A 72,089-nucleotide genomic window follows, 5' to 3' on the forward strand; every position below is an offset into this window, starting at 1 on the left:
TCTTTCATCTTATTTTCATGTCCAATTCTGAACTATTATCTTTCCATGAATCTATCACTCTTTTAATATTAACTTCAATTTTTAAGTCATTCTCCATCTTGTTAATGATGTTTCTGCTCAGGAGTAATGTAGGATAGGAATAAGGTCCTTAGAAGGGAAATATATGAATTTTCAAAAATACTGCCCATTCACATGCAAGAATACTTGAGTTATATTACATTCTCATTAGCTACATAAACAGAAATAGCATTTTCTTTCATCACAACCTCAAAAATAATTTTCTACCAATACAATATTGTAAAGTAAAAAAAAAAAAAATTGAACACACACACACACAAAATCATTTTCTATTGCTTAATGAAAAAAAAAAAAACACTTTGTAAACCTATTTGTAAGAAATGGTTTCTCATAATTATATGAATTTTCATTACTGATTTGAGTAGCTGTTTTATATGTTTATTAGTGATTCAGATTTCTTCTTCAGTAAGTTGTTTTAAAATCAGTACTTTATCCCTTTTGAAAGCAAAACGATAGAAACATAATTTCGTATTTTTCATATATATTTCCAATTCTCATGTAGTCATGGCAAGCTACAGTCCATAGGGTCGCAAAGAGTTGGACATGACACAGCACAACACAAAGCACAGCTTACGTAGTATATAGGTGAATATCTGTTTGTGTGTATGAATGTACACACTTAAAAATCATAAACATCAGTACATTTTAGGCCTCATAATGATTTTAAAACTCTGATTCTTGCAAAGTACTAATGTGCATGGGACTGTTCTGAGTGTCTCAAAAATATACACTCATATAATCCACGCCATTTTCCCATTATTACAATTTTCACCCCATTTGACAGACATAAAAACTGAAGCACAGAGAATATGCTAATTTGCCCATGGTTACATATCTAGTGAGAAGGCTGAGTTGTGAAGACAAGTCTCTGACTGCAGAGTTTTTGCCTGACTATATAATATCCAGGGAGAGAAAGAAATACCCAAGTCTAATATTTGTTTTCATGTGTGTATCCTAAGTCACTTCAGTCAGCATTGGTAAGCAGGTTCCCTATCACTAGCACCATCTGGGAAGCCATAGGCAGTGCAATTAAATTAGGCAAAGTTTGAGACAGGAATGAATTAATAGAACTGGATTTCTTGGAGGATTATGCTTCAAAGTATATCTTTCAGAAGAACCATAAATATGTCTGCAAAAAAAGAGCATGATAATTCAGGCTATCCCAAGTACAGAGTCCCTAGAAGAGCTTGTCTGGTGATTCCATAGACACAAACAGTAAAAACATACGTCTGGAAGTAAATAATGAAAAGTCAACATCAAGTTGTATAAACAAAATGAGATCATCTCTGTAAAGATGAACACTAAAATATAGAAAGGCCATTAAAAGAAAATAAGCAATAATCACATAGAGGAAAAATATTTTAAAAGATGCACAGTTGCCTCAATGTCAAAAAAGTAATAGAGTGACACTAGCAATGAACAATAAGAAAATAAAATTAAGTAAACAGTTCATATGTCATACCATCAAAAGAATAATATATTTACTAATAAATTAAACAAAATAACAGATTTTTATGCTTGCAAAATTTTGAGAAAAAGAAACACTAAGAGAAAGAAATTCAAAGATATTCTGTGTCAATCAATTAGAGGAATATTATTGTTAAGTTGGAAACATCCCCCAAATTGATTTATAGATACAATACCATCTCTATAAAAAAGTTCCAGCTGCTGTATTTCAGAATTGTCAAGCTAATCCTAAATTTTATGGTATTTCAAGATACCTAGAATATCTTAAGCAAGTGTTACCAAGAACAAAGAAAATTCACACTATCAGGGGAATATGTAATTTCCTCGGTTTTGTCTTGTCACAACAAAAAATTGAAATAATGGACGTTAAAGCCTTTGGCGTGTCACAGCTCTCGGACAGTATTACAGCTCTGTGTTACAGTTCAGTTTTATTTAGAAAATAAAGGAAAATATATCCTCAAGGCATGAGGGCATGCCAACCCAAAAGTCACGAAGAATAGAGAGAAAGAGACCCTGGCCCCTTGGCTCCTCTTTTTATATGTTTTTCCTCCCTCTGGGCCTGGCACATGTAAATTGGACTGGCCAGGAGTGCTGTTTGTTCTACCCGAGGTCCTTATTCTGGTCCTCGGACCTTCCTTTTTTCTATTTTCATGGGCTTTTCCCTTCCTTGTGAAAAGAAGGAAGGGAATGCCACCATCATTCTGGACTCCTTTTTCCTATTCTAACTACCTAACAACAGTTTCTGAGTTTTCATTTACATTGAAACTACAGTAATCAAGGCAGTACAGCAATAATGAAAAAATAAATATGTAGATGCGTGAAATAGAATTAACAGTTCAAGAGTAATTATATCTATCTATGGTCAACTGATTTTCTACAGACATACCAAAAATAAAAATAATGGAGAAAGCAGTGTCTCTTCAATAAATGGTGCTGTGACAACTGGATATAGCAAAGCAAAATAATAAAGTTGACTCGGTCTCACACCATACACAAAAAATTCCTTCAAAGGTACCAATGACATAGATACAAGAACTAAAACTATAAAACTCAAGAGGGAAACGTTGATCTTTTGACTTTGTATTAAATGATGATTTTCCAGAAATTATGCAAAAATCTTAAGCATTAAAATGTTGAATAATTTGGACTATATCAAAATAAAACAAATTTGTAAATTCTAATTCTAAGGATGCTATTAACACAGTGAAAACACAACACACTGAAAGGGAAAATATTTGCAAAATATATCTGATAAGAGTCTATTATCCAGAATATAAAAGAAGCCTAAAAACTCAACAACAAAAATACATTTATAATCAGTTTTGTAAGGAATGGTTTGAGATGAGGCAAAGAGGAAAGGAAGATGACCTCAAGGGAGATAGGTAACCTTTTATTCAGGCAAAGAGGGGTGACAGTTGGCCTAATGATCAGGCTGAGCATGCGAGGGATCAGGGAGGCTTCATATTTAAGGGAAGGTTTGCAGAAGTGATAACGGAGGTTTTTAGCCAGGCAGGCATTTTGGGTATTCTTTAGCTGAGATGACAATTGCAGGCAGTGGAAAAGTCCAGGTAGGGGATGGAAAGTGATGCAATCTGTCCGGAGTATTGGGGTGAGGCTTAAACTTCACGATTGTTATCCCTGAAGTCAAGTGGTTCAGCAAGGGCCCTTGAGTTCATTATCTTCTTTTTCCAGGCCTGAGGGCGAGGTCTTTATCTTCTTTTCTAAGCCTTAAGTGAAATCGCTCAGTCGTGTCCAACTCTTTGTGACCCCATGAATCGCAGCATGCCAGGCCTCCCTGTCCATCACCAACTCCTGGAGTTCACTCAAACTCATGTCCATTGATTCGGTGATGCCATCCAGCCATCTCATTCTCTGTTGTCCCCTTCTCCTCCTGCCCCAATCCCTCCCAGCATCAGAGTCTTTTCCAATGAGTCAACTCTTCACATGAGGTGGCCAAAGTACTGGAGTTTCAGCTTTAGCATCATTCCTTCCAAAGAAATCCCAGGGATGATCTCCTTTAGAATGGACTGATTGGATCTCCTTGCAGTCCAAGGGACTCTCAAGAGTCTTCTCCAACACCACAGTTCAAAAGCATCAATTCTTCGGCGCTCAGCCTTCTTCACAGTCCAACTCTCACATCCATACATGACCACTGGAAAACCATAGCCTTGACTAGATGGAACTTTATTGGCAAAGTAATGTCTCTGCTTTTCAATATGCTATCTAGGCTGGTCATAACTTTTCTTCCAAGGAGTAAGCGTCTTTTAATTTCATCACTGCAGTCACCATCTGCAGTGATTTTGGAGCCCCCCAAAATAAAGTCTGACACTGTTTCCACTGTTTCACCATCTATTTCCCATGAAGTGATGGGACCAGATGTCATGATCTTCGTCTTCTGAATGCTAAGTTTAAGCCAACTTTTTCACTCTCCTCTTTCACTTTCATCAAGAGGCTTTTTAGTTCCTCTTCACTTTCTGCCATAAGGGTGGTGTCATCTGCATATCTGAGGTTATTGATATTTCTCCCAAATCTTGATTCCAGCCTTTGATTCTTCCAGCCCAGCGTTTCTCATGATGTACTCTGCATAGAAGTTAAATAAGCAGGGTCACAATATACAGCCTTGACGTACTCCTTCTCCTATTTGGAACCGGTCTGTTGTTCCATGTCCAGTTCTAACTGTTGCTTCCTGACCTGCATATAGGTTTCTCAAGAGGCAGGTAGGGGGTCTGATATTCCCGTCTCTTTCAGAATTTTCCACAATTTATTGTGATCTACACAGTCAAAGGCTTTGGCATAGTCAATAAAGCAGAAATAGATGTTTATCTGGAACTCTCTTGCTTTTTCCATGATCCAGCGGGTGTTGGCAATTCGATCTCTAGTTCCGCTGCCTTTTCTAAAACCAGCTTGAACATCTGGAAGTTCATGGTTCACGTACTGCTGAAGCCTGACTGGAAGAATTTTGAGCATTACTTTACTAGCATGTTAGATGAGTACAATTGTGTGGTAGTTTGAGCATTCTTTGGCATTGCCTTTCTTTGGGATTGGAATGAAAACTGATCTTTTAAAGTCCTGTGGCTATTGCTGAGTTTTCCAAATTTGCTGGCATATTGAGTGCAGCACTTTCACAGCATCATCTTCCAGGATTTAAAATAGCTCAACTGGAATTCCATCACCTCCACTAACTTTGTTCATAGTGATGCTTTCTAAGCCCCACTTGACTTCACATTCCCGCATGCCTGGCTCTAGGTGAGTGATCACACCATCGTGATTATCTTGGTTGTGAAGATCTTTTTTGTACAGTTCTTCTGTGTATTCTTGCCACCTCTTCTTAATATCTTCTGCTTCTGTTAGGTCCATACCGTTTCTGTGCTTTATCGAGCCCATATATGCATGAAATGTTCCCTTGGTATCTCTGATTTTCTTGAAGAGATCTCTAGTCTTCCCCATTCTGTTGTTTTCCTCTATTTCTTTGCATTGATTGCTGAGGAAGGTTTTCTTATCTCTCCTTGCTATTCTTTGCAACTCTGCATTCAGATGCTTGCTGCTGCTGCTGCTAAGTCGCTTCAGTCATGTCCGACTCTGTGAGACCCCATAGATGGCAGCCCACCAGTCTCCCCCGTCCCTGGGATTCTCCAGGCAAGAACACTAGAGTGGGGTGTCATTTCCGTCTCCAATGCAGGAAAGTGAAAAGTGAAACTGAAGTCGCTCAGTCGTGTCCAACTCTTCACGACCCCATGGACTGCAGCCTACCAGCCTCCTCTGTCCATGGGATTTTCCAGGCAAGAGTACTGGAGTGGGGTGCCATTGCCTTCTCCCATTCTGATGCTTATATCTTTCCTTTTCTCCTTTGCTTTTTGCTTCTCTTCTTTTCACAGCTATTTGTAAGGCCTCCCCAGATAGCCATTTTGCTTTTTTGCATTTCTTTTCCATGGGGGTGGTCTTGATCCCTGTCTCCTGTACAATGTCACGAACCTCAGTCATCAGGCATTCTATCTATCAGATCTAGGCCCTTAAATCTATTTCTCACTTCCACTGTATAATCATAAGGGATTTTATTTAGGTCATACCTAAATGGTCTCTTGGTTTTCCCTACTTTCTTCAATTTAAGTCTGAATTTGGCAATAAGGAGCTCATGATCTGAGCCACAGTCAGCTCCCGGTCTTGTTTTTATGACTATATAGAGCTTCTCCATCTTTGGCTGCATAGAATATAATCAATCTGATTTCAATGTTGACCATCTGGTGATATCCGTGTGTAGAGTCTTCTCTTGTGTTGTTGGAAGAGGGTGTTTGCTATGACCAATGCGTTCTCTTGGCAAAACTTTATTAGCCTTTGCCCTGCTTCATTCCGTATTCCAAGGCCAAATTTGCCTGTTACTCCAGGTGTTTCTTGACTTCTTACTTTTACATTCCAGTCTCCTTTAATGAAAAGGACACATTTTTTTTGGTGTTAATCCTAAAAGGTCTTGTAGTTCTTCATAGAAGCATTCAACTTCAGCTTCTTCAATGTTACTGGTTTGAACATATACTTGGATTACTGTGATATTGAATAGTTTGCCTTGGAAACGAACAGAGATCATTCTGTCATTTTTGAAATTGCATCCAAGTACTGAATTTCGGATCTTTTGTTGACCATGATGGCTACTCCACTTCTTCTAAGGAATTCCTGTCCGTAGTAGTAGATATAATGATCATCTGAGTTAAATTCACCCATTCCAGTCCATTTTAGTTCACTGATCCCTAGAATATCGATGTTCACTCTTGCCATCTCCTGTTTGACCACTTCCAATTTGCCTTGATTCATGGACCTAGCATTCCAGGTTCCTATGCAATATTGCTCTTTACAGCATCGGACCTTGCTTCTATCACCAGACACATCCACAACTGGGTATTGTTTTTGCTTTGGCTCCATCCCTTCATTCTTTCTGGAGTTATTTCTCCACTGATCTCCAGTAGCATATTGGGCACCTACTGACCTGGGGAGTTCCTCTTTCAGTATCCTATTATTTTGCCTTTTCATACTGTTCATGGGGTTCTCAAGGCAAGAATACTGAAGTGGTTTGCCATTCCCTTCTCCAGTGGACCACATATGCTACATCCTAAATAGGCAAAACCACATAGACAAAAAATAGTGCTTGCCTTCAGTTGTGGGAGAAGGGAATGATGAATGAATGCTAATGGGTATAATAAGTATGAGCATACTTTGGGGGGTTCTTTTGAAATTAGATAATGATAATGATTGCATTTATCTGTGAGTCTACTGAAAAATAACTGAACTCTGCACTTTAAAGTGTTGAGTTTCATTGTATGTGAATTTTATTTTAAAAAATCCTGAAAATATATATATATATTTAGAATATTCTGCATATCTCAAAAATTGTCATTTTTCTAAAAAGAGATACAACATATTACAACCCATGGACATCTCATTTAAGTATAAAGTCTAATAGTTTAAAAAAACATTTATAGAGCAATAACAAATTGCATAATAAAGATTGGATTACAGTTATATATACATAAATCAAGTTAATCTCATGAGCATATAAGGATTGTTTTTAAAGATGTAGATTATTTACCTTTGTAAATTGCAATAAATTAATGACTCTTTGGTTGCATCAATGTGTGGGTACTCAGCAGAACATTAGAACAGCTGTTATGGGCATTCAGAGACCATAAGTTTCCTCTAAGGAAAAAAAAATTCAGTTTTGTGGCATAATTTATAGGAAATATTTTTTTACAGCTGTGTACAAAATCATGATTAGCAATTCTAGAAACTGTTTGTTAGTTTTCTAGTACCTTCAAATAGATTTTAGTTATCAATATAAGGTTGAGTGACAAAGTCAATTACAATAAAGATGAAGGTTGTGCAGCTTAAACAAATAAATATTTTATGTGGACTCATTAAAATATTCACTTTCTTTTTAAAGGCAAAAAAAAAAAAATGTATAAGTCCCTGTTAGCTTATCTAGACATATGACTTATTTGACAGAATTGTCAATGTTAACTATCAATTTCTAAATTCTTTGGAATTAAGTAGGGAAGAGTTGGGAATAAAAGTCAAAACATTGGTTCAAATAGGGCTAAAATGAAGGCAAGTTCATTTAAGGTAAGTAATTATTAAATAGAGATTTAAGTGGTTCAACTCCAACCTTTTGTCTTGGATAAAGCAAAATCATCAGACTTATACCTGAGTTAAAAGACAGGCATCCTAAAATCAGGTACTTATGTCTAACAACTAGTGGTATAAAAGAAATTCACAGTGGTGAAGCTGCCTATGCTGTTATCTAAACTGTCTTCTTGACCTGTGATGTTTATATAAACTATAAATGAAGGTATTTTAAATTGGAAATAAAAGTGGGAGAATAATATACCAGGAAGAATAAGACGATGCAAGGGACTCAAGTTTCCGGGAAGGAGTACTGATCACAGTGGGCACTCAAAGATGCTGTATACAATTAATTTTCCTTTTTCTCAACAGTTTCTGAAATCCTTTAGATACCTCTTTGTTTCGAAGACTGTAGATGAGAGGGTTCAGCATCGGGGTGAGGATGGTATAAAAGGCTGATACCACCTTGTCCTGGTCCGGTGTGTGATTAGAAGCTGGTCTCATATACATAAACATGGCAGCTCCATAGTAGAGTCCAACCACAGACAGATGTGAGGAGCAGATGGTGAAGGCCTTGCGGCGACTTTCCTTGGAATCCATGCTGATGACAGCTTGAAGAACTCGTGAATAGGAACCAATAATCACAGAGACTGGAAAAACCAGCATCACCACACAACAGATAAAAAGCAAATTTTCAAATGCAGAGGTATCTGCACAAGATAGAGGTAAAAGGGCAGCAACATCACAGAAAAAGTGATGAATTTCCAGGGAGCTGCAATAAGGGAATGAGAAGGCTGCTACAAGCACAATGATCCCATCAAGAAACCCCAAGATCCAGGAAGCAACAGTCATGAAGACACAGCATTTCTGATTCATCAGGATGGTATATCGAAGAGGGTGGCATATAGCCACATAGCGATCATAGGCCATGACAGCCAACAGGAAGCATTCAGCTCCAAGTAGGGAAACATAGAAGAATATCTGGATGCCACAGCCTGCTAGAGAGATGGATTTCCTGCCAGACAAGTAGTTGAAGGCCATCTTGGGTACAGTAGTAGAGATGAGCATGAGGTCCATGAGGGACAATTGGCTAAGGAGCAAGTACATAGGGGTGTGGAGCTGGGTGTCCAGGTAGATAAGAAGAACCATGAGAGTGTTTCCCATGAAGGCCACTGTGAAGATGCCCAAGACCAGAGAGAAAAGGAAGATGTGTGTGGGTCTGTAATCAAAGATTCCTAACAGGATGAAGTCCAAGTTGAAGGTCTGGTTTCTCCAAACCATCCTGGAAAATTTGTGTTATCTGCAAGATCCAGAATGCGTAGAAACTTGTTTATTAGTTTTCAAATGCATACCAGGTCAGCGTATTCAAGTGCACACTGCATTGTATGCATGCATAAGAACTCACCAACCTTCAGTTACCTCCTCTTTGGTCACAATAAGTTATGTGATTTGGTCCATTGTTTTCTAGTCATTTTCCCATCCAGACTTCCCAAATAACAACTTCAATAACCATTTTCCTTATTTCCCAGAAAAGAAAAATGTATATTATTGACTAACTCAAAGGTACACAGTCAATACAGAATCTAGGAGAAAAATAATTACAAGTGTCTGTTGCTAAATTTTATGAAATATCCTTGATCACATAGTATTCTCTATTGACAGTTGTATTTGTCTTAACATGTCTCCACTGTGTTCTCACCTAACTACAGAATTCCTTTTCTCTTGATTCCTTCTACCATTTTACCTGCTTCTTGTGTGTGGTACCAGCCCAGTGAAACATTGCATTGGAACAATATTGTGGTCAGTTACTTAGTCCTGCCTGACTTTTTGCGACTTCATGAACTGTAGCCCACCAGGCTCCCCTGTCCATGGAATTTTCCAGACAAGAATACTGGAGTGGTTGCCATTTTCTGTTGTTGCCATTTCCTACTCTAGGGGAATCTTCCTGTTGCAGCGATTGAACCAGCATTTCTTATACCTCCTGCATTGGCAGGCAGATTCTTTATTACTGTGCCTTCTGGGAAGTCAAGGTCAATGTTATTATCCTCAAAGGAGAATCTATATAGCTAATTCAGAGAAGGGTTTAGTAATGTACATTTTAACTTTTCCATCTCAGACTAAGCCTCACAAACTTCTTAATTCATCAAAACTCCCATTATGCTTTTATTTCTCCTTGATATAAAGTAATCTATTTTTTCTTAATTTCTTATCATCTTATTTTTAATTCAGCTTTAAACAAAATCTAGGTTTTGTCTCACTCATATCATGCTTTTTGATATTGAATATCCACTGATCCACTGACCCTAGATTGTTTACCATGGTGAATGTTTATCTTTGTGTAAAGCATTTATCTTTCATTTCATTAAAACAATTCTAAATAAGCAGTGTTTTTTCAAATATGTTCTGTAGAATTTTATTAAATTGTAAAGAAACCCAATTATCTACTTTTTTTCTCTAACACTTTAATGAAAAATGGAGATACATCAAGCTTTTTTATGTAAAATCCACAGCCTAATTGTGACTATTGTACACAAGTGCTCAGTTTCTCATTTGTGTCTCTGACTCTTTGAGGCCCCATGGACTGTAGCCCTGTGTACATCAAACCAAATAACGTGTATTTCCAAGGATATAGCAGGTTCCTGAAAATTGTTGTATGATCTATTTTGTAATGATATAAGGCTTATGCCTCTACAACATTTTATGTAGGATGGGAACATTTCTTCAAAATATTTTTGCTGCAAAAATTTTCCCTAGCAAATATCCTGTTTATGTATTGATATTCAAAATTAATTTTCATTAATTATACTTAAGGGGCTTCCCTAGTGGCTCAGTTGGTAAAGAATCTGCCTGCAATGCAGCAGACTGGAATTTGATTCCTGGGTAGGGAAGATCCCCTGGAGAAGGAAATGGCAACCCACACCAGTATTCTTGCCTAGGAAATCCCATGGACAGAGGAGCTGGGCAGTAGAAATATCCTCAGAGATATTTTTGCTGTTAACAGCACACTAAAATGCCATGGCTTTATTTTAATGGAATTAAAATGTTATGTCAGTTTAAAAAAAAAAAATCATTCCCTGTTCTAACATTTGAGCATAGTAGAGAGCCTTACAGAATCAGATATACTGAATATTGCAATTGGGGAATAATTCCTTAGGTCAAAAATTCTTTTCTTTGTATAACAAGTGTGTGTTAGGTATTTTCACCTATTTAAATGACGACTATGTGTTGAGAGAATCCAAACTTTCTACAACAAAATATATATCAAAATTTTAATAACTCTATAAATAAATAAATATGGTCTTATTCCCAAGGTAGTCAACATAAAGAACTGCTAACTTCTTTCTTTATTCTCTTAATTTAAAATTTGGATTCAGTGTTACAATTAAATATGAAATTGGAAAATTCTGACATCCAAGATACTTCCCTACTTTTCATACTTCTATATTCTTTCATACTAATTATAATGGAAATTGAAGAATAAGACCCAGAGAGGTGAAACACACACACACACACACACACACTATAAAGAAAAAAAGTGACTTAATGATAGAAAAATTAAATGTATGGAAGACTTTTAGTGGCATATGAGGAAATGAGTGGTTAAAAAAAAAAGAGCTGATAACATAAAGGAAAAGAGAAAAACAAGACTGATGGCTCAAAGTCTTAGATGATTGGATACTCTGAAATATTAATGGATATGGAAGAAGAAAAGACAGCATAAATCATGGACCCTGATACTCATAGGGCTCTGGAAGAATGTACAACTACACTGGAGTCAAGCATTCTCTAGACTTTGTGATATTACCAAACTGAAGATTTCCATTTATGCACTTCAAAATATTCCGTATTCCCACATCTTACAAGTTTCAAGAAAAGTTCACAAGAAAAGTGAAAGTGAATATGCTCAGTCATGTCCGACCCTGGGACCCCATGGGCCGTAACCCACCAGGCTCTTCTGTCTATGGAAATCTCTAGGCAAGAATACTGGAGTGTGTAGCCATTCCTTTCCTTAGGGAATCTTTTTGACCCAGGGATAGAACCCAGGTCTCCCACATTGCAGGCAGATTCTTTACTATCTGAGACACCAAGAAAGCCTCACAGACTGTACAGTTTCACAACTCAAACTTCATCGAATTCTTCTTTTCTTTGCTTTGATGGCACCAATTCCAAGAATTTTACTAACTGGTATATTTTGTGAGATATTTGGAACATAAACAAAGAAATGGGGTTCTCTTCTGTTTCACATCACTTTCTCCAATAATTTGTAAACTGAAAAGTTGTACTATGTGGTGTCTAGGGAATTTTTCATAACTAAACATTCATGAGTCTCTTTCAAAGCAGTATATTGAAGTATCATGGTTTATGATTATTTCATGAAGCCTTTTGAGGTGGGTCTCTAACAATTGGAAGATATATATGTATATCATATTTATCCAATAAATATGTCTAATAAATGAAAGATAATTTACTAAGGAGAGCAATTCTCTGTTTTCTCTTCTCTTATTTTTAGTATGAATGAGAAAGAGAGACAGGATGTGAAAGGAAATGATAATACTTCCATGATATTGTGTAAAACTGTATACAGTATGCTAAACATAGAAATATACATCAAACTTTAATAATAAGGATGAGAAAAGTTTGTATTTGTATAATCTATTGAGTGTCAAGATTTTTTTCATACACATTTGCTACTTGATTTTTTCATGGAAAGCATTTAAGGTCAATAGGGAAGGTAACAGAGTCTCAGAAAAAAGATCATTTTATATTTATACTTACAGGTAGTGAGTCACCTAATAAATCCTAGAATCTCTGAACTGGAAAGTGATAATCATTCTCTGATTCTGATTCTATTTCAGGCTTTCCTTCTGTCTCTTCTAGAAACATTTAGCAGTAGCTACTCAGATGGTCCAAAGGAGCCACATTTTAAAAGACTGAGCCATCATATGGTATCATGGACCTTAAATCCTTTACCTCCACAGAGAATTCAGTCCCTTGACTTTAATTATACAAAGGTATGCTCTCTTTCAGATGTTACATTGCATGTCAGAGGGCCACACAGTGGGATTGTTGGTAGAGAGAGAGAGAGACCTGGGATCAGAGGCTGGAGTGTCTGGTGTTTCACTGGGTCACTCATTGTTCGATAATTTCTCAAAAAAGATTCAACAAAATAAAAATAGGTTAACTGGACTCCATCCAAAATTAAAACTCCTGTGCTCCAAAGGGCACAATCATCATTGTGAAAGCTCTACATATGAGATAAAAAAGAATATTTATAAACCATATATTTGATATGGACTTAATATCCAGAATGTATTTTAAAAACTCTACAACTCAGTAAACTGATAAAAAATGAGCAAAGGATGTGAATGGATGTTTCTCCAAAGAAGATATACAAATGACCAATAAGCCAGTGAAAAGATACCCAACATACTAGTCATTCAGTTCAGTTCAGTTCAGTTCAGTTCAGTTGCTCAGTCATGTCTGACTCTTTGTGACCCCATGAATCGCAGCACGCCAGGCCTCCCTGTTCATCATCAACTCCAGGAGTTCACTCAGACTCACGTCCATCGAGTCAGTGATGCCATCCAGCCATCTCATCCTCTGTCGTCCCCTTCTCCTCCTGCCCCCAATGCCTCCCAGCATCAGAGTCTTTTCCAATGAGTCAACTCTTCGCATGAGGTGGCCAAAGTACTGGAGTTTCAGCTTCAGCATCATTCCCTCCAAAGAAATCCCAGGGCTGATCTCCTTCAGAATGGACTGGTTGGATCTCCTTGCAGTCCAAGGGACTCTCAAGAGTCTTCTCCAACACCACATTTCAAATGCATCAATTCTTCAGCCCTCAGCTTTCTTCACAGTCCAGCTCTCGCATCCATACATGACGGTGATTTATTCTGTGCCGTGTTGTTCAGTCATGTCTGATTCTTTGAGACCCTATGGACTGTAGCCTTTCAGGCTCCTCTGTCCATGGGGATTTTCCAGGCAAGAATACTGGAATGTGTTGCCATGTCCTCCTGACCCGGGGGTCTTTCCAGTCGAAGGATGGAACCCAGGTCTCCTGCATTGCAAGTGGATTCTTTATCCTCTGAGCCACAAGGGAAGCCGGAGAATACTGGGGTGAGTAGCTATCCCTTCTGCAGGGGATCTTCCCGACCCAGAAATTGAACCAGGGTTTCCTACATTGCAGGTGGATTCTGTACCAGCTGAGCTACCTGGCTCAGACAGTAAAGAATCTGCCTGCAATACGGGAGACCTGGGTTCAATTCCTGGGTTGGGAAGATACCTTGCAGGAGGGCATGGCAACCAACTCCAGTATTCTTGCCAGAAGAATCCCCATGGACAGAGAAACCTAGCGGTCTACAGTTCACGGGGTCTCAAAGAGTCAGACATGACTGAGCGACTAAGCATTCACATCGTGATTTACAGTGACAAAGATTATACAACTTTACTGTATATTTAAAATTTGTTAAGAGGTTAGATATTAAGTGTTCTGAACACACAAAAGCACTTTAAATGTGAACTGATGGATATTTTAACTTGCTTGATTGTAGTAATCATTTCATAAGGGATATGTAAATCAAAACGTCAGGTTGTATACCTTAAATATTTGCAATTTTATTTCTCAATTATATCTTAATAAGATGTGAAAAAAAATGAAGTTGATTTCATTGGAATACTTTGTTTATATTCTCTAGCTCTATAACCTTGCACAATTTACTTAAGTAGCCCATCTTGGAAGAAAAATGGAGATCATAATATCCATGTTAAAGTACCTCCAAAACAATGTTTATAAGTGTTCTGTGAGTTTACATACATGTTTTCAACAGTGACAGTTACACTGGAAGCACTCTGTATTTTTCCTCTCATTATTATGTGAAAAGGAGGAGAAATTTTAGGGGGTTCACAGTAATACTCAAGAAAAGTGACATAATTATCTACCCTGAATAAGTATTTTCAAAATAAAGAAGCTAATTCTGCTTCTTTGTCCTAGGAGAGAAGATGAAATACAATACAAACTATTATAATTAAAGACAAGGGAATGGGTTCCTCAGAGGGCTATAACGTTTTAAGTTTCTATCTTCTTACCATGAAGTGAAGTCGCTCAGTCAGGTCTGACTCTTTGCAACCCCATGGACTGTAGCCCACCGGGCTCCTTGATCCATGGGATTTTCCAGGCATGAATACTGGAGTGGGTTGCCATTTCCTTCTCCAGGGGATCTTCCTGACCTAGGGATTGAACCCAGGTATCCTGCACTGTAGGTAGACTCTTTACCGTCTGAGCTACCAGGGAAGCCCATTTCTTACCGTGAGTATAGCAAATAGAGACTCTCTAGGAAGGAAGTCCTTTTAATTGTAACTGTAGTTTCTATCTTCCTGGGAGCTATAATAAAAATGTAGTTTACAGCAGGTATGAATTCCAGATTCCAGGAGTACATACAGAATTTAAGTGGAAATGGATTAATAATTTACTGCTTAAAATATCTAAAAAGAGAGGTAGATTTTCACTTACATTGATATATATTCACATTCATGGATGTATCATGTATATAAAATTGTAGCAATATTGATTCTCTGTGAGGGTTAAACAATATAACGCATTTGAAAATTATATTGAAATAAATAGTATTATAGTGATTTGGAACCATTCTGTCTCAAGATATGCCTCAACTAAAGTTGATTACTTTGTCTTTTCAGTATTTTATCAGTAACTGTAACGTTGCTTATTGTGTGTTAAATGTTTGTTAATTATGGAAATATGAAAACATGCAAGATATATAATTTGTGTTTCCAGTAACCAACAATCTCAGTGAAATTATGTACCACGCACACCCATACAAAGAGGTAATGTAACTACCAAGGTGAGAATGTGTCTAAGCCAATGTCAAACTTTGTTGAACATGGAGATAATTGGTTTCACTACTTAACTGATTTTTCTACTAAGCACTTTATGGAATTCATTCAATTTTTCCATACATTATTAGTCTGAGGAAAGTTTTCTTTTAAGGTTAGAGAGTTGAGACATAAGTTACTAGCTTTAGCTTGTAGATGGGAAAGCTTGGATATTTTTTCCTTTTTTCATATAATATTTATATTACTCAGATGATAAAGAGCTTGGTGGTTGATTGAAGTCAGGAGGAAAAAAAAAGTGGCAGGAGAGAATAATGACATAACTGAGTGATTTGAAAGGTAGGCTTGAATCACAATCTCTTTTAATGAGCACGCCTCATATTAACAGATACTTTACAAGTTGCCATGTGCTCTTTTTAGACTTTTACATGTTTTTCTAATTGCTTAATGTAACTTGAATTAGACACAAAAGTTTATTAATGGCAAATTGATTATGCACAATTTTTGTGAACTGCTTTAAAACAACATTACCAGTGTTTTTAAAAAGCAGGTTGACACTATTCCTGATGATACAATTCTCGTGGTTCACACCAGTGATAACTGTTCTATCAATACTGATAAGCTTCTTCAAAAACTATATCATCTGTGTTTAAATTTTATATAATAGGATTAAATAAAGTTTCCCCTGTAATGTATTTTGTTTCTTTAACATTCTATTCTCGAGGCTCATTAATACCACCTGTAACTATGATTATTAATCCTATTATTGGTATATACTTGGGTTGTATATTGCTATTAGAAGCAGGGTCACTTGGTCACTTTTGCTCATATCACTTTACTCAGTTACGGTCCTCTCAAGAAGTAGCCACAATTTCCATGATTTATGGGTTGTTATTGCTTGGACAGATACATGTCATCACAGCATCATGAAATCCACGACTCTTCCTTGAGAAATGATGAGGTACAGTAAATCATTAGAACTAATAAATGAGCATACTGTGTCCTTCACAAATTGAAAAGTTTATTTTAAAAAAAGCAGTGTGGTTTAAGGCTTACCAGGTGACACCAGTATTAAAGAGTCTGCTTGACAATGCAGGAGACACAAGAGAAGTGAGTTCAATCCCTGGGTTGGGAATATTCTCTAGATAAGGAAATGGCAACCCATTCCTATATTCTTGCCTTGGGAATCCTATGGACAAAGAAGCCTGGTGAGCTACAGTCAATGGGATCACAAAGGGTTGGACATGACTGAATACACAGACAGGAGAAGCGGGCCACCGAGGATGAGATGATTGGATGGCATCAATGACTTAACGAACTTGAGCTTGAGCAAACTTAGGGAGAGAGTGGACAGGGAAGTCTGGCACACTACAGTCCATGGGATCACAAAAACTCGGGCATGACTTAGCGACTGAATAGCAACAACAATGAAGTTTAGATAAAATTAATACAAATAAAACCATAAAATTACAACTAAGGAAAAGAGAAAAGCTTGACAGGCAACCTGTGGTGGATTCATGTTGATGTATGGCAAAACCAAAACAATATTGTAAAGTAATTAGCTTCCAATTAAAATCAGTTCAGTTCAGTTCAGTCGCTCAGTCATGTCTAACTCTTTGCGACCCCATGAATCGCAGCACGCCAGGCTTCCCTGTCCATCACCAACTCCCGGAGTTCACTCAGACTCACGTCCATCAAGTCAGTGATGCCATCCAGACATCTCATCCTCTGTCATCCCCTTCTCCTCCTGCCCCCAGTTCCTCCCAGCATCGGGGTCTTTTCCAATGAGTCAACTCTTTGCATGAGGTAGCCAAAGTACTGGAGTTTCAGCTTTAGCATCATTCCTTCCAAAGAAATCCCAGGGCTGATCCCCTTAAGAATGGACTGGTTGGATCTCCTTGCAGTGCAAGGGACTCTCAAGAGTCTTCTCTAACACCACAGTTCAAAAGCATCAATTCTTCAGCACTCAGCCTTCTTCACAGTCCAACTCTCACATCCATACATGACCATTGGAAAAACCATAGCCTTGACTAGATGGACCTTTGTTCACAAAGTAATGTCTCTGCTTTTGAATATGCTATCTAGGTTGGTCATAACTTTTCTTCCAAGGAGTAAGCATCTTTTAATTTCATGGCTGCAATCACCATCTGCAGTGATTTTGGAGCCCCCCAAAATAAAGTCTGACACTGTTTCCACTGTTTCCCCATCTATTTCCCATGAAGTGATGGGATCAGATGCCATGATCTTCGTTTTCTGAATGTTGAGTTTTAAGCCAACTTTTTCTCCCTCTCTTTCACCTTCATCAAGAGGCTTTTGAGTTCCTCTTCACTTTCTGCCATAAGGGTGGTGTCATCTGCATATCTGAGGTTATTGATATTTCTCCTGGCAATCTTGATTCCAGCTTGTGCTTCTTCCAGCCCAGCATTTCTCATGATGTACTCTGCATATAAGTTAAATAAGCAGGGTGACAATATACAGCCTTGACGAACTCCTTTTCCTATTTGGAACCAGTCTGTTGTTCCATGTCCAGTTCTAACTGTTGCTTCCTGACCTTCATACAAATTTCTCAAGAGGCAGGTAAATAATTTTAAATTAAAAAAAAATTTAAAGAAGATTAAAAAAAAATTTACCTCATTATAGGAACATTTTAAAGAAATCAATAGGTATTCTGAAAAAATTCTCAAATTTATTTATTCCAGAAATGCTATTTTTTTATTTTCTTTCTGCCAAGACAGCTGCTAGTCAAAATGCTGTGCTTTATTTCACAGCAAATAGTCCCAGATAAGTTAAAATTTCAAGAGATATTTTGCCAAAGATCCATTTCTTGGGAAGAGCGTATAAAAACACCATGAGGAACCCCTGTTTATTCTGGAATGTATTTTAGTATTGTTTATATTCTGGGAGCCTGCAATGAGCATTTAAATTTGGGCCTCATCTTCTTGGTGGTTAAAAAATATATATTCTGTCATACACACACACACACACACACACACATATATATATTAGAATTAACATTTAGTTTCCTCATGAGAACCAATACTTGTTTATTTTTATACCCATTCAAGAGTAAATATCTACATGATTCTTTTATAGCTGGTAGTGGGTAATGCAGCATTCAATATCTTCCATCTATATAAATATTAAAATGTGCTAAATATTTTATATGACTGTTTCTTGCCACATTATCTGGAATTTTCACTGAGTGAAAATCAGTGAAAACAATTTCGGTGCATGGCTATGAAAGGAATTTTGAAGCAGCATACAAGTAAGTGTGAGTTTCTCTAAGTTTAAAGTGATCTAATTATGGAACTGAGAAACTTCAGAGAAAATATGTATGTTCTACATTTGTTAGCAAATGCTATTTAAAAATTAGATCACTCAACTGGACTTAAAAGCTTTATGGCAGACATGTCCAGGCGATATCCAATAGAAGTGTTCAAAATTTCATATCAGTTTAGTTACTGAGACAGATTTATCCCCGCATGTGCTAGCTAGGTATGAACTAACCTGACCAGATAGTTTCATCCTTGGAATCATGTTGCAGACAATTAAGGAGAAACATGGTGGATCTGTGGGCTAACACAAAGTCTTGTTTGGGTAAGCTGATTTATCTCAATAGTTCACAAGTTCAGAATAACTGGGCAGTCTATGACATGTCATTCAAAATACTTGAAGTGAAGTGAAGTGTAAGTCGCTCAGTCATGTCCAACTCTTTGCGACCCCATGGGCTATACAGACCATGGAATTCTCCAGGCCAGAATATTGGAGTTGGTAGCCATTCCCTTCTCCAAGGGATCTTCCCAAACCAGGTCTCCTGCATTGTGGGCAGATTCTTTACCAGCTGAGCCACAAGGGAAGCCCTCAAAATACTTGAGGGAAGTTATTTTTGGAAGTAAATGTAGCTATATAAGCACTTGAAATTATTGATGCAACATAATGGCCTTCTTCCTGTCTGAACTTAAGACTACTCCTGTTTGGGCACCAGGAGGGTATTCTGTGTGGGGGACCCACTCCCATTCCCCCAAAGCCCCTAAGATGCCCCTTGAAGGGACCAGTTTCTAAGCTATCAGTAACCAATAATATTCTTCTATTGGTATAGGGAGATGTACATAAAATTAAGGCCTGTTTCATCCTTCATGTTGTTTGACAAAAAAATATTTTCTCACTTTTTTTTTTTTTTAAAGATTGTATTCCTCAGTTCGTTAGATATACATGAGGCATCTTTAGAGGCAGTATTTAGTAGATTAGCATTTGCAGGTCACAATCGTTCACTGAAATTTTAAAATACTTTTGAAATTTCTCTTGTATCTCAAATGATGTTCACAATGTATATAAATAATTAAAACTCAAAGAAACTGCATTTTACTTGTTCAGTCACTAAGTTGTGTCCAACTCCTTCAGGACCCTAGAGACTGTGCCTGCCAGATTCCTCTGTCCATGGGACCTCCCAGGCAAGAGTACTGGAGTGAGTTGCCATTTCCTTCTCCAGGGCTTATTCCTGACCAAGGAATCAAACTGGTGTCTCCTGCATTGGCAGGTGAATTCTTCACCATTTAGCCACCTAGAAAGTCCTGGCATTTTATTATCTCTCCATTTAAACTATTTAAACTCAAGGAACTGAATTTAAGGTTCCATCTTCCTCTACAGATTTATCTTCCCTTGCCTAGATTACTCAGCTTTTGTAATTTATTTTGTTTTGTTTTTAGTCTCTTCACAAAAAGGCGATGCCTGAAATAGTGAATAAATTGCATTCTTGTTTAATTTTATATCCACCAGACTGGTCTTTCTAACTTATGACATTTTTTTTGTTATCTAGAATAATCTCCTAAGGTCTATTAATGTTGCTCACACATGTATAATTATCTCATACATTAAAATTTAAATGCAACAGTGAACAAGAAATATAGCTCTAACTTAGAACACTCTGTTTTTCCTAAACCTTTTGAACAGCTCTGCTATTTGCATGTGTGTTCTATTTATTAATTTCACCTCTGTGAAACTGATGCAAAGACTGTTCTTTCCTGTGATGTGGTCCATTTCTTACCTTCACTGTCTTTAGGCAAATGCCACCAGATAAGGGAGGTCGTCCTTGATTATTCTATTCAAAATTGAACACTCCAGTGTAATTCTAACAACTTCCTTTGACTTTTTTCCTCTATAATGGTGGTTTTTGTCACTATCTGATTAAAATATAAATGTTAAGTACTTTCTTTGCTGATTGTTGCATTATCCTTGGTGCCTAACACACAGATAAATCTCAATGTGTTGTTTTAATGAGTAGACCTCACTTTTCTCTGAATTTCTGTTTTTTTTATGTATGAATTTTCTATATGACATATTGGTAACATATGACATATTCCTAGGAATGCTCTAACATTGACTGGATTAAAGCAACAGAAATTTATCCTCTTCCAATTTTTCTTGTTTTAGTTGCTAAATCGTGTCTGACTCTTTGTAACCCAGTTAACTGTAGCCCATCAGGCTCCTCTGACCATGGGATTTCCCAGACAAGAAATACTGTAGTGGATTATCATCTATTTCTCCAGGGGATATTCCCAATCCAGGGGTAGAACCTACATCTCTTATGTCTCCTGCATTGGTAGTTGGGTTCTTTACCACCAACACCATATTTTATATGTAAGATGTACATCGCTATTGCTACTGCTAAGTCACTTCAGTCGTGTCCGACTCTGTGCGACCCCATAGAGGGCAGCCCACCAGGCTCCCCAGTCCCTGGGATTCTCCAGGCAAGAACACTGGAGTGGGTTGCCATTTCCTTCTCCAATGCACGAAAGTGAAACGGGAAAGTGAAGTTGCTCAGTCGTGTCCGACCCTCAGCGACCCCATGGACTGCAGCCTACCAGGCTCCTCCATCCATGGGATTTTCCAGGCAAGAGTACTGGAGTGGGGTGCCATTGCCTTCTTCAAAAATGTACTCATATCTATGTATAGAATATATATAGATTCTGAAAAGGTCTGGCTAGTCAAGGCTATGGTTTCTCCTGTGGTCATGTATGGATGTGAGAGTTGGACTGTGAACAAGGTTGAGCACCGAAGAATTGATGTTTTTGAACTGTGGTGTTGGAGAAGACTCTTGAGAGTTCCTTGGGCTGCCAGGAGATCCAACCAGTCCATTCTGAAGGAGATCAGCCCTGGGATTTCTTTGGAAGGAATGATGCTAAAGCTGAAACTCCAGGACTTTGGCTACCTCATGCAAAGAGTTGACTCATTGGAAAAGACTCTGATGCTGGGAGGGATTGAGGGCAGAAGGAGAAGGGGACAACAGAGGATGAGATGTCTGGATGGCATCACTGACTCGATGGACGTGAGTCTGAGTGAACTCCGGGAGTTGGTGATGGACAGGGAGGCCTGGCGTGCTGCGATTCATGGGGTCACAAAGAGTCGGACACAACTGAGCGACTGAAATGAACTGATATATAGAATATATATTATATATAATGCATATTACTTCTATCTATGTGTATACACGTATCACTGCAATCACTGCTTCCATTAATATGTGCCATTTTCCTTATATCTTTGTCTTCACATGGTCATTTTCCTAAAAGACACAGTTACATTGAATTAGGGTCTATACTATTCAAGTAAGACCATAACTTAACTAATTATATTCTTTATTAGGACTTAAACATATCTCTTTTTGAAGAAAATAAGTCACACCACACCAGCATGGTGTAAAATAAAGAACACACACTTTCTATTTACACAATTATATAATCGCTTTTCAACTCATTCACACACTGTACTGAATACTTGCTATAAATTACAAACCAAGCACTCTATACTATAATATAATTGGCAAGTATTTAATTTTTGTTAGCACTTACATTAATAACAAAAGTGCTCAGTACCATAGGAGTAAGGGCTTAGATCTTACTCTCCCTCTTTGTTACCATTATTCCACATACTTATTTAACTATATTTTTTCCTCTGTCAACTTATTGGTAAGTGACTTCTGATGTTTCAGGATGCTTTGTTTTTGCTTTTGAGAATTTTCCTTTATATAGAAAACTTATCAAAAATATAATATTTCATATTAATACCCTAATTTTTCAATTAAGATTAAAAAAAATGTTTAGAGGTTGAACTCGGGGCAATTTCACAGTTTTATAAATGAGGGAGGTATCAGGAAGATTTATTTCTCTTTAATACTATACTCCTTGATTCCTAAGATTCCTAAATCTCATCATGCCATATTGGTTAAAAACCTACACAATTTTACAGAATCATATTCTCTGTAAGGCATTATGGAAATGTTTACCAAACCAATAAGCATACATTTTCTTTTAATAGTTAAAGAACACATTCATCATGGCATGGGAATTTCAGACCTTTAATTCTGATTTCATACTGCTGGGAATCTTTGATCATAGGCCCACCCACATCTTCCTCTTCTCTCGGGTCTTGGGCGTCTCTGCAGTGGCCATCATGGGAAACACTCTTGTGGTTCTCTTCCTCTACCTGAACGCCCAGCTCCACACTCCTATGTATTTCCTCCTCAGCCAGTTATCTCTTACGGACCTTGTGCTCATCTCTACCACTATCCCCAAGATGGCCTTCAACTACCTGTCTGGTAGCAAGTCCATTACCATGGCAGATTGTGCCACACACATTTTCTTTTATGCATCACTAACTGGCTGTGAATGCTTCCTCTTGGCAGTCATGGCTTATGACTGTGATGTTGCTACATGCCATCCACTAAGATACACCAGTCTCATGAGACTCAAAATTTGTGGACTTATGACTGCGTCTTCCTGGGTCCTGGGTTCTACTGATGGTGTCATTGATGCTGTAGTTACATTTTCCTTCTCCTGTTGTGGATTCTGGGTAATAGCCCACTTCTTCTGTGATTTCCCTTTTCTTCTAGTTATCCAATGCAATGACACTTCAATATTTGAAGAAGTTCTCTTTTACTGCTGTATAATGATGATTCTTTTCCCTGTAGCAATCATCATTGCCTCCTATGCTCGAGTTCTTCTGACTGTCATTCTCATGGGATCTGGGAAAGGTCGCCACAGAGCTTTTGCCACCTGTTCCTCCCATCTCATGGTAGTGGGAACGTACTATGGAGCAGTTTTGTTTATGTACATGCGGCCTGCTTCTAATCATTCCCCCACCCAGGACAGGATGATGTCTGTCTTCTACACCATCCTCACTCCCACACTGAATCCCCTCATCTATAGCTTCCGCAACAAGGAAGTGGCCTGTGCGTTCCAGGTTTTCAGGAAGGGTAAGACTGGAGAGTAAGTTGCTAATTATCTGCATTCTTTGCTTTCTTCTACATTTTTCTCTTTAATACTCTTCTTTTTCCATTCAGTTCTAAAAATAGCACTTATAATGTACATATTTTTGGAATAACTTATTCTGTGAAACTAAGTACTTTTTCTGTTTTGCAGGAAACTATGTCAAATAGCCATTATTACTTTATATTCAATCCTATTATGACTTTATTATACAACATATTATTTGAATAAGGACATTATAGATTTATTAAAAGGTATCAGGAATTTGGGGATATACAACCAGGTAACAAAAAAAGCTTTCCTATAAAATATTATGAACTCCAAATTTTTTTGAGGCACTTTGAATTTATTTTGGAAAAAGATCAGTGCACTGTGCTTTTGGACATTTACTCAGTGGTCTATAGTTTATTTTTAGTCTTCCAAGTTTGTAGAAGAAAGTACAATAACATTTCAAGACACATTTTTAAAAATTATACTTTTATTTTTCTCCATCACAAAAATTTTAAATATGATTTAAGAACCTCAGATACAATCTTTCTTCCAAGTTGTCAAAATCCATATAAGCTCAATTCACTGAATCAAGAAGTAACTTTTTTTCAATATTCAGATATCCAGTGAACTGAAAATGTGCAAATTTCCCTAAGTTAGGCACTGATGCTTATAAATTTTATTTATGAATATAAATCATATTGAAATCCAGGATATAGTTAAGCTTGTTATGTGTTTAATAAAAAAAAAAACCCTTATTACATCATATTAAGTGTAAAAATTTTATAACTGCATTATAGTTATATTCCTTTCAAGGAAACTAATTTAATCTCAATGGCATATATTTTATGAAATATATGAAAACAGAAACACAAGAGAATCAAATAGTCCTACAATTGAAAACTTACTTCAGCATTTCTGCTTACAGGATAAGATTTTACGAAATTATTGAAAACACTATAATACACTTTTAGGTTTTGAAGTTATTGTGAAGAGAAGAGTATGTGGATTAAATGGCCAAACATATACTTCGACTGTGGTCTAAGATAATGTTTTAAGAAAATATTTGAATTCTGTCAAATGTTTACATCAGTTCAGTTCAGTCGCTCAGTCGTGTCTGACTCTGCAACCCTATGAATCGCAGCACGCCAGGCCTCCCTGTTCATCACCAACTCCCGGAGTTCACTCAGACTCACGTCCATGGAGTCAGTGATGCCATCCAGCCGCCTTATCCTCTGTCGTCCTCTTCTCCTCCTGCCCCCAATCCCTCCCAGCATCAGGGTCTTTTCCAATGAGTCACCTTTTTGCATGAGGTGGCCAAAGTCCTGGAGTTTCAGCTTCAGCATCAGTCCTTCCAATGAACACCCAGGGCTGATCTCCTTTAGAATGGACTATTTGGATCTCCTTGCAGTCCAGGGGATTCTCAAGAGTCTTCTCCAATACCACAGTTCAAAAGCATCAATTCTTTGGTGCTCAGCTTTCTTCACAGTCCAACTCTCACATCCATACATGACCACCGGGAAAACCATAGCCTTGACCAGACAGACCTTTATTGGCAAACTAATGTCTCTGCTTTTCAATATGCTATCTAGGTTGGTCGTAACTTTTCTTCCAAGGAGTAAGTGTCTTTTAATTTCATGGCTGCAGTCACCATCTGCAGTGATTTTGGAGCCCAAAAAAATAAAGTCTGACACTGTTTCCACTGTTTCCCCATCTATTTCCCATGAATTGATGGGACCAGATGCCATGATCTTCGTTTTCTGAATGTTGTGCTTTAAGCCAACTTTTTCACTCTCCTTTTTCACTTTCATCAAGAGGCCCTTGAGTTCTTCTTCACTTTCTGCCATAAGGGTGGTGTCATCTGCATATCTGAGGTGATTGATATTTTTCCGGGCAATCTGATTCCAGCTTGTGCTTCTTCCAGCCCAGCATTTCTCATGATGTACTCTGTATATAAGTTAAATAAGCAGGGTGACAATACACAACCTTGACGTACTCCCTTTCCTATTTGGAACCAGTCTGTTGTTCCATGTTCAGTTCTAACTGTTGCTTCCTGACCTGCATGTAGTTTTCTCAAGAGGCAGGTCAGGTGGTCTGGTATTCCCATCTCTTTCAGAATTTTCCACAGTTTATTGTGATCCACACAGTCAAAGGCTTTGGCATAGTCAATAAAGCAGAAATAGATGTTTTTTCTGGAACTCTCTTGCTTTTTCCACGTCCAGAAGATGTTGGCAATTTGATCTCTGGTTCCTCTGCCTTTTCTGAAACCAGCTTGAACATCTGGAAGTTTACCATTCATGTATTGCTGAAGCCTGGCTTGGAGAAAATTGAGCATTACTTTACTAGAGTGTGAGATGAGTGCAATTGTGTGGTAGTTTGAGCATTCTTTGGCATTGCCTTTCTTTGGGATTGGAATGAAAACTGACCTTTCAGTACTGTAGCCAATGCCTACATAAATATCACTTAATTTGAAATGCATAGTCAATGCTTATTTGAACCAATATTTTAAATATATTGCCATGTATATGTAATATGAAGTCATAGCACTACAAATTTAGGACTCTACTGCAAACATTCAAATTATTTATATTGAATAGACAGGAGTAAAGATAGACAAAGTATTCAATCATTTTACCAGTTTTCCTAACAAATAAACAGCTAAGAATCTAGATACAGTATCTAGAAATGTCTTGACCATATTAGGAGATTAAATTTTATAGTATCTATCTCTAAGCATAACACACTTTGGATTAGTTAAAATATATTTATTTATATTCATAAATTCCATTTTATTATACTGAAATTGTGATTTATATGGAAATGTATCTTGTTTAATTCAAACCATTTAAAAAACATAATTCAACTTACACAGATTTTTCCTTTTTCTTGCTCTAAAGTTGAACTGATTTCTCAAAACTATTAATGTGCAAATATATATATGTTAACTTTTCAAATTATTGATGATAGTACTAAGGAAACCACACTGTGCACTATTTACATTTGTAACAGTTATGACAAGCAAGCCAGGATTCTGTCTCTGTCTCCTGTCTGACCAATTTCCAGCACTCAAGATGGTAATCAGAGGGAGGGCTTTAATTATTTCCCATGTAAACTAAATATAACTAATATCACTAATAATTTACTATTTCTGCATTACTTATAAAATTAATTTTGTCATAAATGTAATATATATTTGTTGTAGGCATGGATTATATGATATATGCTTTGGCATTAGAGCAATTTTTAAAGGTTTAAAATTTTTTGTAAATAATAATATTGAAATATTCAATGAAAATGATGAAAATAATTAGTACATCTCTGGCAAATATGAGACACAAACTTTCTTTGCTGTTTTCTTTTTTCTTTCTAAATATTTCTGTTTCTTCACTATTCACTAAAAATATTTAGCATAGGTTGATACATTGCTAAATCTAGAATTTGCAATCTTGTGTTTAGGAAAGGTCCTCCTGATGTCATCTACAATCAATATTATTTCCATTTTCCCTTGAATTTCCAGTCCCTAATGTTGCCAATATCATCACAACCATCAAATTTCCGCTTTTATCAGAACTGCTGATTGTATAAATGCAATTTTATAATTGAACATTAAAAAAGATTTAGAAACATTACTGAGTCCAAGCTCACTCTGCTTGCTTCACAATAGGCCAATAAATCTGAGAGAGGAAGTTTTGAGGTAAGGGATATGACTACTCCAAGAGCTGGCTGACTGAGAAGATGGCAGATTACTGTCTCAAAATAAGCATCTTGTCAGGAACTGGATGCCAGTTTCTTTTGTGGATCAGAAATGGGAGGAGGTGAGGAAACAAAGTAAAAAGACCATTTAATTCTTGCAAATATTTCTTAGAATAGCAAGCCTCAAGCAGGAGGATGTGCTAGTTTCGTTTTCTCACAGCCGTTTCACAGGTCGTGTGAAATGGAATATCTCCTGCCATATCAATGAACAAGGATACCACAACTATATATGATTCTGCCCTCCCGCCAAATGTGAATTTCTGTGCCTCACCAGCAAGCAGCAAATGAGTGGTACCATTCCTCACAGAGGAACTTAAGAATTTCACAGTCCTTCACAGGTGGGCAGGGTCAGGTTGTCTCCCTGTGAGCTAAACAAACACACTTTAAGGGTCAGGCAGAGGGGAGGCAGGGTTCCCTGAGGCAGGCCATTGTGTATGTTTATAATAACAGAAAGAGAAAAAGGATTGAAGTTATAGAAACAGATCTAGTATGGAGTAAAAATGTATCCTTCCTGGTTACAGAAATATAGCTTACATCCTAAAGTATAATGATGATAGGGCCCACATGGGGTTTCATTGATAAGATGACTCATTATGTCGACCTTGCAAAAGAATAATAAAATCACAGTGATCTGTGAGACTGACCAAATTGCCCAAATGGCATCCTGTTATCTCACTGGTGCTTATGTTCTCAAAGTTGCAAGCCCACCAGATTCCAGACCTCCAGGTATGTGACCATGCCTTCAGAGAATTTTTCATTGATGGGGTATAAGAAGGACTCCGTTAGAAAGGTAGAACACTGTTTCTCCTTAAGAGCCAGTCACCCTCTCTTTTGCCTCTAATAAATTTCCTTTTCTTGCCTGACTGCCTGGCACCTTCTCATTTTCTCTGCACTCACCTTACACTCTGGTGCCGAAACCCAGGAGGGAAGATCCACCGCTGCAACTGGGTGGGCCTCTCTCACGAGCCCACTTCCGGTGGTACCCTGCCTTGGATATTGCTGAGAAACTTAGAGGAGCTCCGGGATGGGACACTTGCTTTGCTGGACTGACATTCACACACCAGCCCACATTTCATCCATTGGTTACAAGGGTGAGTGAAATCCCATTCCCTGGGATCCTCTCTCTCTCTTGCCTTATTTCCAAGACCCAGCTTAGGTGGTAGAATCCCTATGGCCCTTGGGCCCTCAGCCTTGTGCCCTGTCTGAGTTTGAAATAGGGGATGACCATTTCAAAGCAGACTATTATTACTCTCTGAGAAAGTCCTGAGAACAGGGACACCTTTTCTCTCTGACCTTTCTCCTCATTTTCCCTTGCCCTTGTCTAACCTCCCTATTCAGCCACAATGGGAAATTCTCAATCCTAGCCCTCAAAATCTACTCCTCTAGGATGCCTTCTCCAAAATCTAAAAGCCTTGGCCTTCTGAGGGGAGATAAGACCAAAAAGACATATTTACTATTCCAACACTGTCTGGCCGCAATACAGACTTGATAACAGGTCCCAATGGCCAGAAAACAGAACTCTCATTTATAATACTCTAGGGACCTCAATAACTTCTGCTGCAATGGCAAGTGGTTAGAAATCCCTTACATTCAGCCTTTCTTTGCTCTCGATCCTTTCTCTGTGAATCCTATTCTACTTCTCAAATACTCTTAGCCCACTCTGGGCCACATCTGCCTAATACAACGTCTCCCGATCCCTGTTCAGGCTTTTCTTCTTCCTTCGACCCTTCTGACTACAGCCCACCCCCTAGCACTCCTAATCCCCTTGCAGCTGCTCCAGATCCATTTCCACAACCTCCACCTTATGTCCCCTGCTCCCATCCTCCTTCTCAAGGGCAGGCCTCCACCACCACTGCAGCTCCCAACAACCCTCCCCAGCCTGTGCCTGAGATAAGCCCTGAGACCTCAGCCCCACCCTCTACTCTGAGGGTCCCCTCCATGTACCTGGTCCCAAACAACTTTGAAACAGGAAACTTCACTGCAGGACCCCACTCCTTCCCCTGCCCGACTCCTCCCTTTATGGGAAGTAGCTGGAGCAGAAGGCATCCTTCGGGTTCATGTCCCATTCTCCCTCACCGATCTATCTCAGGTTGAAAAGCGTCTTGGCTCTTTCTCCTCAGACCCTGATAATTATTTAAAAGGATTCAAATATCTTACCCAGTCTTATGACTTAACCTGGCATGATATTTACATCATACTTTCCTCCACTCTTCTTCCAGAAGAGAAGGAATGAGTATGGCAAGCCTCTCAAGTGCATGCTGATGAGATACACTGGAGAGATGACACTAAACCCATAGGGGCAACGGCTGTCCCCCAAGATGATTCCAACTGGGATTATCAGGCAGGGAGACCTGGACAAGCAGCTGGTAATCACATGGTTGCTTGCCTCATTGTGGGCCTTCAAAAGGCCCATAAAGGTTTGATAAGCTTTGATCAACTTTGATAAGCTCCAGGAAATAACTCAAGGGCTAGAGGAAAACTCAAAGGCTAACAGAAGTGCTACAAAATATACAAAATTAGACCCCACTTCAGAGGGCACCATTGTTCTTAACACCCATTTTATCTCCCAGTCATCCCCAGATATTGGAAAGAAACTTAAAAAGGCAAAAGAAGGCCCTCAAACCCCTCAATGAGACCTTTTAAATTTAGCCTTTAAGATTTTCAATAACCTGGAAGAACAGGCAAAGCTAGAGTAGGCCTAATGAGATTAAGCCAAATGCCACCTTTTAGCCACTGCTGTACATGGCTCCAAGCCTCCATCAGCCAACAAAGAAAGGAAGCCCCCAGGGCCCTGCTTCAAATGTGGCAAAGAAGGCCACTGGGCCCGCTCATGCCTAAAACATGGGTCCATGTCCCAGCTGTGGCATAAAGGGACTTTGCAAGGTCGACATAATGAGCCATCTTATCAATGAGACCCCACGTGAGCCCTATCAAATGACACTTACTATTTTCTTTCTGTTATTTAGCAATTGTATGTATTTCTATTATACTGGCCATTTAATGAACTCAATAATATTCACAATGATTTAATTAAAAAATAACAAAAGCATGATGTAATTGGTCAAAAGTTCAATGTTGGTATATATTTTCAGAAAAAATATAAAATATTCATCCAAAATGACACAACTCATATTTTTGTAACAACCTAATACTCATTTAGGCTGCAGTCCATGGGGTTGCTGAGGGTCGGACACGACTGAGCAACTTCACTTTCACTTTTCACTTTCATGCATTGGAGAAGGAAATGGCAACCCACTCCAGTGTTCTTGCCTGGAGAATCACAAGGATGGGGGAGCCTGGTGGGCTGCTGTCTCTGGGGTCGCACAGAGTTGGACACGACTGAAGTGACTTAGCAGCAATACTCATTTATATATGTTTATTGTATTTCACATTCCTACTTTCAATCTTCTACTCCACACACACACACATATTTAGGGGTACTTAGATAACACAAGAGTTCTAAAATTTTACAGGTCATTATTGGGCATGTCAATTAAAAAATATACACATCCTAGAAGTTGAAAGTTATGTCTTATCTATGGTCATTCTGAAAACTTCAAGTTCAGGATCTCAGATAACACCTAGAAAATGCTCATAAGTGGCAAGTGGGGGAGCCAGGATATATAAGAATTTTTTCAGCAAGCACTGGGTAGTCAGAACATTTAAAATGTACTGTTTATTAAAAAAGAAAAAAATAAATGTCTGAAGTAAAGGAATTTAGAAATTTTCTATGAAAAGGGAAATGTAAGAATTTGGGCTCATTGCAATCATTTTTTCATATGCATCTCAGCTATTTGGGGTCAAGTACTTTTCATCCCGAGTCTCCTCAGGGTACATATTCAGGTGTGGCTGAGGTGGCTGACAGCTAGTTGGTGTCAACTTTTGCTTCCATCCTGAGTTCTCTCAGGGCTCACTGTCAGTTGCAATATGATGGCTTGATGGCTGCAACAACCTCTGTTTCCTTATAGGACAGGTGTTTTTTTTCAGTTTAGAGGCACATAATTATTCACCAGGGATTGAGTTGAAAAGTTCCTGTTGCAGAATGGATTCAATCAGGAGACTGAAACTATGTACTAGAATGATATTAAAAAGATAAATTTAATATAAAAATTATAAATTATAACAGAAGAGTGCTATAAGCTATGAGGAAACCTTATGTGAACTAAATATCTCTTGGCCTACACCGAGGGAGAGTACTCAATGAAAGACAAACTTGAAAAAGATGCAGAATTCACTTGAGAAGATATGGCTCAAGGAAGTAAAATTTACTCCTTTAAGGCACAGTTGCATACAGAGCAGAGCTAATATGGAGTTACTGGGACAACAATAGGCAACTCTCAAAAGTGCAGGGCAGGGAGCAGCTGGGCAGCAAACTGTGGCATGGGTGTACAGTGAGAGTTCAGGCACCATGGGGCGTAGAAGCACAGGGACCATACAGCATGGGATGAAGTAATCCTTGGAGAAGGAACTATTTTATGATATGCGAGCATCAGAGCCACAAACATTGTTGTACAGATCACACAAGGCCTTGTTTCCATGTCAGTAGGGTTTCAGAAAATTAAAGACCAGACTAAGGTAGACAGTTTTCTGATCTCTGCCAGAGTGGGGTCAAACTAGAAATTTCATACCTGAATTTCTTCATCATAGATTGCAGGCAATTTTTCTCTTGCAGTCTGTACTAAGAAACCTTAACATCATATTCACTTTAAGGGAGAAATAGTTTAAAAATTCTATTGTTTATCACAGAGTTGTTATTGAAAGATAAATTTGTAACTGAAAGATGATGTGGACAAAGAATGTTGCCTGGCATATGATCAAATAAAGGATGTTGAACCCTTCAAGTCATCAGCCTCTACAGCTGCCAACCCATAAATGCTGAGGGAACTCAGGGTGGAGACAAACAGATTGCTTGCCACCAAGTCTCAGCCACTGTAGCCGCCTCCAGTGGTGTACCCTAAGGAGATTCAGGAGGAAAAGAACAGGATACTGGCCCCAGATAGCTAAGGTGCATATAAAAGAGTGATTTCACTGAGCTCATACTCTAGCAGCTTCTCATATACAGATTTGTGCTAAATTCACTAACTTGAGATATCTGATTTTCTTTCATTCACAGTAATCTTTTAATGTCCCTACTGCTGCTGCTGCTAAGTCGCTTCAGTCGTGTCCGACTCTGTGCGACCCCATAGACGGCAGCCCACCAGGCTCCCCCATCCCTGGGATTCTCCAGGCAAGAACACTGGAGTGAGTTGCCATTTCCTTCTCCAATGCATGAATGTGAAAAGTGAAAGTGAAGTCACTCAGTCGTGTCTGACTCTTCTCGACCCCATGGACTGCAGCCTACCAGGCTCCTCCGTCCATGGGATTTTCTAGGCAAGAGTACTGGAGTGGGGTGCCTTTGCCTTCTCCGATGTCCCTACTACTTGATATTTATTGCAAGTCATCTATCTATCCTGGGTCCTCCCTTACCTCTTGGAGCAGCCCCTCATAGCTATCTGAGTGGTTGTCTTTCAGTCTTAAGTCTTCAGAATATCTTCTGAATACAACATAATTATCAGCTTTTAGCCTTCCGCACTTTTTTCATTTGACAATCATGTATTGATAACGGGTATAGTCCACTGCTTTGACAACATGGCTTCCCTAGCAGAGCAGCTGTTCATCTTTATATTAAAAAGTACATCTTGAAAGTAACGGAGTTCTTACTCATATTCAGAATGAGAATTAGGCAGGAGATAAATGAGCCCCAAGCTAGGGATTTACAACTAGTCTCCTCTTTACATTCCTTGGGGCAAGAAACATCTGGGCTTCAGGCTTAATACTTATAACAAGCTTCTTGTTTTCATTTCCTGAGACAGAAGATAGACGGACTCCATGTTAGACATCTACAGCTGAAGCCCTTAGCTGTCATTTCCAGGGCTCTGAAGAGATCTGGCACCACATTTCTTTATGTCTCAATGCAGAAAGGAATTCAACAAGAGGAAAAGTGATAAATAAAAACAACTTTCCTATCTCCTGAGAAACTACTATGCAGGTCATGAAGCAACAGTCAGAACCTGACATGGAGCAATGGACTGGTTCAAAATTGAGAAAGAAGTATGACAAGGCTATATATTGTCACCCTGATTATTATAGATTGAGGACATCCTGCAAAATGTGGGGCTGCATGAATTCCAAACTGAAATCATAATTACCAGAGGAAATATGAACAATGTCAGATATGCAGATGATGTCACCCTAATTACAGAAAAGAACACAAGAACCTCTTGAGAGTAAAAGAGGAGAGTGAAAAAGCCTGCTTAAAACTCAACATTCAAAAAACTAAGATCATGGCATCCAGTCCAATCACTTCATGGCAAATAGATAGGAAAAAAGTGGAAATAGTGGCAGGTTTTCTTTCTTGGGCTCCAAAATCACTGTGGATGGTGACTGCAGCCACAAAATTAAAAGGTGCTTGCTTCTTGGAAGAAAAGCTATGACAAACCTAGATGGTATATTAAAAAGCAAAGACATCACTTTCCCAACAGAGGTCAGTATAGTCAGAGCTATGTTTTTCCAGTAGTCAAGTATGGATGTGAAGGTTGTACCCTAAAGAAGGCTGAGCACCAAAGAATTGATGCTTTCAAACTGTGGTGCTGGAGAAGACTCTTGAGGGTTCCTTGGATTGCAAGGAGATCAAGACAGTCAATCCTACAGTAAATCAACCCTGAATCTCATTGAAGGGACTGATGCTGAAGTTGAAGCTCCAGTATTTTGGCCACCTGATGTGATGAGCTGACTCACTGGAAAAGGTCTTAATATTGGGAAAGATTGAGGCAGGGGAAGGGGGCAACAGAGGACGAGATTGTTGGATAGCACCATCGACCCAATAAACATGAGCTTGAGCAAACTTCAGGAGAGATAGTGCCAAGAAAGCCTGGCATACTGCAGCCCATGGGGTCACAAAGAATTGGGCACGACTTAGTGACTGAATAACAACAAGGTTCACAAGTGGGCAGGCAAGCATTGCACTGTCCTGAGTACTCAGTGGGTTACATTTTTATAATCAGAGGAAGAAAGGGGAGGGGGAGACAACCGTTGTTTTTGGAGTAGACGGTAAAGCATCTGTCTACAATGCGGGAGACTTGGGTTCAATCCCTGCGTCGGGAAGATACCCTAGAGAAGGAAATGGCAATCCACTCCAGTACTATTGCCTGGAAAATCCCATGGACAGAGGAGCCTGGTAGGCTACAGTCCATGGGGTCACAAAGAGTCGGACATGACTGAGTGACTTCACTTTCACTTTCTCATTTCTAATAATTAGTTCTTCTCCCAGGTAGGGCAGGGAAGTTTCAGTTCAGTTCAGTTGCTCGGTCGTGTCTGACTCTTTGTGACCCCATGAATCACACAGCACGCCAGGCCTCCCTGTCCATCACCAATTCCCGGAGTTCACTCAAACTCATGTCCATCGAGTTGGTGATGCTATCCAGCCATCTCATCCTCTGTCATCCCCTCCTCCTCCTGCCCCTAGTCCCTCCCAGCATCAGAGTGTTTTCCAATGAGTCAACTCTTCGCATGAGGTGTCCAAAGTACTGGAGTTTCAGCTTTAGCATCAGTTCTTCCAATGAACACCCAGGACTGATCTCCTTTAGAATGGACTGGTTGGATCTCCTTGCAGTCCAAGGGACTCTCAAGAGTCTTCTCCAACACCACAGATCAAAAGCGTCAATTCTTTGGCAATCAGCTTTCTTCACAGTCCAACTTTCACATCCATACATGACCACTGGAAAAACCATAGCCTTGACTAGACGGACCTTTGTTGGCAAAGTAATGTCTCTGCTTTTGAATATGCTGTCTAGGTTGGTCATAACTTTCCTTCCAAGGAGTAAGCGTCTTTTAATTTCATGGCTGCAGTCACCATCTGCAGTGATTTTGGAGCCCAGAATAATAAAGTCTGACACTGTTTCCCCATCTATTTGCCATGAAGTGATGGGACCAGATGCCATGATCTTTGTTTTCTGAATGTTGTACTTTAAGCCAACTTTTTCACTTTCCTCTTTCACTTTCATCAAGAGCCTTTTTAGTTCCTCTTCACTTTCTGCCATAAGGGTGGTGTCATCTGCATATCTGAGGTGATTGAGATTTCTCCTGGCAATCTTGATTCCGCTTGTACTTCTTCCAGTCCAGTGTTTCTCGTGATGTACTCTGCATATAAGTTAAATAAGCAGGGTGACAATATACAGCCTTGATGTACTCCTTTTCCTATTTGGAACCAGTCTGTTGTTCCATGTCCAGTTCTAACTGTTGCTTCCTGACCTGCATACAGGTTTCTCAAGAAGCAGGTCAGGTAGTCTGGTATTCCCACCTCTTTCAGAATTTTCTACATGTCCCTACATGATCAGGCCAGGACTGTCATAGAACTTTGGAAAAATATTTTCTTGTCTCAGTACCATGAGAATATTTCATTTTGAAAAGTCACCTTTTTATAAATGATTGTGTCTGCACAGAGCCTGTTTTGGGGGTCATTAACTTGATGACATCACTGGGCAGGATGTAGGTCTTATTTTCTACTTTCATTATTTTGGGTGCATTGTGCAAAGAATATGTTTTAGGGGCCAAATAACATGTTTTGGGGGCTATTAACTGACTGAACTCACTGGGAAGGATGTGGGTCTCATGCTGTGTTGTTTTATTTTTTAGGGGCAGGTCTTGTGCTTCTGTTGCATGGCTTTGTCGCTAAGCAAGTTACCTTGATTTTATGGTTGAGCAAGACAACTTGACTTGAAGCTAAGTGACTTGTTTTGCTTTATGAGTTAAACAAGCTCACACGATTTTAGAATTTTCCCATTATTTTCTTGAGTGAACATTATTCTTATTGTGGTCTTCCAAATCCCCCTAATGCAGAAGGCAATGGCAAACCACTTCAGTATTTTAGCCTTGACAACCTCAAGAACAGTATGAAAAGGCAAAAAGATAGGACACTGAAAGATGAATTCCTGAGGTCAGTAGGTGCCCAATATGCTACTGGAGAACAGTGGAGAAATAACTCCAGAAAAAATGACAAGGCAGAGACAAAGCAAAAACAACACCCAGTTGTGGATAGGACTGGTGATGGCAGTTCTGTTTAATTGATTATGCCAAAGCCTTTGACTGTGTGGATCACAACAAACTGCAGAACATTCTTAAAGAAATGGGAATACCAGACCTCCTGACCTGTCTCCTGAGAAATCTGTATGCAGGTCAAGAAGCAACAGTTAGAACTGCACATGGAACAACAGACTGGTTCCAAATCAGGAAAGGAGTACGTCAAGGCTGTATCTTGTCTCCTTGCTTATTTAACTTATATGCAGAATACATCACGCAAAATGCTGGGCTTGATAAAGCACGAGCTGGAATCAAGATTGCCAGGAGAATATCAATAACCTCAGATATGCACATGACACCACCCTTAAGATAGAAAGTGAAGAACTAAAGAGCAACTTGATGAAAGTGAAAGAGGAGAGTGAAAAAGTTGGCTTAAAACTCAACATTCAGAAAACCAAGATCATGGCAACCAGTCCCATCACTTCATGGCAAATAGATGAGGAAACAATGGAAACAGTGAGGGACTTTATTTTCTTGGGCTCTAAAATCACTGTTCAGTTCAGTTCAGTCACTCATTTGTGTCCGACTGTGACCCTATGAACCACAGCATGCCAGGCCTCCCTGTCCATCACCAACTCCCGGCATCCATCCAAATCCATGTTCATCGAGTCAGTGATGCCATCCAACCATCTCATCCTCTGTCATCCCTTTCTCCTTCTGCCCTCAATCTTTCCCAGCATCAAGGTCTTTTCAAATGAGTCAGCTCTTCATATTAGGTGGCGAAAGTATTAGTTTCAGCTTCAACATCAGGCTTTGGCATAATCAATAAAGCAGAAGTAAGTATTTTTTTTTGGAACTCTCTTCCTTTTTTTGATGAATCAACAGATGTTGGCAATTTGATCTCTGGTTCCTCTGCTTTTTCTAAATTCATCTTGAACATCCAAAAGTTCTCAGTTCATGTACTGTTTGAAGCCTCACTTGGAGAATTTTCAGCTTCTTTTGCTAGCATGTTAGATGAGTGCAATTGTGCGGTTGTTTGAACATTCTTTGGCATTGCCTTTCTTTGGAATTGGAAAGAAAACTGACATTTTCCAGTTCTGCTGCCACTGCTGAGTTTTCCAAATTTCCTGGTTCATTGAGTGTAGCGGTTTCACAGCATTGTCTTTTAGAATTTGAAATAGCTTAGCTGGAATTCCATCACCTCCAAGAGCTTTGTTCATAGTGATTCTCCCTAAGGCCCACTTGACTTCACATTCTAGGTGAGTGATCAAAAATCATGGCTATCCAGATCATTAAGACTTTTTTTGTATAGTTCTTCTGTGCATTATTTCCACCTCTTCTTAATATCTTCTGCTTTTGTTAGGTTCATATCATTTCTGTCCTTTACTGTGCCTATTTTTGCATGAAATGTTACCTTGGTATCTCTAATTTTTTTGAAGAGATATAGTCTTTACCTTTTATTGATTTTCTCTATTTTTTTTTTTTTTGTATTGTTTACTTAAAAAGGCTTTCTTATCACTTTTTGGTATTCTTTGGAAATCTGCACTCAGTTGGGTGTATATTTCCTTTTCTCCTTTGCCTTTTGCTTCTCTTTTTTTCTCAGCTATTTGTAAGCCCTTCTCAGACATTTTCCATTTTTGCATTTCTTTTTCTTGAGGATGGTTTTGATCAGCACCTCCTGTACAATGTTTCAAACCTCTGTCCATAGTTCTTGAGGCCCTCTATTAGATCTAATCCCTTGACTCTATCATTTCCACTATATAGTCATAAAGAATTTGATTTAGGTCTTACCTGAATGGGCCTAGTGATTTTCCATGCTTTCCTCAATTTAAGTCTGAATTTTTCAATAAGGAGTTCATGATCTGAGCCAGTGTCAGCTTCCAGTCATGTTTTCACTGACTGTATAGAGTTTCTCCATCTTTGGCTGCAAAGAATATAATCAATCTGATTTCAGTATTGACCATCTGGTGATGTCCATGTGTAGAGTCATCTTTCGTGTTGTTGGAAGAGGGTGTTTGCTATGACCAGTGCATTCTCTTGCAAAACTCTGTCAGCCTTTGCCTTACATCATTTTGTATTCCAAGGACAAACTTGTCTGTTACTCCAGGTGTGTCTCGACTTCCTACTTTTGCATTCCAGGCTGCTATGATGAAAGTGAAAGTTCAAGAAGGTCTTGGGCTTTCCTTGTGACTCAGAAATACGGGAGACCTGGGTTCGATCCCCGGATTGGGGAGATCCCATGGAGTAGGAAAAGGCTACCCACTCCAGTATCCTGGCCTGGAGAATTCCATGGACTGTATAGTCTATGGGGTCACAAAGAGTCAGATATGACTGAGTGACTTTCACTTTCACTAGAAGTTCTTATAGGTCTTCATAGACCCCTTCAACTTCAGCTTCTTCAGCATTAGTGATTGGGATGTAGACTTGGATTACTGTGATATTGAATGGTTTGACTTGGAAGCAGACCAAGATCGTTCTGTCATTTTAGAGATTACCCAAGTACTTCATTTCAGACTCTTGTTGACTACAAGGGCTACCCCAATTCTTCAAATAGATTCTTGCTGACAGTAGTAGATATAATGGTCATCTGAATTAAATTTGCCCATTCCTGTCCATTTTAGTTCACTGATTCCTAAAATGTCAATGTTCACTCTTTTCATCTCCTGGTTGACTACTAGTTTACTTGATTCATGGACCTAACATTCCAGGTTCCTATGTATTACTGTTCTTTACAGTATTGGACTTTACTTTCATCAGCAATCACATCCATAACTAGGCATTGTTTCCTCTTTGGCTCAGCCTCTTCATTCCTTCTGGAGCTATTTCTCTGTTCTTCTCCAGTAGCATATTGACACCTATCAACCTGGGAGGGTCCATCTTCTGGTGTCATATCTTTTTGCTTTTTAATACTGTTCCTGGGGTTCTCAAGGTAAGAATGCTGAAGTGGCTTGCCATTCCCTTCTCTAGTCGACCACATCTTGTCAGAACTCTCCACCATGGCCCATCTGTCTTGGGTGGCCATACATGGCATGACTCATTGTTTCACTGAGTTAGGCAAGGTTGTGATCCACGTGATCAGTTTGGTTAGTTTTCTGTGATTGTGATGTTCGTTGTGTCGGCCTTCTGATGGATGAGGATAAGAGACTTATGTAATCTTCCTGATGAGAGAGAATGACTGTGGGTAAAACTGGGTCTTGTTCTTGTGGGCAAAGCCACATTCCATAAGCCTTTAATCCAATTTTCTGTTGATGGGTGGGGCTGTATTCCTTCCCTGTAGTTTGGCCTGTGATCATACTATGGTAGGGGTAGTGGTGACTTCCTTCAAAATGACTTATGCCAGCATGCCACACCTCCCAGGACTGTTGTATTCAGTACCCCTGAACCCATAGCAGACCACTGTTGACCCATGCCTCTGCGAGAGACTCCCAAATATACACACACAAGTCTGGCTCAGTCTCTTGTGTGGTCACTGTTCCTTTCTCTTGGGTCCTAGTGCATACAAGTTTTTGTTTGTGCCCTTTAAGTGTCTCGGTTTCCCCAAAGTGAGATTGCCTGGGAATACTCAGGCCCTTTTTCAGATCATCAGATCGAGAAGGCTGTTGTGGGGCCTAGAACTTTTGCAGCAGTGCAAAATCTTCTTTGGTTTAATTGCTTTCCAATGGTCTTCAGCAGTGGCTCACAAAGTGTGAACCCCAGAGAACATCGTTACCATCCCCGAGAACTTGTCAGAAACTCACAGTCTGGAACCTCACTCCACATCGCTGGCCTCAGAAGCCCTGAGGGTAGGGCCCAGCCATGTACATTTTGAGGTGGTCAAGCTACGGCTGCAGTGTGCTAAAGATTGAGGGCCACAGATTTACCTGTGGCCTTTCTGCTCAGCTACCCTTATATAGTGGCATCACCTGGGGGCTTTATAGAAATGCAGACTCTTAGGCTGCACCCCAACATACTGAATCCGTTAACCCACACTTAAGCACGACCCTCAGGGGAGGCTGAGAAGCCTCAGTCTAGATTACCATGTCTGCACAATGTAATGAGGACCTTTTCTCCAGGAAGATGAAAAAAAAAAAAAAAAAGCAAACCTGACAGCCTAACTGGAGAAACTGTGAAAGTGCCTTAAGACATCCAACCCACTGAGTCCAAGGCACCACAGGTTGCTTAATTACCTTCACTGAGAGAAGACAGAGCTTGGTGTCAGGCTGGGTAAAAAAGGGTAAGAGGAGGGGGAAACCCTGGGTGAGCACTCTGTATTCTAATTGGGTCCTCATTATTTATATTTACCATTTCTTATCCATTTTCATCAGTGATATTTTTATCCGATTTAATCAATGAGAGATAGCTTTAATATCATGACTTTTGTAAATAGTTTTAGTTTTTTCTTTACTAAAGCCTCTCTAAATCTGCATCACAGGTTGTTGTGAAATGCTTTCTGACCTTGGTGTTTTCTGACCATCATGACTAAGGGAGGCATACAACTGCTTTAAAATGGGTCATCTTTTGAATGGAAAAGGAAATTTCTCACCGTCAGTTAAGACTCTTTTAAGTTGTAACAGAAAACCCAACTGAAATTGTCTTGAAAATTGAAGGGGATTTTTGATTCACATAACTGTTGTGGTGGACATAGAGTGATTAATCCAGTGCTCAGTGTGTTTTCAGTGGCCTACTTCTTTCTGCCAGGGCTCTGCCTTGTCTAGTATCAGCTTTATTCTAAGGCTGATTTCTGACAGTTATAGGAAGGGTGCTAGTCACAGTCACATCTTGAACACTTATAGCCAAAGGTGAGAGGGGCTTTCAGATCAGCATTCCTAGTGAGTATACCAAAATTCATCTTAATTGGATAAGCTCATATCACATATCTATGTTCACATCAATTCATGGATTCATTTAACAAATATTTGTTGAGTATCTACTACTTGCCAGCACTGCTCTAAATTTCAGAACATGGAAATAATCCTGAGTGGTTGATTGACTTTAGCCAGTTGGAATACACCATTAGAATTAGGAGTATGTTCTGCTGTCTCCAAAGCACCCGGACAGTATTATGATGGAAGTGAATACTTAGATAAAAACCTCTGTGTAATTAGGATAAGTGGAGGACAGAATGGATATTAATTAGGCAGCCAAAAGTTTCTTCTATAACCTTGCTACTGAAAATGTTTTATGTGGTTAGTATTGGTATCACGTAGGAGCTTACTATAATTCAGAATCTCAGGTAGTACCTCAGTTCTGCTGGAACAGAATCTCTATGTTAACAAGATCCCCACATGATCATATGAACATAAAACTTCGAGAATCTCTCAGTCACAAGACAGGGCTTCCCTGGTGGCTCAGATGGTAAAGAATATGCCTGCAATGCAGGAGACCTTGCTTTGATCCCTGGATCAGGAAGATCCCCTAGAGGAGGGAATGGCTACTCACTTCAGTACTCTTGCCTGGAAAATTCCATGAACGGAGGAGTCTGGTTGCTACAGTCTATGCGTTCTCAAACAGTTGAAGACAACTGAGCAACTAACACTTCACTTCACTTCTTCATGTATAGAACAGATAAAAATTTGTTGTAATTGTGGCATTAGGGGAAAAAGTTGGAGAACAAACCAGATGGTCTCTATAGCATACAAAAGTTGGGATGATTGCCAGCTCGTAACAGTCTCCCAGTGGAAATCATGTCGTTAACTCCTCTATCAGAAATGATTCATCCCAGGGGAAATGCACCTGCCAAGGTATATAGAAGGCTTTTGGTTGAAAGTTGACAGAGACCTAACACCACCAGAAGTAACTAATCTGAGGACTCTCAAAGTGTTGTGAACCTTGGTTACCTGGCAACTCTTTAATTCATCCATTGCCTGAAATATCCTTTGTTAGCTCAGATTAGCTGAGCGTTTTCTCTTGCTTTTTACTGAAACAACTTTAATTTATATTGCTTTGCCTTTTTCAGAACCAATATCTATTAAGAATGAGAATTTTGGGTCTCCCTTGAAGGAAAGACCAAATATTGTCTGAGATGGACTAGTTGCTTTTGTCCTCAGCTTCCAGATTTGACTCCTAACTCAGTAATATTCCATTGTTTATATATACCACTTTTTTATCCATTTATTAATCAATGAATACTTAGATTGTTTCCATATTGGCTGTAGTAAATACTTCTGTGTGTGTTACTCACTCAGTTGTGTCCAACACTTTGTGACCCCATGGACTGTAGCCTGTCAGGCTCCTCTGTCCATGAAATTCTCCAGGCAAGAATGCTGGAATGGGTTGCCATTTCCTTCTCCAAAGAAATACTTCTAGCAGATTTTAATTAAAGTGATTCTTAGATACCTAATGGCACTCCCCAGGCCTCTTCTGTAGTTAAATGGATCCATTTGTTTCATTTCAAACTAAAGGCATGTGAGCAGTAGAATCATTGTCTCTTCTAGTACAAGGCATGGAGAAGGCAATGGCACCCCACTCCAGTGCTCTTGCCTGGAAAATCCCATGGATGGAGGAGCCTGGTAGGCTGCAGTCCATGGGGTTGCTGAGGGTCGGACACGACTGAGCGACTTCACTTTCACTTTCCACTTTCATGCATTGGAGAAGGAAATGGCAACCCACTCCAGTGTTCTTGCCTGGAGAATCCCAGGGACAGGGGACCCTAGTGGGCTGCCATCTATGGGGTCGCATAGAGTTGGACACGACTGAAGTGACTTAGCAGCAGCAGTACAAGGCATATCATAAGCTGTCCTTTGGATCACTAGCTGGCTGGAAAGAATACTATGAAGAATTCAGAGGCCCAGGAGCTTAAAACTTCTTTAGTAAATGTTAATGCTATAAAATAAATGGATTATAAACTGGAGCCATTGCCCATAAACTGCCCCAACACTAATTATATGTGCATGTGTTTGTTTCTGGAACTTACTGTTTCACATTGGTCACTTTTGCTGTTTCTGTTGTTGTTGTTACTACATTCCCCAAATTGGTATAACGGACAAAGCATTTTTGATAGTTTTTTGGATGGTAGGTTGTTTGTGTTTTGTACTCATCTCTTTTACCTTTTTGTTTCTCTCATTTGTTAATTAGAAATATGTATCATTTATATATATTATAATATCTATCTATCTATATGTATAAGTATATGTATGTATAAATAAATAACTGGGCACTTGGTTGCCTTTGTATTAAATGACCTCTTTAAATAGAGATCTCTCTTTAAATAGAGATCTTGAGAAGAAGCTGACGTATATAAAGCCCTATCAGATGCTCTTATTCACTGAAGCTATTTCTACTACACCTTGATGAAAATTTCTCCTAAACCTTATCTTTACTATAATTAATAGAAAGTGAAACACTTGAAGAATAGTAAAAATCTATGTTATATTTCTTTGCATTAAGTTTTCCTTTTTTACTCTTAGTCCTTTATTTAGGGGAGAAAATTGCTTCACACTCCATATGCCATGGTCAGAAATATGATACTCCAATATGTTATATTCAATACAGTGAAAAAGAATACTTTATGTGGATCCTGCATAAATTTTTAACATTAAGACAAAAAATCTGTTTTATTTATTTATTAATAGTAACACAAAGGAGGCATATGTGAGCCACTATGAAATAACAATGCTCAGAGATATTAATCCATGTGATATATTTTGCCCATATATCTATGGATAAAAAAAAAAAAAGTAGGCTACTCTTCTTCTCTAGTTCCTCCTTATAAAAGAAAAAAAAAAGCATTTCAATATCAAAACAGAGACTAAGGTCCAGTAACAGTAAACTGGCATAAGGATTCAGTAAAAATGCAATTGAGAGCAGGTGTGAATTCCAGATTCTATGAGTATGTCTAGAATTGAGGTGGAAATATATAAATAACTTCTTAAAATTTCTAAAGATGTATGGAAAACACATGTGCCTTCATAACCACATGCTCACCCACAAATGCATTGTAACTGTGAGGTAATGGATATGCTAAAAGCTTAATTGTAGTAGGGCTTCCCTGGTGGCTCAGCCCATAAAGAATCTGCCTGTGTGCTGGAGACCTGGGTTTGATCCCTAAGTTGGGAAGATCTTCTGGCGGAGGGCATGGCAACCTACTCCAGTATTCTTGTTTAGAGAATCCCCATGGACAGAGGAGCCTGGCAGGGTATAGTCCATGGGAGTTACAAAGAGTCAGACACGATTGAGTGTCTGTACTGAGCACAGTACAAAGCACAGCAATCATTTCACAGTGTATACATAAATCAAAATCTCAAGTTTTAAACTTTAAATACACAATTTTGTTTGTCAGTTATATCTTAATAAAAACTGAGAAAAAATGAAACTGATTGCATTGGAATACGCTATCGTTCACTGGCCCTGTGACCTTGGACAATTTACTGAAGCAGTTTCATCACAGAAGAAAGCAGGAGATCACAATTAGAGTGATGAAAATACCCAAAACAAACTGTTGTGGTCTGGGTGCAGGTTATTGAAAGAATTTCCAGACATGAGACAGAATGAGAGGGAAATAAAGTTTATTAGAGTGGGAGAGGCTGTTAGAATAGTGGGCCAACTCAAGGGAGAACCAAAGTTGAACAGGGGTCCTTAGTCCACTTTTAAACCCAGGGTACAAGGAATGGGATAGGGGTCTTGCGGGTCATTTGCTGATTGGATAAAGCACATATACTGGGTGGGGGAGGCGGGGAGAATAAGGCAAATATCTTCTCCCTAAGGGGTAGGAGGGGACACAGGTTATACTGCTTAGTGAAGTGAAGTGAAGTCGCTCAATCGTGTCCGACTCTTTGCGACCCCATGGACTGTAGCCTATGAGGCTCCTCCGTGCATAGGATTTTCCAGGCAAGAGTACTGGAGTGGGTTGCCATTTCCTTCTCCAGGGGATCTTCCCAACCCAGGGATCGAACCCAGCTCTCCCGCATTGTAGGCAGATGCTTAACCATCTGAGCCACCAGGTGGCTCATACTGCTTAGGAGGAGCTGAAATCCTTTAATAGTTACTACATGGGGGAGGGAAGGACGATAAGGGTCTGGTTTTTCTGTTCCTAATACCAAGACCCTGCTTGGTTTTATCTGTTCTTCCATCCTTGGGTCACCACAGAAACCACATTTGTTATGGGTTCTGAGTTTACACACTTAACTTATCACAGTGCCAAGTACACTGGAATCACTCAGTGTGTTTATCTTCTCATAATTATGCAAGAGGGAGGAGGAAGTTTCAGGGAGTTTGCCGAAATTTTCAAGGAAGGAGACATAATTATCTATGCTGAATAAATACTTTCAAGAAAAAAAAGTCACTTCTACCTGTTTGTCTTAGGAGAGAAGATGGAAAACAATGCAAGCTTTATAATTAAAGACGAGGGAATGAATTTCTCAGAGGGCTAAAGACTTAGATTTCTATTTTCTTATCATGAGCATGGTTAGTAGACATTCCCTAGGAATGAAATCCTTTTAATTTTAACTGCATTGTGTCTTCCTGGAATGTTACAGAGCATAAAAATTCAGTAAAAATACAATTCAGAGCAGGTATGGATTCCAGATTCCATGAGTATACCTAGAATTTAAATGGAAAATAGAAATAATTTACTTCTTAAAATACCTAGAAAGAGAAGAATATATTTCACTTTCATGGATATATACTCACATGGATATATCGTGTCTGTAAAATTAGATTTGATTTAGGTTGGGGGTTAAACAGAATAATGTACTTCAAAAATATATTGAAAGAAGTGATATGATGATGATTTGAAACCATTCTCATGAATATTATTCTATCCCTAGATATACCTTATCTATAATTCATTATTTTTCATTCCATTAATATATCAATAACCATAAAGTTTTCAAATTTGAGTTAAGAATTTTTTTATGCTAATATGAAAGCCTGCAAAATATGTAATTTTCTTTTCTGTGACCTACAATCTATTGAAATTGCCATACTGTGCAGACTCATACTAAGAAGTAGTATAAATAATAAGGTAAGAATATGTTTAAACCAATGTCAAACTTTGCTGAACATGGATGGTTAGTTTCATTGATTTTTGTGCCAAGTATTTTTTGTAATTCTGTCATATTATTCAAAACAATATTAGTTTAAGGAATGTTTTCTTTAAGGATAAAGAACTGAGACAGAAGTAAAGTTACCTGCCTTAGCTCATAGATGGGAAAGACTAGATAGAATTTTTTTTTTTTCTTTTCTTATATAATAATAGTGTTTCCCAGGTAAGAAAGAAATTGACAATGGAGAGAAGTAAGTAGGAAAAAGGTGGCAAGTGAGAATAACGGTGTAATTGAGTTTTGAATTTGAATGGTGGTTTTGAATTTGAATGAGTTTTGAATTTGAATGGTGGTATAGGCCACTTTCAATTTTAATAAGCACAGCTCAGCCACAGGTATTTAAAAGTTGACATGCATGTTTTTAAGACTTTTGCTTGTTGTATTTATTGTTTAGTGTAACTTTAAATGAACATAAAAGTGCACTGATAACAAATATTCATAGTGGGGATTTTTTGTAATATGCTTTTAACAATATTACCAGTGTTTTTGTTTTGTTTTTGTTTTTTTAATTTAATTTAATTTTTTAACTTTACAATATTGTATTGGTTTTGCCATATATCAAAATGAATCCGCCACAGGTATACATGTGTTCCCCATCCTGAACCCTCCTCCCTCCTCCCTCCCCATACCATCCCTCTGAGTCTTCCTAGTGCACCAGCCCCAAGCATCCAGTATTGTGCATCGAATCTGGACTGGTGACTCATTTCATATATGATATTTTACATGTTTCAATGCCATTCTTCCAAATCATCCCACCCTCTCCCTCTCCCACAGAGTCCAAAAGACTATTCTATACATCAGTGTCTCTTTTGCTGTCTCGTATACAGGGTTATTGTTACCATCTTTCTAAATTCCATATATATTACCAGTGTTTTTGAAAAGCAATATTATACTCTCTGATCACGTAATTCTCCTGACTCATACCAGTGATAACTGTTACCTCAATATTGCTATAATTCTTTAAAAAATATATCATCTGTGCTTAAACTTATTATAACAGGATTCATTAAAATGTTCCTTGTCGGATATTTTTCTCATTCCACATTCTATTCTTGAGGTTCATTATTATTACTGGTAACTATGATTAATAATCCTATTATTGATGTATATTTGGGTTATATTTTATGATAGATAAGAGTTGTTAAGATCAGTCTTGCTCATGTCACTTCACTCTTTTCTGTATTCTTTAATTCATGATTTCCATGATTGCTGCTGCTGCTGCTAAGTCCCTTCAGTCGTGTCCGACTCTGTGCGACCCCATAGACGGCAGCCCACGAGGCTCCCCCGTCCCTGGGATTCTCCAGGCAAGAACACTGGAGTGGGTTGCCATTTCCTTTTCCAATGCATGAAAGTGAAAAGTGAAAGTGAAGTTGCCTAGTCTTGTCCAACTCTTAGCGACCCCATGGACTACGGCCCACCAGGCTCCTCCATCCATGGGATTTTCCAGGCAAGAGTGCTGGAGTGGGGTGCCATTGCCTTCTTTGATTTCCATGATTACTGGGTTGTTATTGTTTGGACACATATTTGTCATTACAATGTCATGAAATCCATGACTTTTCTTTGAGAAGTGCTGAGATATAGAAAGCCACTACAAAATAATAAAAGAATATGCTATGAATATGCTAGAATATTCTATGACAAAGTGAAAAGTTTATTTCAAGCAAAGCAGTGTGCTTTAGATAAAATATATACAGACAAACCATAAATTTACAACTAAGGCAAAAAAATTAACTCTGCAGGTAAAAACTGAAGCAGAGTTTAAAATTATGTACCTCGTTATAGTAATATTTTTGAGAAAGCAGTATTCTGAAAAAAAAAAGATGTCCAAATTTGAAGTTTATTCCAGAAATAAATATCTGACTCTTCACCACCATCTAATCACAAGGATATCCATCAGTTGATTGCACATCCTGTGGCTCTTGCCCTCATGTGTGTGTGCCTGCTCAGTTGCTTCAGTAGTGTCTGACTCTTTGTGACCCTATGAACTGTAGCCCATGAGGCTCCTCTATCCATTAATATCCTAGAACCAAGGTCTGATTTCCTCATATAAGAAACATCACTTGTTTATTTTTACAGAACATTCCTGTGTAAATATCCACATGATTCTTAAACAGCCGGTAGTAGGTAAGGCAATATTTGATATCTTCCATCTATATCAATATTAAAATGCTATAAATGTTTGATATGGCTGTTTCTTGCCAGATTTTCTGTGACAGGGCAAGCTCAGTGAAAGCAATTTCCACACATGACTGTGAAGGGAACTTTGAGGTTTAGAGAGTGGAGACAATATGATATATGTAAGTGTAAGTGTGAGTTTCTGTAAGTTCAACATGATCTAATGATGGAACTAAGAAACTTCAGAGGAACTGCGTAGTTTACACATTTGTTAGCCAATCTTATTTTGATATATCACTCAACAGGACTTAAAAGCTGTATGGCAGACATGTCCAGGCTATATTTAATAGGAGTATTCAAATTTTTATATAATTTTCATTACTGAGACAGATTTTTCCCCACATGTGCTAGCTGGGTATGGGCTAACTTTATCTTGCTTGCATGAATTATTCATGTTTTGTGATTGCTTTGATTTTAGTTTCATTTTTATAGAAACCCTATTGATAATACCATATTCTATACTACTCTAACCTTTCAATTTAGATAAAGAATGCTCAGATGTTAAATTTGGGGCAATTCCACAGTTTCATAAGTAAGGCAAGTATCAGCAGGACTTATTTCTCTGTGACAGGATACTTCCTGACCTTTGAGATTCATAATCCTGTCTTGCCATATTGGTTACTGAGCTACATATTTTTCCAGAACATATTCTACATAAGGCACTCTGTAAATGTTTACCAAACCAATAAACAGATCATTTTGTTTTAAAGAATATATTTATCATGGCATGGGAGAATCAGACCTTTAACTCTGACTTCATCTTGCTGGGAATCTTTGATCACAGCCCCACCCTCATTTTCCTCTTCTCTCTGGTCTTGGGCATCTCTGCACTGGCCATCGTGGGAAATACTCTCAAGGTTCTCCTCATCTACCTGGACACCCAGCTCCACACTCCTATGTATTTCCTCCTCAGCCAACTATCTCTTAAGGACTTCATGCTCATCTCTACCACTGTACCCAAGATAGCCTTCAACTACTTGTCTGGTAGCAAGTCCATTTCTGTGGCTGTTTGTGCCATACAAATTTTCTTTTATACATCACTACTTGGCTGTGAATACTTCCTCTTGGCAGTCATAAAATCTTGATGAAGAAAATATCTGTGATCAACATGCTTTATAGAAATCTATCAATTTGCAAAAATAATATATTTCTCTGTATTAGGATATATCTGTATTAGGATACAGACATTTTCTTTTCCTACATAAATTCAGGCATCATCAAAGTCAGAACACACAATTTCAAGTTATGCATAGAAAATTAATATAAGTGCATAGATTACAGCTCCATATTTTAATACATTTTAATGAATATACCAAATGATTTTTGTCTTTTGTATTTAATCCCTAATCCCTCTGAAACTGTAGTAGTCTATCAGTTTGTGTTACAGGTCTGTTTTCCCTTTTTGAGTTTTGCTTGACTGTAATGTCAAATCAAGCATCTTAGATGTCAAGTATCATTATGTGTTTCTTCTTTCCAAGAAATCTATGATAAATCCTCATTGCCAAATACTATTTATGCAAAGTCATTATTTTCTGCAGTGTTGTGCTGCTCAGTCACATCCAATTCTTTGAGATTCTTTGGACTGTAGCCTGCGAGGCTCCTCTGTCCATGTGATTTTTTAAGCAAGTATACTTGAGTGGGTTGCCATTCCCTTCTCCAGGAGATCTTTCCAACTCAGGGATCGAACTTGTGTCTTCTGTATCTCCTGCATTGCAGGGTGATTCTATACACGGAGCTGTCACGTAAATGGCTTCTACATCCTTATTCAGTTTCTGAATGTTCTAGTTCAATAGGCCCTTTTCCTGAGAATATGTACTTCAATTCCTAGCTTCCTTAACTCTGCTCAAGCTCCCTTGAAAGATGTGTATTCTGTTCATCTGCTTCTCATTGCTTGTATAACATTACATATTGCCTTATGACACCTTTTCTTACTCATTCCTTTTCTCTCCCTTTTGTTTTTTTCAGTTAAAACTCTTTCCATTCTTGAAAGTGTGGCAGTTTAAGTACATATTTTAAGCACCTCTGTGTTGTAAACCTCAACTCACATAATACTAAATAAAAATATTTAAGAACGTGAGGAAAACTGCTACAAACAGAATCATGGGTGAAAGAATTCAGGAACTCCTTGAAGAAGAAATTCTGAGAAACAGTCATGCAAAAAAAAAAAAAAAGGGGGGGGGGAGTATCCTGAGAGCGTTGAAGTGGAAATGAGTGGGGCTACTCTCTAGGTACTCTCTATCCATCAGTGAGCAAGCTCCGCATGCTTTGCCAAAAAAAAAAAAAAAAAAAAGCGTGGCAGTAATTCCAGTCTTGGCAATTTGCTCTAAGACCAAAAGTCATCACATTTCCAAGGAAGTCTTCAAACAGAAGATATACACACAAAGATTTAACACACAAACACAGAATTAAAAGGCGCTGGGAACATTCAAGACATTTTTAGATTTTTTTTCATAGTTTCACAGAAATATGAAAAGCTGTTGAATCCACAGTACAATATATAAAAAGAAATACCAGGTAAGAAAAAAACAGGCTTTAGAAAATTAAAAAGACAATAAATAAAAGGATAGATTCAACTAAAGTTTTGAAAGATAAAAGGGAGAAAATCTACCAGAAATAAAACAACCATAACAATTAAATATAAAAATTAGACATTTAGAAAATATAAAGAATACAAGAATCAATATAAGATCAAGTAACATATGAGCATTTCTAAAAACGCATTTGACATAATTATAGAGCAAACATTACTAAACAAAAATATTTCCTCAAAATTGTTATATATGAGCTACAATGTTCAGATAGCATGAAAAGAACACATTAAAATGAGAAACAATTTATTAGATGATATTTTCTCAAAAATCATCTTGAAAATAACTCCTTTTAATTCTCAATATATCAGAAAGATAATACTCTAAAATCTGTTAAAAGAAATTATTATAAAAATAAGAAGAAATACACGTAGTGATGGCAAATAAAATAGTATCAGTATCAGTATAGTAATTTTTTTTTGTATTGAACCAATAAATTTGAGAAAATAAAACAATATCATCAGCCCATGTTCCTAGACTTAAAGTAGGCTGCAAATATGTGGAGAGCACAAGAAGAGGGAAAGAGATTGATGGTGGTGATGTAGGGAGAAGGCAAATTCTATCCACAGCAGCCTGTCACAAATGAAAGATTGGTACTCAGAACTGTGGAATCAAACACTAGAAGATAAGTGTATTAAGTATGGGAAAATATCGGAAACAATTTTAAGATCATTTGAAATATTTGCCTTATGAATCAAGAGAAGGAATTGTGGGACTATTATTTTCCCCTTGTATTGTTGATGCCATGTCCATGCAAAACTTGAATAAATTATTAAAGTGATATAATTTGCATGCTTTAATAATTTATTTAATTATTATATGGACATGACATCAACAATCCAAAGGGTAAAATGATAGTCTCACAACCCTCTCTCTTGACTCACAAGGCAAATATTTCAAATAAGCTTACAATTGTTTTCAGTATTTTCCCATAGTTAAAATAATACACTTATCTTCTAATGTTTGATTCCACAATTCTGAGTACCAATCTTTCATTTGTGACAGGCTACGGTGGATAGGATTTGCTTGTATTCAAAATATTGCACATATGAAACTCCAAACAAATTGTAAGAAAAGAGCAAATCCCCTGTATCTATGTGGAACAATTGATTTCCAACTACTCTGTGGCTGTTGGCAACTTGCAGAGAAAAAACTAGGGCAAATATCTTTTTTTCAGAAATTGGAATTTGGATTTAACATGAGACCAGCATATTAAACTGTATCACATTTACATACATTTTTACTATACATTTTGTCACACAGAATCTTAATTTTTAAAGCGACCGTATCTTTAATGTAGTATAATTTATTACAATAAACACTTTAGTCTTATTCAAAATAAATTCAAAAAAGAAGTTCCTAAATAATATTAGCTTTTGTTCACATTATCAATTTCACTATGTTTTTCTACTATTTCACAATAGATTATTAGAATCAATATCTATTCTTCCTGGAATTGTTTATAATTCTATTTTTTTAGGTTTAAAGAGAGTTTCACATCTTACAAAAGTAAACAAGTGTTTAAGCAATCCATTCATAATTGATTTTTTTTTTTTTTGAAGCCTGCTGTCAATTTTATAACCCAGGACTGTCTTTCTAATAGATATAGGAGTGATCCCTCTGAAATCTGATCATCAAGGAAGATGGCGCCCCATTGACCTCCCTCTGTGGGAGATTAGGAGAAGACTAACCCCAGTAGCCTAACTTCAGGCAGCATGTTGGTTCAAGTAGTGCAGTATAAATAAAACAGGGTTCCTGAAAGGAAATAAAACCAGAAATAATCTGTTAAAACTCCTTCAATTAAATTCCTTTTTTAAAAAAAATTCCCTAGTTTCCTGAGATGCTTGAATGTATCAGCATATGAATTGCCTATGCTAGTTTTTCATAAAAAATCAGATCAGATCAGTCACTCAGTCGTGTCCGACTCTTTGCGACCCCATGAATCGCAGCATGCCAGGCCTCCCTGTCCATCACCAACTCCCGGAGTTCACTCAGACTCACGTCCATTGAGTCAGTGATGCCATCCAGCCATCTCATCCTCTGTCGTCCCCTTTTCCTCTTGCCCCCAATCCCTCCCAGCATCAGAGTCTTCCAATGAGTCAACTCTTCACATGAGGTGGCCAAAGTACTGGAGTTTCAGCTTTAGCATCATTCCTTCCAAAGAAATCCCAGGGCTGATCTCCTTCAGAATGGACTAGTTGGATCTCCTTGCAGTCCAAGGGACTCTCAAGAGTCTTCTCCAACACCACATTTCAAAAGCATCAATTCTTCGGCGCTCAGCCTTCTTCACAGTCCCACTCCCACATCCATACATGACTACAGGAAAAACCATAGCCTTGACTAGACAGACCTTTGTTGGCAAAGTAATGTCTCTGCTTTTGAATATGCTATCTAGGTTGGTCATAACTTTCCTTCCAAGGAGTAAGTGTCTTTTAATTTCATGGCTGCAGTCATCATCTGTAGTGATTTTTGAGCCCAGAAAAATAAAGTCTGACACTGTTTCCACTGTTTACCCATCTATTTCCCATGAAGTGGTGGGACCGGATGCCATGATCTTCGTTTTCTGAATGTTGAGCTTTAAGCCAACTTTTTCACTCTCCACTTTCACTTTCATCAAGAGGCTTTTGAGTTCCTCTTCACTTTCTGCCATAAGGGTGGTGTCATCTGCATATCTGAGGTTATTGATATTTCTCCTGGCAATCTTGATTCCAGCTTGTGTTTTTTCCAGTCCAGCGTTTCTCATGATGTACTCTGCATATAAGTTAAATAAACAAGGTGACAATATACAGCCTTGATGAACTCCTTTTCCTATTTGGAACCAGTCTGTTCCATGTCCAGTTCTAATTGTTGCTTCCTGACTGGCATACAAATTTCTCAAGAGGCAGATCAGGTGTTCTGGTATTCCCATCTCTTTCAGAATTTTCCACAGTTTATAGCTCTTAATAATTCTAATCAAAATTTTTCCACAGTTTATAGCTCTTAATAATTCTAATCAAAATTCTCTTTAAAATTTACAGAATAGTCTCAATTCTTATGCAATAAATAAAAGTAAAAATACAATTAGAGCTCATACCTTTGGTTATCTTCCTACAGTTACTGCATCATTGAACTGGATAGCCGACAGTGGTCCTATAGTCACCATACAATTAAAGTTATTTTTCTAAGAAGACTTCTTTAAATATTTTGTAAATAAATATATTCATCTCTCCTCCCTGCATATTATTTTAGATATTTCCATGAATCCTCAGCAGCAACGGATTTTTGGACTTATTCACCTGGAGATTAAGGGTAACACTAGTTTTGTGTGTGTGTGTGTGTGTCACCTGCAAAAGTCCATTGAGACTTAAATAATATAGGCTAAGTAACTAATAGGTCAGATTGGCCTTAGACCAAGAATGGGGGAAGAGTTTTGATAATTTTAAAAATGTTTTACAGATGTGTTAAAGGTCAAGTTACTGTGGAAAGGAACAAATACATTTATTCAGATTCTTCCAGTGTCATTACATTTGTAAAGTTTTATGAAAGTCATATATTTTATAAAATTTTATTTTATATATAAAACATTTATGTTTTACATGTAAAATTTTATTTTATATGTAAAGTCTTTATTTTACATATACAATATAAATAAAATTTATAAAATTATTTATAAAACATATGACTCCATAAGTTTAATATAAATACATATAGAAATCTTTTTATTTCCTTCATTTTATTGTACTTTATTATTTGGCAGTTTGAAATATATTGGTTGGAAAATTGAAAACACTAAAGTGCAATGTGGTACATTTAATATGAATATATAAGAAGAAAACCAAAGAATTTGGGTGAAATCTTTTGTTTTTATATAATTTCTTTTTTTTTAGGGGAAATTCTTTTATTGATTTATTCTTTTTTTTAAATTTATTATTATTATTATTTTTTCACTTTACAATATTGTATTGGTTTTGCCATACATGTTGGAAATTGCCATTAAATTTTAAAACATCAAAAATATAATATAGGTAACAAAATGATGACACTCTCTTTAATGAGATACTCTTTAGATAATATTTAAGAAGGTATTTTTTCATTGCAGATAATGTGTTAAATGTTCTTATATTTCTTATCATCTTCCATACTTGCATTAATGATAATTTTCTCTAGGTAAGTGTAATTTAAAGGGCTTTCCCCCTAACTTTTTGAGATGCATATAAGATACAAATTACCATTTTCAGCTGTACAATTCAGTGATATTATACATATTCACATTTTTGTGTAACCATAACACAATCCATTTCCAGAACATTGTCATTATTCCAAACTGAAACTTCTCACCTAGAAATAATAACTCTGTCTTCTCCTCCTGATAACCATGATTCTTTCTTTCTAAAGAAAACACACACACACACACACATTATATATCTTTCATAAAAGTCTAATCATGCAACAATTTTTGTTTGGTCTCTGGCTTAGTTTGCTTCAACAAATGCTCTCATGGGTCATCCATTTTATAGCCTCTATCAGAATCGCATTCAGTTTTCAGGTCAAATAATATTTCATTATATGTGTATACTCCATTTTCTTTATGCATTCATCTTCCTTTAGGCATTTATGTTTTCCACACATTTAGGTTATGATTAATTAGGCTGCTGTGAACATTTGTATACAAATATCTGTTCAAGTGTCTGCTTTCAATTTTTTTATATATTTATAAGCATAATTGTTAGATCATAGAGTATTTACATGATAAAATTTTAGAGGAACTGTCATATTGTCTTTCATAACTGCTTAACATTTTCTATCTCAACCATAAATGTAGTTTTCAATTTCTCCCCACCTTGCCAACACTTGCTATTTCATTTTATCTTTCTTACTTTCCATTTTTTCCCTTTAATAATAGCTTTCCACATGAGAGGGGTTATCCACTGTGGTTTTAATTTGAATTTCCCTAACGACTGGCATTGTTAATCATCTCACCATGTGTTATTAGTCATTTCTATATCTTCCTTGAAAAACAAATGTATATTCAAATCCTTACTTATATTTTAATTTGGTTTTGTGTTGTTGAGCTTTAGGAATTATTTATACATGCTGGGAACTTCCAGATGTTCAAGCTGGTTTTAGGAAATGCAGAGGAACCAGAGATCAAATTGCCAACATCCGCTGGATTATTGAAAAAGCAAGAGAGTTCCAGAAAAACATCTATTTCTGCTTTATTGACTATGCTAAAGCCTTTGACTGTGTGGATCACAATAAACTGTGGAAAATTCTGAAAGAGATGGCAAAACCAGACCATCTGACCTGCCTCTTGAGAAACCTGTATGCAGGTCAGGAAACCAAAGTTAGAACTGGACATGGAACAACAGACTGGTTCCAAATGGGAAAAGGAGTATATCAAGGCTGTATATTGTCACCCTGTTTATTTAACTTCTATACAGAGTACATCATGAGAAACGCTGGGCTGGAGGAAGCACAAGCTGGAATCAAGATTGCCGGGAGAAATATCAATAACCTCAGATATGCAGATGACACCACCCTTATGGTAGAAAGTGAAGAGGAACTCAAAAGCCTCTTGATGAAAGTGAAAAAGGAGAGTGAAAAAGCTGGCTTAAAGCTCAACATTCAGAGAACTAAAATCATGGCATCTGGTCCCATCACTTCATGGGAAATAGACGGGGAAACAGTGAAAGTAGTGTCAGACTTTATTTTTGGGGGGGCTCCAAAATCACTGCAGACAGTGATTGCAGCCATGAAATTAAAAGACACTTACTCCTTGGAAGGAAAGTTATGACCGACCTAGATAGCATATTCAAAAGCAGAGCCATTACTTTGCTAACAAAGGTCCGTCTAGTCAAGGCTATGGTTTTTCCAGTATTGTATGGATGTGAGAGTTGGACTGTGAAGAAAGCTGAGTGTCGAAGAATTGATGCTTTTGAACTGTGGTGTTGGAGAAGACTCTTGAGAGTCCCTTGGACTACAAAGAGGTCCAACCAGTCCATCCTAAAGAAGATCAGTCTTGGGTGTTCATTGCAAGGACTGATGCTAAAGCTGAAACTCCAATACTTTGGCCACCTCATTCAAAGAGTTGACTCATTGGAAAAGACTCTGATGCTGGGAGGGATTGGAGGCAGGAGGAGAAGGGGACGATAGAGGATGAGATGGCTGGATGGCATCACCAACTCGATGGATGTGAGTCTGAGTGAACTCCGGGAGTTGGTGATGGACAGGGAGGCCTGGTGTGCTGTAATTCATGGGGTCACAAAGAGTTGCACACGACTGAGTGACTTAACTGAACTGAATTTTATTATACTGATGATTGCTATAGCAAGGTGGGAAAAAAAGGATAGGATTAAGAAAGCCTAATTTCTATCTAAATTTTGCATTTTTAAAAAAGTCATCAGAGACAAATATTGTATTTCAAAGATTAACCATTGTACTAGTTTCTAAACATGTGTTATACTATACCTATTATTATCTCCATATTTAAAAATTTTTTTTTTAATTAATTTATTTATTTTAATTGAAGGCTAATTACTTTGGTATTGTAGTGGTTTTTGCCATACATTGACAAGAATCAGCCATGGGTGTACATGTGTTCCCCATCCTGAATGCCCTTCCTACCTCCCTCCCCATCTCATCCCTCAGGGTCATCCCAGTGCACCAGCCCTGAGCACTTTTTTAGTAAAGTATTCTCAATCTGAAACATATACCTTGTGTCTATGGATATTTATGCTATAAACTTGAGGATAATTATCTAGTATGATTTCTGGTAGTCTTAAAGATTATTCAAGAGAAATACTTCTTCATGGATACACAATAGACCATTATAAAGTAAGATGATACATATTCAGTTTTTCTATGAGAGGCAAATTTTTACATTTCTTCATATATATATATCAGATTAATTGCAATGAATAATATATGATTATATTTTAAATGAAATTTTGTGATTTTATTTAAAATTGAGAGACTAATTAAATTTCTTTTTCATTTGTGAGCTTGAATTAACATATTTTGGATTTATTGCTTTGTAGTAGGACAACTCCAGTGTTCTTGCCTGGAGAATCCCAGGACGAGGGAGCCTGGTGGGCTGCCGTCTCTGGGGACGCATAGAGTCGGACACGACTGAAGCAACTTAGCAGTAGCAGTAGCAGCAATAGGACAACAGAAGACAGTGTTTTATTATTAAAAGTTTATCATATAACTGGCAATTATTTAATACCAAACCTGGATTGACTCTAGTTAGCTGGTTTTGATGTGCAGTTCAGAGAGAGGACATTTTACTGCTATGAAATATATTCCTCTGCCAGGTGTTATCATGGCAACCATACAACTTTGTTTTCTTTAAATTTTTTAATAACAGATACTTACTGATACCTGAGAATTTCCCTTGATTGCTCTACTAGATTAGGGATCTAATTAACCCTAGGTTCCCAAGGGCAATGATAAAGTTTTAAATCTTGCTAATCGGGAAGCTATTTAATAAGGCACTGTGGGTGCTAAACTTAGTCAAACTCATTAAAACTTTTCTGCCAGAATCCCGGAGCCTGATTTAATGAGCCCCTGAACACTGCTCTTCTAATTAGGCCATTCCCTTTCATGCTTAGAGCACAGAGTTGCCTATGATTAGTGTCATCATTTTTGATAGTGAGCATCCAAGGCCCATGATGTAAGAGAAGGAAGAAGTGAATCAAAGATTCTTGGAACTTATCTAGACTTGTAGGCAGTTGGAAGCACCCCTCAATTTTTGTTTACCAATTTCATTAATAATATATTAAGTAACAGAAGATCCCACAATCTCTTTCAATACATTTTAGAACACAAATAAAATTATATGCATAAGGGATTATACAACAAGTCCAACAAAGCCAATAGTGATTAAGAGGGCTTGTTTGGCAAACTTCCAAATCTTGAAGGCTGACGAGATGTTATTATTTATGGTATCTTTTTGATTCTTAATAATTTAATAAAAGAACATTTAAAGGAATCAAACAAGAATATCATAGACAATCTTTTAGCCAATTATTTTATTCATACCAACACCAGAGGAGGAGGAGAGGAGGGAATAAAAGCTATGAGATCATTTACCCCTGTAATACTTTTAATCTAATGGCTGTCATATATTACCGATATACTCAATTTCAATGATACGTAGGCTTTGGAGTGTTAAGACATAGTGGAGTTATGTAAATCATGAGTATATTGTTCCAAGGACAAAAAATCTCAAATTCACTCATTGATTCTTCACAGTTCCTCACATGTATGGTTTCTCTGAGAGATGATGCCAGTGTTGAAATGCCAGAGCTCAATGCCAAGTTGAAAAGACTCAATGTAAATATCATGATTTGGGGATTTGTTTTTCTCCATTTCCAGTGTAGCTGCTTAAAGAAATGAACCTGCCTGGAGAGCTGCTCCAGTCTCCCAGAATTTAGTTTTCTGCCTAAATTCACAGGCAAGCTCAGCATTTTAAAGACTCTTCTTTAAGAGTGAAGAAATTGACCCTAGGAAGGCACATATACTTAAGTAAATAATGGAAAGCTTCTCTTTAAAAACAGAAACTATTTTATGCACAATAGTGTATATATGTTAATCCCAGCCTCTTAATTTATCCCCCAGCTCCCTTTCCCCTTTAGTAACCATGTGTTTAAGGACTGCTACAACTCAACAACAGCAACAAAATAAATCACAATGAGCAAAAGACTTGACAGTTCTTTAAAGAAGATATACCAATGGTCAATAAACTTATGAAAATTTGCTAGATATCACTTACCACTCAGTTCAGTTCAGTTCAGTTGCTCAGTCATGTCCAACTCTTTGTGACCCCATGAATTGCAGCATGCCAGGCCTCCCTGTCCATCACCAACTCCCGGAGTTCACTCAGACTCATGTCCATCGAGTCAGTGATGCCATCCAGCCATCTCATCCTCTGTCGTCCCCTTCTCCTCCTGCCCCCAATCCCTCCCAGCATCAGAGTCTTTTCCAATGAGTCAACTCTTCACATGAGGTGGCCAAAGTACTGGAGTTTCAGCTTTAGCATCATTCCTTCCAAAGAAATCCCAGGGCTGATCTCCTTCAGACTGGACCGGTTGGATCTCCTTGCAGTCCAAGGGACTCTCAAGAGTCTTCTCCAACACCACACTTCAAAAGCATCAATTCTTCAGCACTCAGCTTTCTTCACAGTCCAACTGTCACATCCATACATGGCCACTGGAAAAACCATAGCCTTTACTAGACGGACATTTGTTGGCAAAGTAATGGCTCTGCTTTTCAATATGTTATCTAGGTTGGTCATAATTTTTCTTCCAAGGAGTAAGAGTCTTTTAATTTCATGGCTGCACTCACCATCTGCAGCAATTTTGGAACCCAAAAAAATAAAGTCTGGCATTGTTTCCACTGTTTCCCCATCTATTTCCCATGAAGTGATGGGACCAGATGCCATGATCTTCGTTTTCTGAACGTTGAGCTTTAAGCCAACTTTTTCACTCTCCACTTTCACTTTCATCAAGAGGCTTTTTAGTTCCTCTTCACTTTCTGCCATAAGGGTGGTGTCATCTGCATATCTGAAGTTATTGATATTTCTCCCAGAAATCTTGATTCCAGCTTGTGCTTCCTCCAGCCGAGTGTTTCTCATGATGTACTCCACATATAAGTTAAATAAGCAGGCTGACAATATACAGCCTTGATGTACTCCTTTTCCTATTTGGAACCAGTCTGTTGTTCCATGTCCAGTTCTAACTGTTGCTTCTTGATCTGCATACAGATTTCTCAAGAGCAGGTCAGATGGTCTGGTATTGCCATCTCTTTCAGACTTTTCCACAGTTTATTGTGATCCACACAGTCAAAGGCTTTGGCATAGTCAATAAAGCAGAAATAGATGTTTTTCTGGAACTCTCTTGCTTTTTCGATGATCCAGTGGATGTTGGCAATTTGATCTCTGGTTCCTCTGCCTTTTATAAAACCCGCTTGAACATCTGGATGTTCATGGTTCAGATATTGCACTAACCACTAGAGAAACACAAATCCCACAACCACAATGAGATGCCATTTCACATGGCCTATCCATTAAAATGTCTATATCAAAAAAAAAAAGAAAGAAAAACAATCTTGATAGGATGTAAAAAGAAAAAATGGAATTCTGGTGTATGGAATGGGAAAAAAAAAATAGTTTGGTTGGCAGTTGGGCCAAATATGACCCAGCAGATTGTTTCTGAGATCCAATAATGGTGGAGTAGGACATGGATCTTGGCATAAATACATCATTCACACCAGGACATCATAAATACATCTACAAATGGAAAAATTCTCATAGAACACATACTGAGTACTAATGGAAGACCTTAAAAATTTGAACAGACAAAAAGATATCCATGTACCTTGATAGGACCCAAGGGATAAAAACAGAGAGAGAGAAAGCAGAACAAGGCCTATGCCCCTGAAAGGAGCTGAAGAAGAGGAAATGTTTCCTCACTCTGGGAAGTCTACTGATAAGATCAGGCAAAACCAAAAGGGAGCTTCAGAGGCTCAGAGAAGAGCACAATAATTGGTTTGTGGCAGCTAGAACAAAGAGAGACTTACACAGATGGACAGTACCACCACCCTGCATGTGCCAGTCTGAGACATATGTCCACTGATATGGGCAGGGGCTAGGAACTGAAACTGAAGCTCCAGGTTTAGAGGACAGACGTGGAAGACAGATGTTGGCTTCATGGAGATAGCCTGAAGGGACTGAAATGTGGTAAGTCTGCAACCAAGAGTGTTCCTAGAAGAAGCCCAGGTTCCCCAAAGAAGCAAACCATCATTATTAAATGGTGCATGAGAGGAGGGGCAGGGTTTTGTCTTCAGTCTTTTTCTCCATGTACCAGGCCCCAGTCCTGCAGGCTTTATGAAAGCATACCCCAACAGTCACCGAGATGAATTCCCATGACCCAGGCACTGCCTCAGTCAACTCCCACCTAAGTGGCTTCATATGTACTAGCCATTGCCTGAGTGAGCTTCTGAGCCAACTACTGCCTCAGAGGCCCTGGGCGCAGAGCTCAGTGGATTGCCAATGCACAGAGGTAAGGTTGAAACCACAGCTGAACCCCAAGGACCACAGAACTTAGAAAGCAGGGCTAAAATCTCTTGTCACTGCTGCATGAGCTGCAAATTTATACCTTCACCACTGCCTTTATAAGTTCAGCACCTGTAGGACGTACAAACAGACAATGGGTGCTCTGACAGCTGGGGCAGGTCTGGCCTTAGCACCTATGGGCTTTGTGGGCACATGCATGCAGGAGCTGGGCTGGGCCACTGGGTCAGGGTCTGAGATGCCTCCATAACTCCCACAGAGGGTCCAGGTAACCTACTACTGAGGTCCTGGGACCTGTCTTCAGTGGATCTACACTGGTGACCTTGTGAAAATAATGCCTGAGGGACACTAGGGCCAATTGCTGACATTCTCACAGTGGAGGTAGGGTCAAGGGCAGTGCCAACAATAGTGTACTTTGTGAGACCACACAACAGATGAAAGGTTACACAACAGAGCACACTCACCAGTGAACAGCTTCGGTGGAGGAATACTCTGGTTCCTCACCCAGTGGGGCCACTCCTATCTTGCCAACCTAGCACCAAAACTCAGAAGTGTAGCTCAGAAACAAACATGAGGGATTCTGCTCCAATGATTAGGAACAAGCCTTTGCTTCTGACAGGGAAGTGACAACCACAGAAAAAAGAGGAGGCCCTGCTCCATATCCAGTGCAGGCTTTGGTCACCACAACATGAGTGACACCTCTTATCAAGAGGACAATGGCCAGCATATACTTAGAAAAGAGGAGCACGAATCCATAGTAAAAAACAGCCCTCACACCAAAAGCTATTAAACCCACTCATTATACACATAGAATGAGTGAATGAGTGAAGTTGCTCAGTCATGTCTGACTCTTTGCAACCCCATGGACTATAGGAGCCTACCATGCTCCTCTCTCCATGGGATTTTCCAGGCAAAGAGTACTGGAGTAGGGTGCCATTTCCTTCTTCAGAGGATCTCCCCAACCCAGGGAACGAACCCAGGTCTTCTGCATTGTAGGCAGACACTTTACTGTCTGAGCCACCAGGGAAGTCATACACATGGATGATCCTAACAAATATAGCTCTCCAAGGCCATAGTAAATAACTGTTTCTCCTAAACTCATGGAGCAAGAAAAATATAAGTAAAATGAAGAAGCAGAAGAACCACCCTCAATTAAAAGATCAAGCTAATTTCACTGCTGAAAAACATAAAACAGATTCACATAAACCAAAAGTAACAGAACAGAAGCATAGTACAAAAGGAAATCACCGAACCACAAAAGGAAAACAAAACAAAACAAACGAACAAAAAGTCTACAGATAATAAATCCTGGAGAAAATTTGGAGAAATAGGAACTGATAAGGTCCACATGGGGTCTCATTGATAAGATGGCTCCCTATGTTGACCTTGGAAATGAGGAATAAAATCACAGTGATCCATGAGACTGACCAAGTTGCCCAAATGGCATCCTGTTATCTCACTGGCACTTATCTTCTCAAAGCTGTGAGACCACCAGGTTCTGCACCTCCAGCTGTGTGACCATCCCTTCAGAGAATTTTTCATTGGTGAAGTATAAGAAGGACTCAGTCAGAAAGGGAGAACGCTGGTTCTCCTTAAGGACCAGTCACCCTCTCTTTTCCCTCTAATAAAATTCCCTTTTCTTGCCTGACTGCCTGGCTCACTCTCTTTTATCTTCACTCGCCTTATATTCTCGTGCAGAAACCCAGCGATCCACCCCACTGGGTGGGCTCTTCTCACAAGCCCACCTCCGGTGATCCCCTCCCTTGGACCTTGCTGAGAAACTGAGACAAGCCCCGGGTCGGGACTCTCCACTTGCCTTGCTGGACTGACATCCACACATCAGCCACATTTCATCCATTGATTACAAGGGAGAGTGAAATCCCATTCTCTTGGATCCTTTCTCTCACCTCATTTCCAAGTCCTACGCTAGGTGGGAGGATCCCCAAGGCCCTCGGAACCTTGGCCTTGTGCCCCATCTGACTTTGAAATAGGGGATGATCATTTCAAAGCAGACTATTCTTACTCTCTGGAAAGTTCTGATAATGGGGACACGTTTTCTCTCGGACCTTCCTCCTCACTTTCTCCTCACTTTCTTTAGCCCTTGTCTAACCTCCCTATTCAGCCTCAATGGGAAATTCTCAATCCCAGCCCTTAAAATCTACTCCTCTAGGATGTCTTCTCCAAAACCAAAAGCTTTGGGCTTCCAAGGGGATGTATAGACTAAAAAGACTTATTTACTATTCTAACACTGTTTGGCCACAATACAGACTTTTAACAGGTCCCAATGGCCAGAAAATGGAACTCTTGATTTTAACACTCCACGGGACCTTGGTAACTTCTGCCGCAATGGCAAGTGGTTAGAAATCCCTTATGCTCAGGCTTTCTTTGCTCTTAGCTCTTGACCTCTCTCTGTGAATCCTGTACTACTTCTCAAATACTCCTAGCCTACTCTGGGCCACATCCTCCTAATACAATGTCTCCCAATCCCTGTTCAGACTTTTCTTCTTCCTTTGGCCCTTCTGACCACAGCCCACCCCATAGCACTCCCAGTCCCCTTTCACCCACTCCAGATCCAGTTCCACAACCTCCACCTTATGTCCCCTCCTCCCTCCCTCCTTCTCAAGGCCGCCCCAGCTGCCAACCCCCTCCCCAGCCTGTGCCTGAGATAAGCTCTGAGACCTCAGCCCCACCTGTACCCTGAGGATCCCAAGGCTTTACCCAGACCTCCCTAGATCCCCTCCACGTACCTGGTTCCAAACAACTTTAAAACAGGAAACTTCACTGCAGAACCCCACTCCTTCCCCTGCCCCACTCCTCCCTTTATGGGAAGTGGCTGGAGCAGAAGGCATTGTTTGGGTTCATGTCCCATTCTCCCTCACCGATTTATCTCAGGTTGAAAAGCATCTTGGCTTCTTCTCCTCAGACCCTGATAATTATTAAAAGAATTCAAGTATCTTAGCAGTCTTATGACTTAACCTGGCATGATATTTACATCGTACTTTCCTCCACTCTCCTCCCAGAATGAGTATGGCAAGCCTCTTAGGTGCATGCTGATGAGATACACTGGAGAGATGACACTAAGCCTGTAGGGGCAACAGCTGCCCCCCGAGATGATCCCAACTGGGATTATCAGACAGGGAGACCTGGACGAACACCGGTAATCACATGGTTGCTTGCCTCATTGTGGGCCTTCAAAAGGCAGGGCATAAAGCTGTTAACTCTGATAAACTCCAGGAAATAACGACTAGATGAAAATCCAGCACAATTTCTAGCCAGGTTAATGAGGAACTACAAAAATATACAAAATTAGACCCCACTTCAGCAGAGGGCACCATTGTCCTTAACACCCATTTTATCTCCCAGTCATCCCCAGATATTGTAAAGAAACTTAAAAAAGGCAGAAGAAGGCTTCAAACCCCTCAATGAGACCTTTTAAATTTAGCCTTTAAGATTTTCAATAACCGGGAAGAACAGGCAAAGCTAGAGTAGGCCCAATGAGATCAGGCCAAATGCCACGTTTTAGCCACTGCCCTACATAGCTCCATGCCTCCATCAGCCAACAAAGAAAGGAAGCCACCTGGGCCCTGCTGCGAATGCAGCAAAGAAGGCCACTGGGCCCGCTCATACCTAAAGACAAGGCCCCCTCCAGGTCCATGTCCCAGCTGTGGCATAAAGGGACATTGAAAGGTTGACTGCCCAAATCCCCATCCAGAGATCTGGACATCTCCTCTTGGTCTAGAGCAGGAGTCTGACCCAGCTCTGCCCAGGCTCCTCAGACACCGCTGAAGACTGAAGGTGTGCAGGGTCTCAGGCCACAATTCTCATCACCTTTAAGGAGCCCAGGGTAACTCTTACAGTGGCAGGTAAGCCAATCTCCTTTCTCATTGACACGGGGGCAACTTACTTTGCTATGCCTGCCTACTCCAGAAAAGCCAGGGTCTCTCAGGTCTCTGTAATGGGGGTTGACAGCTTAAAATCTACACCATGAATATCTGAGCCTCTACATTGCACACCTCAAGATACCTCATTTTCCCATTCTTTTCTCATACTCCCAAAATGCCCCCCTCCTATTCTTGGGAGATGCCTTCTCTCAAAATTCAAAGCCTCTATTACTATCCCAAGCCCACCCTCTGATCTAGCCTAGTTACTGCTCCTTAACACCACCACCTCTGACATTCATTTACAACAGGCTCCTTTCTGTTTTTTTTCAGACAAAACTCTATAAACAATTCTTACCCCCAACTAAGAACTATACCGACACACCTCTGTACACACTTCACATCTCTCCTTCCCTTCAGGTGGATCTGTCTATCATGTCTCAGGAACTGCAGGACATTCTCTTACTTTCTCAGGGAGACTCCCTTCTGCATATGGTATAAATACTCCTCTTGTAGGGGCTATACTGGCGAGTTCACTGTCAATTTCAGAGACTACCAACAAGTTCCCAGAAAAACTCATATTTGCTATTGATTTCAGCTGTTGTCTTCTTACTCCTGGAATATTTTTCTTATGTGGAACCACTATTTATTATGTCTTCCCATTAACTGGATAGGAACATGCACCCTAGTATATCTGGCTCCAGATATTTCTATTGCTCCTAACAATCAGACCTTTCCTATCCCACTAACTTATAACAGACCCAGACAGGCAATTCAATTCATTCCTCTATTAATCAGTTTAGGAATAGCCAGTGGGATTGGGACAGGGACTGCAGGACCCAAAACCCCTTTAAATTACTATCAAAGCCTTTCTGCAGACCTCCTTGACAGCCTAGAAGAAACAGCTAACAGCCTTATCACTATCCAAAATCAGCTAGATTCCCTGACAGCCTTGGTCCTCCAAAACAGAAGAGGATTAGACCTCCTCACAGCAGAAAAAGGAGGCCTACACCTATTTTTGGAGGAAGCCTGCTGTTTCTACAGCAATAAATCAGGTGTTGTAAAGGCAGCAGCAAGGAATCTGACAAACAGGGCCTCAAGAATATGCCAACACCTCAGTAATTCATGGGAAAACTGGTTAAGCAATTGGAATTGGATACCCTGGGTCCTACCTTTTCTAGGCCCTCTCCTTCTACTTACCTTTATTCTAAATTTTGGCCTATGTTTAATACTTCTATTTTCAAAATCTCAGGATCGCTTACAAGCCTTCACCAACCTAACTATCCACAAGCTACTTCTAACTCACTCAGATTATCAAAAACTTTGACCCCACATAAATCCCCTTTGGCTGGCATTCCAGCCTTTTCTTATCTTACCCCTATCCTGCAGGAAGCAGTTATAAAAGATTGGCCTTCAGCCGTTATCCTAAATCAAAAAGGCTGGAATGATAGGGTGACGTGGGTCATTTATAAGATGGCTTGTTATGTTGACCTCCCAAACAAAGAATAAAATCACAGTGGTCCTTGAGACTGACCAAATTGCCCAAATGGCATCCTGTTATCTCACTGGTGCCTATCAAAGCTGCGAGACCACCAGATTCCAGACCTCTGGCTATGTGACCATTCCTTCAGATAATTTTTCATTGGTGGGGTATACTCCATCAGAAAGGGAGGACACTGGTTCTCCTTAAGGGCCAGTCACCCTCTCTTTTCTCTCTAATAAATTTCCCTTTTCTTGCCTGACTGCCCGGCTTGCTGTCTTTTTCTCTGCACTCGCCTTACAGGAACCTTCCTACACTATTGATAGGAATGTGAATTGATTACCGCCACTGTAGAGGACAGTATGGTGGTGGTGGTGGTGGTTTAGTCACTGAGTCATGTCTGACTCTTGCAACCACATGGACTGTAGCTCACCAGGTTTCTCTGTCCATGGGATTTCCCAGGCAAGAATACTTGAGTGAGTGCCATTTCTTTCTCCAGGGGATCTTCTTAGTCCAAGGACTAAACCCAGGTCTCATGCATTGCATACAGATTCTTTAATGACCGAGTCACCAGTGAATCCCTGGAGAACAGTATGGAGGTTCCTTAAAAATCAGACATTATTTCTTTTGTTACTATTTTTTCAGCCACCAAATTTCTCTTTTCTCACAGGGACTCTGACAACATGAATAATAGGTCTGTTGGAGTCCTATAGAGCTCTGAGTTTGTATTTATTTGCTTTAAGCTTATTTTATTTTTTACAGGGGGATAATCTCTACCATTCTACCTTCATGTTCACTGATTCTTTTCTTTACTTTCCTTTTTCTACTAATTAACCCATCCAAAGCTTTAGAAAACTGATATTGTGCTTTTTAGTTCTAGAATTTCCATTTGATTCTCCTTTCTATGTTTTATTTCTTACTGAGAACTTTTATTTATCGATTGACATATTTATTTTTAAAAAATCAACTGTTTTTAATTAGTCATTGAATCAGTTTTATGATATCTGTTTTAAAGTCCTTGTCAGATAAATCTAAAATCTGTGTCATCTCATTGACAATATTTGCTGATTTTACTTTCAATTTATGGTTTTCTTATTTCTTTCTTATAGGACAACTTACATAATGATTTTCAAAGCCATCCTGAGCATTTAGGGTATTATATTCTGAGACTTTAAATCTTACTTAAATTTTGTTTTACTAGATCTCTTCTAATAACATACAGGTTACTGCATGGTGAGGGTAAAAGTACAGGTAATCCACTTGGCCTTTTTTAACATTTTAGGGAGGAAGGGGGCCTACTACTCTTCTAATGATTTCCATTTGTGCTGACATGTAACCAACCAGTAGGGATAATAATATATGGATTTTAGTAATGGATGCTTATGTTGATTTATTTCTTAGCATAATTATTTGTACCATTAAAGTGGTTAGTCAAATATCATGAGCTGGAGCATGTTTTCTCTTTTGTTTTAATATTAGTATGTTATTTTTCCCTTAATTATTTCATTGGCTATGCGACTAAAATTAAGAGAGCCTTGATTTTTTTTTTTTCTTGATCCTCCAACATGTTTTGAGTAGTTACTTGTTTGTTGTTATTAATTTTTTTTCTTTAAAGGTCTCCCTTGTAATGTTTTCTTTACCTCTCTTTTCTATCAAGTGCACAACCTAATCTTAAAAAGTCAAATTTATTGGACTAAAAGCATACATTTATCAAAGCCAGGGGATACTTGAAACAACTGATAGTCCTAAAGCCTATATATAATATGTTTTTGCTATGCGTATATATTTATGAAGAAGTTGAATTTATGTTAGGTATAGTAAGAGATTAGCAACAATAGCTAATAAGAAAAAAATGATAACAATACATTGTAGTAAATTATGGGAATCTGATTCTATATCTCTCTCAAAATACTTCATTGTGCAAAAGTAATGTGTTTTTCATCTTAACTAAGAGCTTATCACATGTGTACAATGTTTACAATTGAGGTGCCATAGCAAAACATGCACAATTTTTTCCTTACTCTTGTCTTCATATTCCCATGGATAGATTTATTCTTACCATAGATCTTAGCAACCTAAGTACATTTTTAATGTCCTTATTATGCCAAGAACTATTATCTTTTTCACTTAAAGAAACCATTTTCCAAGTTCTGTTTTTATTTTCAAGTTTCCAGATTTACTATTCTTGCTCTATGAAATTATTAAATAAACTCAGTTCAGTTCAGTTCAGTCGCTCAGTCGTGTCCGACTCTTTGCGACCCCATGAATCACAGCATGCCAGGCCTCCCTGTCCATAACCAACTCCTGGAGTTCACTCAGACTCATGTCCGAGTCAGTGATGCCATCCAGCCATCTCGTCCTCTGTCGTCCCCTTCTCCTCCTGCCCCCAATCCCTCCCAGCATCAGAGTCTTTTTCAATGAGTCAACTCTTCGCATGAGGTGGCCAAAGTTTAAACATAATACTGCTGCAATACTGTGACAGTTGACATAATAGCCAAAATGACTCAGTTCAGTTCAGTTGCTCAGCCATGTCCAACTCTTTGTGACTCCATGGACTGCAGCATGCCAGGCTTCCCTGTCTATCACCAACCCCCAGAGATTGCTCAAATTCATGTTCACTGAGTCAGTGATGACATCCAACCATCTCATCCTCTGTCATCCCCTTCTCCTCCCACCTTCAATCTTTCCCAGCATCAGGGTCTATTCCAATGAGTCAGTTTTTTGCATCAGGAGGCCAAAGTATTGGGGCTTCAGCTTCAGCATCAGTCCTTCCAATGAATATTCAGGACTAATTTCCTTGAGGATTGACTGATTGGATGTCCTTTCAGTCCAAGGGATTCTCAAGAGTCTTCTCCAACATCATAGTTCAAAAGGATCAATTCTTCGGCACTCAGCTTTCTTTATAGTCCAACTCTCACATCCATACATGACTATTGGGGAGAAACAAATCTTTGACTAGATGGACCTTTGTTGGCAAAGTAATGTCTCTTCTTTTAATATGCTGTTTAATTTGGTCATAGCTTTTCTTCCAAGGAGCAAGTGTCTTTTAATATCATGGCTGTAGTCACCATCTGCAATGATTACAGAGTTCAGGAAAATAAAGACTGTCACTATTTCCATTGTTTCTCCATCTATTTGCCATGGAGTGATGGGACCAGATGCCACGCTCTTAGTTTTTTGAATGTTGAGTTTTAAACCAGCTTTTTTACTGTCTTTTCACTTTCATCAAGAGGCTCTTTAGTTCTTCACTTTCTGCCATAAGGGTGGTGTCATCTGCATATTTGAGGTTATTGATATTTCTCCCGACAATCCTTGATTCCAGCTTGTGCTTCATCTAGCCTGGCATTTCTCATGGTCTACTCTGCATGTAAGTTAAATAAACAGGGTGACATATACAGCCTTGATGTACTCCGTTCCATGTTGTTGTTCCATGTTGTTCCATGTCCGGTTCTAACTATTGCTCCTTGACCTGAATACAGATTTCTCAGGAAGCAAGTAACATGGTCTGGTATTCCCATCACTTGAAGAATTTTCCACAGTTTGCTTTGATCTACATGACACAGTCAAAGGCTTTGGCGTAATCAATAAAGCAGAAAGAGATGTTTTTCTGGAGCTCTCTTGCTTTTATGATGATCCAACAGATGTTGGAAATTTGATCTCTGGTTCCTCTGCTTTTTTGAAATCCAACTGGAACATCTGGAAGTTCTTGGTTCCTGTACTGTTGAAGCCTGACTTGGAGAATTTTGAGCATTATTTTGCTATCATATGAAATGAATGCAATTGTGCGGTAGTTTGAACATTCTTTGGCATAGCCCTTCTTTGGGATTGGAATGAAAACATACCTTTTCCAGTCCTGTGGCCACTGCTGAGTTTTCCAAATTTGCTGACATATCGAGTGCAGCACTTTCACAGCATCATCTTTTAGGAATTGAAGTAGCTCAACTGGAATTCCGTCACCTCCACTAGCTTTGTTCATAGTGATGTTTCCTGAAGCTCATTTGAGTTCTCATTTAAGGATGTCTGGCTCTAGGTGAATGATCACACAACCATAGTTATCTAGGTCACAATGATCTTTTTTGTATAGTTCTGTATATTCTTGCCACCTCTTCTTAATATCTCTGCTTCTATTTCGCCCATACTATTTCTGTCCTTTATTGTGCCCATCTTTGCCTGAAATGTTCCCTTGGTATCCCTCATTTTCTTGAAGAGATCTCTAGTCTTTCCCATTCTATTCTTCCCCCATATTTCTTTGCACTGATCTACTATGTGACTTATTGGCAGGATACATTTGACAAAGGGATAATGCACATCTCAAGGGGAATGAGTATGGTGGTGAGAGGTT

At 38.7% G+C, this 72,089-nt stretch overlaps 2 protein-coding genes across 2 annotated transcripts; one reads left to right on the top strand and one right to left on the bottom strand.

The window, feature by feature from the left end:
* Window positions 1-7,980: 7,980 nt before the first annotated feature.
* Window positions 7,981-8,931, bottom strand: LOC113896284 (olfactory receptor 2M4-like). Its single transcript, XM_027548521.1, has one exon. The coding sequence runs from the start codon at window positions 8,929-8,931 to the stop codon at window positions 7,981-7,983; it is 951 nt and encodes a 316-aa protein (XP_027404322.1).
* A 13,896-nt stretch (window positions 8,932-22,827) lies between these two features.
* On the top strand, window positions 22,828-23,763 carry LOC113896597 (olfactory receptor 2M3-like). The gene has a single exon (XM_027548827.1). It carries the CDS (start codon window positions 22,828-22,830, stop codon window positions 23,761-23,763), a length of 936 nt encoding a protein of 311 aa, XP_027404628.1.
* Window positions 23,764-72,089: the final 48,326 nt, after the last annotated feature.

Source organism: Bos indicus x Bos taurus, chromosome 7, assembly GCF_003369695.1.
Source record: "Bos indicus x Bos taurus breed Angus x Brahman F1 hybrid chromosome 7, Bos_hybrid_MaternalHap_v2.0, whole genome shotgun sequence".
Taxonomy (NCBI): Eukaryota; Metazoa; Chordata; class Mammalia; order Artiodactyla; family Bovidae; genus Bos; species Bos indicus x Bos taurus.

Bases quoted from the DNA above. Each gene is read 5' to 3' on its own strand.
- LOC113896284 (XM_027548521.1), bottom strand. From the start codon at position 8,931: ATGGTTTGGAGAAACCAGACCTTCAACTTGGACTTCATCCTGTTAGGA.
- LOC113896597 (XM_027548827.1), top strand. From the start codon at position 22,828: ATGGCATGGGAATTTCAGACCTTTAATTCTGATTTCATACTGCTGGGA.